The sequence below is a fragment of the Lissotriton vulgaris genome, chromosome 1_1 (assembly GCF_964263255.1).
Source record: "Lissotriton vulgaris chromosome 1_1, aLisVul1.2, whole genome shotgun sequence".
NCBI lineage: Eukaryota > Metazoa > Chordata > Amphibia > Caudata > Salamandridae > Lissotriton > Lissotriton vulgaris.
In genome coordinates, this window is record NC_141685.1 from 79,254,381 (window position 1) to 79,326,469 (window position 72,089).

The 72,089-nt window shown below is 45.2% G+C and overlaps 1 protein-coding gene across 2 annotated transcripts; it reads right to left on the reverse strand.

The window, feature by feature from the left end:
* Positions 1–14,440: 14,440 nt before the first annotated feature.
* LOC147737416 (uncharacterized) lies at positions 14,441–52,128 on the reverse strand. 2 transcript variants are annotated; one of them, XM_086934797.1, is made up of 3 exons: positions 52,023–52,128; positions 46,663–46,730; positions 14,441–16,937 (listed from the first exon to the last, which is right to left on the reverse strand). In XM_086934797.1, the coding sequence occupies exon 3, from the start codon at positions 16,306–16,308 to the stop codon at positions 15,244–15,246; it is 1,065 nt and encodes a 354-aa protein (XP_086790923.1). In that variant the 5' UTR covers positions 16,309–16,937; positions 46,663–46,730; positions 52,023–52,128; the 3' UTR covers positions 14,441–15,243. The 2 variants fall into 2 exon arrangements, with proteins under 2 accessions (XP_086790923.1, XP_086790932.1); XM_086934806.1 differs by having other exon boundaries at positions 51,967–52,119.
* Between the last annotated feature and the right edge of the window lie 19,961 nt (positions 52,129–72,089).

The window sequence follows — 72,089 nt, forward strand, 5'->3', positions numbered from 1 at the left end:
AGCACTACACCGGTGCAGGTAGAGTCCAGGGTGTACATACCAAAAGATGCAGTAAAGGAATAATTTAATGGGGATGACATAGGCAGTGGTTTAGGGCAAATGGCTAGTGTTAATTTTGGGGAGGAAGTAGCAGTCCCAAGGGATGGAGATCCTGTCCAGATGGTCCCTGAGTCCCTGAGAACTACCTGCCCGCTAACACTAAGAAATATAGAGAGAAGGCGCAGGGGGGCGGGAAACCGGCCCCCGGAGTTCACACGGTCCAGGAGTAAGCAGACCTTGAGGGGAACAGATTGCTGAACTGGGAGACCTGCCTGAGCTGACCCATTGGCAGCGAGAAGGAGGTCCCTCCAGGGAGGAATTCTGCAGGGAGCAGAAAGAATGCTCTTCTCTCGTGGGTATGCGCAGCAGGCTGCAGACCAGGCCAAAGGTGTTCAGTCTGGAACACATTATGTGTACTGGGAGAATGACCTCCTGTATTCAGAGCCTAAGGCTGCTGAACCTGGGTCAGCCCGTGTGCTGGTGGTACCCCAGAAATTCAGAGCCTTCCTACTGGGGCTGGCTCATGATGTGCCTTTAGCAGGACATTTGGGGATGGACAAGACCCATGACAGGCTTGTCACCCACTTTTATTGGCCCCAAATTCACAGGAGCTCAGATGCTTACTGTAGGGCCTGTCAGACTTGCCAGGCAAGTGGTAAGAGCAGAGGGAAGCACAAGGCTCCTCTGCAACCCTTCCCTGTGGTCAGTACTCCATTCCAACGCGTGGGTATTGACATTGTAGGGCCTCTGGACCCCAAGACAGCCATGGGCAACAGGTTCATCCTGGTCTTGGTGGACCATGCCACCCGGTACCCTGAAGCCATCCCTCTGAGGACAGTGACGGCCCCCGTGGTGAGACGGGCACTGATGGGAATTTTCTCACAAGTGGGATTCCCTCTAGAGGTGGTGAGTGATAGGGGCACCAATTTCCTATCCAAGTATATGAAATCCCTTTGGCAAGAGTGTGGTGTAACATACAAGTTTACCACCCCTTACCACCCCCAAGGAAATGGGTTGGTTGTAAGCATGAGCGAATTTTGCGGATCTCGCGTTCGCGAATTTTGCGGATTTGCGGATTCGCAATCCGCAAAATCCGCGAATTCCCGCGAATTTGCGGATTTTTATTTTTTTTGTGTTCGCCCGCGTTTCTGCCAGTTCGCGAGGGTTTTGTACACTTTCGCAAATTGCGAACTTACCTGTCGGGTCGCAAGTTTCGCGAACTTGTTGTTTCTACGTGTCCAGCCTGTTTGGGACACTCTTCTTCATCACTGCCACTCTCTGTCACCACTGCCACTCTCTGACTACTCATGCCACCCTCTGGCCCACCCATGCCACCCTCTGTTTCATCACCACACCCTCTGGTTGTCCAGTGTACATTATTTTCGGCAAAGCAAAGCACACCTTCCTTGCCTCAAGTGACCTGAATTAATTTGGGGCTGATTCATGTGTCACAGAATATTTTTTTAGCTGGCACCTGCTTCCTTAGTGCGCCCTGATTAGTGATCTTTTGCACTTGCTAAGTGCTTTCATTGTTGCAAAATTAGTTACAACACCTGCCCTGCCCCAACTGACAATAATGAATTAGGGGCTGATTAATGGATTTTAACTTCCAGCCTGGCTCCTGCTTGTCTCCCTTAGCTGTAATTCAGGACCTTTGTGGCATATGTGTAACTATTCTGAGGTTCAGAGCAGGGTCACATAATAGTTGCAACTGGCAACTGAACTCTGGAGGGGCCCCTCAGGAAGCACTACAGGAAATGGCTACTAATGACGAGCCTGAACTTTTGAACCTGGTAAGTAGTTACTTTCAGTTTTGCTAAGATCGTATTTCTGCAATTTTGCACTTATTCGCGGGGCGCGAACTCACGCGAACAGTGCGAGCAGTGCGAGCAAAATCCGCTGCTCGCGGATTTGCGGATTTTGCGGGAAATTCGCAAATCTCGCGGATTGCGGATTTCCCGAAAATCCGCAAAATCCGCGAGCGGAACGGATTTTCCGCCCACGCCTAGTTGGTTGAGAGATTCAATCGAACCCTAAAAGGCATGATCATGGGCCTGGAAGGTCCAATGAGGCGTAAGTGGGACGTCCTCTTGCCATGCCTTCTCTTTGCATACCGTGAGGTGCCACAGAAGTCCCTAGGGTTCAGCCCCTTTGAACTGCTATATGGCCACCAAGTGAGAGGACCTCTGAGTTTGGTAAAGGAAGGCTGGGAGCAATCTCCCAGGAAACCTCCCCAGAATGTATACAGTTACATGCTGGCCTTCAGAAACCAGACCAGGCGATTCAGGCAACTTGCTGAGGCAAATCTGGAAGCCAGCCATGAAGAGATGAAGCGGTGGTACGACTAGAATGCCACTCTGGTAGAGCTTCAACCTGGACAAAAGGTGTGGGTCTTGGCCCCAGTGGAGCCTTGTGCACTTCAGGATAAGTGGAAAGGTCTATTTGAGGTTGTGGAGCGCAAGAGTCCTGTCACCTACTTGGTGGACATACAGTCTCCAGGAACCCTTTGAGGGTCCTACATGTTAACTGCCTTAAGCCCCACTTGGAGAGGTCCGAAGTCGGCATGCTCTTAGCAACTGATGATGGGATGGAGGAGGAGACTGAGCATCTTCCTGACCTCTTGGTAGCCTCTGAGAAAGATAAGTCAGTGGATGGAGTTCACCTCTCACCCACCCTGACGCCTGAGCAACAGGATGACTGCCACCAATTGCTGGGGCAGTTTCCAGATCTGTTCTCCCTGGTTCCTGGTGCCACAAGTTGGTGCGTCCATGATGTGGACACAGGAGACAGCTTACCTGTGAGGCACAAGGCCTACAGGGTAACTGACAGGGTCAGAGCCTGCATCAAGGAGGAGGTCTCCAAAATGCTTGCTCTAGGGGTGGTTGAGTCATCCAGCAGTCCTTGGGCCAGCCCAGTGGTCTTGGTCCCAAAGGCTGCCGCGCCGGGAGCTACACCTAAACTCCGGTTCTGTGTGGACTACAGAGGACTCAATTCAGTCATCAAGACTGACGCACACCCCATCCCCAGAGCTATGAGCTCATCGATCGGCTAGGGGCTGCCAGTTCCTCAGCACGTTTGATTTGACGTCTGGGTACCCAGCAGATCGCCTTGACTAATGGGGCAAAAGAGAGGTCAGCATTCTCCACACCAGATGGGCATTTCCAGTTCCGGGTTATGCCATTTGGAATGAAGAATGCCCCTGCCACCTGGTGTTGGCGGGACTGGCTGAGTTCAGTGCCGCCTACCTGGATGACATCGCAGTGTTCAGCAGCACATGGGAAGAACACCTGCGACACCTCTGGGAAGTGTTGATGGCACTGCGCAAGGCAGGCCTCACGATCAAGGCAAGCAAGTGCCAGATCGGGCAGGGCTCATAGGTATACTTGGGACACCAAGTGGGGAGTGGCCAGGAGGCCCCCTTACAGCCCAAGATTGAGACCATCCTGGCTTGGGAGCCTCCCAAGACCCACACTGCAGTGAGAGCCTTCCTGGGGCTCACTGGGTACTACAGGAGGTTTGTCAAGGGATATGGCACCATTGTTGCCCCTTGACGGAGCTGACTTCTAAGAAGCAGCCCAGGAAAGTGATCTGGACTGACACCTGTCAGAAGGCTTTTGACACCCTGAAAACTGCCATGTGCACGGCGCCCGTGCTCCTGGCCCCTGATTTCTCCAAGGAATTTCTAGTGCAAACAGACGCTTCAGAGCATGGTGTAGGGGCTGTTCTCTCACAAATGACTGAGGAGGGCTGGGACCAACCTGTAGCCTTCATCAGTAGGAGGTTACTTCCACGGGAACAGAAGTGGAGTGCAATAGAGCGAGAAGCTTTTGCTGTGGTCTGGGCATTGAAGAAGCTAAGACCCTACTTGTTTGGGTCTCACTTCTGGGTTCAGACAGACTACAGGCCCCTCAGATGGTTGATGCAAATGAGGGGTGAGAACCCAAAACTGTTGAGGTGGCCCATCTCCCTACAGGGTATGAACTTCACGGTGGAACACCGACGTGGCACAGATCACGCTAATGCTGACGGTCTGTCCAGGTTTTTCCGCCTTAGTGATGAGGAACTCCCTGGGGAAGGGTAGTTCTCCCCACATTTCAGCTGGAGGGGACACGTGTTAGACCTGGCACCTTGGCGTGAGTCTCTCTTCCACTTTTTGCTGATGGGCCTCAGATGTTTTTGCTGGTGTTCGCTGCTCAGGGCACTGCGCCACGGCCAATCCGTGCTGCAGTGCAAATGCTCCCAATATAAAATGTATGTGTGATTGATTTCCATTATTGGCTCATTGGATTTACTGTCAGTCCCCAGTAAAGTACACCAGGAGTGCCAGGGCTTGTAAATGCCAATACTGCTAGTGGGCCTGCAGCGCTGGTTGCGCCACCTACAGAAGCAGCCTTTTAAAATGTGTCTAGGGTCTGCCATTGCAGACCCTGTGTGCAGTCTGGTACTGTCATGCTGGCTGGGCAAGTGCACACACTTGCCAGCCTCAAAACCTTCCCTTTGCTTCATATTAGTCACCCCTATGGTAGGCCTTAGGGCAGGGTGCATTGTAAGTGTAAGGTAGGACAGGCCCTGGTGTGTGTGGCATGTCCTAGTAGTGAATTACAGCCAATTTCGTTTTTCACTATTGTAAGGCTACCTGTTCTCTTAGGCCAAGATGGGCTGCTGGAATTATTACACACTATAATCCCAGAAGGATCAGTGAACATGGTAGAAAGTCAAGTTTAGTATGCCTGAACTCAGAATAATAAAATACTTCTTTTAGTAAAGTTTATTTTAATATCCTGTGTTTGCAAATGCTACTTTTAGAAAGCTGTGAAACAATGGAGGTACTGGATCCTACAACTGGCCAGCCCGGATCTCAACAAGTGATACAACAGAACAAGTTGGCTGGTCAGGATAATTGACAAGAAAAGATCTGGACCCACGTAGCCAGTGTGTACTGCGTGGCCGATAGAATTATATTCCAAACTAATTTATTTTCATTTGTACTTAAATTTCGTTGATTTCAAAGACAATGGCATAAACGGAAAACTGTCAGCACAGTCAGTTCAAAAACATGCAATTGTGTGTACGATATATACAAAATGTACAAATATACAAATATACAAACAGTTAAGGTAAAGAATCAGAAAATCAACATATCATCACACCAAGAAAAGAATTTGGTACAAAGAATAACATTTCAAATCAATTGCCAAGTAAGAAGACCTTTGCACAAAGTGCATTATTTATGCATTTAAAGAGGACCAGTCCTTAGAACTAGAATCCAGTGGACAGGCGGAGCTAAGATGGAGTGAAGATGCCTGCCTGTCTCACAACACATGTGATCGAATGTTTTTAGGATTTTACAGCTAGGGCCCGCAGAGGTGGTGTAATTTACACCCTAGCTGCACCCTTCGTTCTTGCCACAGGTTGGGTGTCAACGCGTTTTGAACCGTGGGTGTTATAGGTTCTCCTCAGGACAGGGACTGGGTGGGGACTTATCTGCACAGCGAGCACAAGGGCTGCCGGAGTGTAGGTCTACCGTAGTTCAAAGTGAATATCTGTGCTGGACAAGATAATTGGCCGGAGGCACGTTGCCCGCGAAGCGGTGCGTACTCGGTTGTAAGGGCGGCTCACATATTTAGTTCTGGTAATGCAGGCTGTATTACAAAGTCGAGGCAGGGGGACGGCCGGTCAGTGAAGCAAATGCAAACGATCAAGCGGGAACAATTCAACCGCGAACCGTCGCGCTGAGGTTGGTTTCCTCTCCAATGCCGCTCCCGGGAATAATGAGTCAGCCGCGAAAACGCTGCGGTACTTAATAAAAATCAACGAAATTTAAGTACAAATGAAAATAAATTCTTTTGGAATATAATTCTATCGGCCACGCAGTACACACTGGCTACGTGGGTCCAGATCTTTTCTTGTCAATTATCCTAACCAGCCAACTTGTTCTGTTGTATCACTTTTAGAAAGCTAGCATTTGCTTGCCTAACAATTTCAGCCCGCCTCTGCTAGGATGTGTATCTGCTGTCTGGGTTGTGTGAGTGACAGGGCTGGGGGATGACAGGTGGTGAATGAAAGGATTACACCTTAGTGGGAAGTGGGAGTGCCCCTGGACTCTGAATAGGGCTGTGCTCTGCCACCACAATGCTGGCTCCACCTCCTGGGGAGCGACTGATGACTCAGACCGACACCTGGCCCAGGAAGAGGGAGGACTGTCAACAGAGTATTCCTGGCTGCCCCTGTCATCACAATGCTGTCTCCCCTCCTGCGGAGCGTCCGATGTATCACTGAAAGGAAAAGCCATAAACAGCACAACAGAGTGCTTCAAAACTGAAATAGGCTATGCAAATGCCCCCTGGCCTGAAAGAACAAAAGAAACTGAGTATACCTATAGGAGCCCTGCTCCCAAGTAACTAGATTCTGTTTCCCACAACAAACCTCCGCCCAACTAGAAGGAAGAAGAAGAAGCTAGAAGGACTGGAGTGCTGTCTGCCTTGCTGAGGAAGGAGAGGAAGAGACCTAAAGAGGACTTTGCTGACTTGTGCTTGAAACATTCTCCAAGGGCTTGATTGAGCTTGCCCCCTGACCTGAACCCCAGGACTAGTGGGTCCTCTGTGCCTTGGCTCATCTGCGATTGAGCCATGTGTTTCCTCCCGCCGGAGGCAAGACTGCGCCCCCCTCGCCCCCTCCTAGAAGTGTGTCACTTGGGAGCTTGTCTGCCCTTTCACCCGTTGAGAGCCTCGCTCTGCCCAGAGCCGCTCTCTGTCCCTCGGGTCAGGCCGCCTGCTCCTCTGCCACTGTTCGTTACTGGAGTACTTGGAGTGCTCGTCTACCCCCTTCCGCCAGAATCCTGGTCTCCCCGAGCGCACATCGATAGCCTGGACGGCCGCCCGTGCGCTGTGATCGCACCCGGCCGCCCCGGTGTGCCCTCTGATCTCAGGAAGAGGCCACGCCGCATAACCAAGAGACTCGCCACCTCTACAGCCTGTATTGGAGGTCTCCGTGCCGCGCCCCGCCATCTGGAAGCCACCCGCTGTCCACAGACCCCAAGGTACGTCTGACCTCAGAAGCGTTCTATGACGCGTCCGGCTGCCTGGCCCAGGAGCAGACGTCGCGCATTTCCCAGGACGAACTGCACACTACGGGCTCACGGCCCGCAAAGTTTTCTTTCCCCGTTATTCACTGTGCGCCCCCACCGTGCCCGGTACGCCGATCTGCCGCCTGGACCACTGGTAGAATTCGGCGCATACCCAGGAAAGCTTCCCCCCCCTCTTCCCATGAGCGTACCAGTCGCAACAGCCCAGTACGACTTCTACCCGCCTCTAACATCAGCAGCGCTGTACGCGGCATACCGTGGGAAGCGTGAGAGTCAGCAGGACTTCGCTCCCCGGCCCGTACGATGCGCAGGGAAGTTCGTTAAGCATACAGCCGGTACGGTCCGTGCCCCAGTGCCTGGATAAGGTGCCCACAGTGTGTAAAAGTAGTTTAAGACAAACAAGGACTACAGAGAAGTAATTTACAAATTGAGAAGAACACTTGCCATTGTTTCACATCTTGTGGCCAAAGCTAAAGCGTTAACAGAGGTCTTGTAATGTTTTGCCTGCATAGATATGTATATATTTTTACATAAAGTATTCATATTTTCACATAACCAATGACTGGTGTCTATTTGTGGGGCGATTAATGTATTTGCTGTGTGTACTTCAAATGCTTAACCATTAACACCTGAAGATTAGCCTTGGCTGCTCAAGCCACGCACCTAGAGAGTGAGCAAGGGTAATTCTGAAGGGATCATCCTGCGCCCTGACTTAGAGGAGAGGGTCCCTGCTTGTCACAAGTGAATACTTGCGCCAATCAGAGACCCCCAATTCTAACACCGCTGGAGAGAGTTAAGAATAGGTTGGGTTTGTGAGAGAGTGCTTAGTGTTCACTCGCCATTCATCTGCAGGTCCTGCTGGAGAGAGTTAAGAATAGGTTGGGTTTGTGAGAGAGTGCTTAGTGTTCATTCACCAGCCGTCTACAGGTCCTGCTGGAGAGAGTGTAGAATAGGTTGGGTTTGTGAGAGAGTGCTTAGTGTTCACTCACAAGCAATTTGCAGGTCCTGCTGGAGAGAGCTAAGAATAGGTTGGGTTTGTGAGAGAGTGTTTAGTGTTCACTCGCTAGCCGTCTGCAGGTCCTGCTGGAGAGAGTTAAGTATAGGTTGGGTTTGTGAGAGAGTGCTTAGTGTTCACTCACCAGCCGACTGCAGGTCCTGCTCTAGAGAGTTAAGAATACGTTGGGTTTGTGAGAGAGTTCTTAGTGTTCACTCACCAGCCGTCTGCAGGTCCTGCTGGAGAGAGCTTAGAATAGGTTGGGTTTGTGTGAGAGTGCTCAGTGTTCACTCGCCAGCCATCTGCAGGTTCCGCTGGAGAGAGTTAGGTATAGGTTGGGTTTGTGGGAGAGTGCTTAGTGTTTACTCACCAGCCGACTGCAGGTCCTGCTGGAGAGAGTTAAGAATAGGTTGGGTTTGTGAGAGAGTGCTTAGTGTTCACTCACCAGTCATCTGCAGGTCCTGCTGGAGAGAGCTTAGAATAGGTTGGGTTTGTGAGAGAGTGCTTAGTGTTCACTCACCAGCCGTCTGCAGGTCCTGCTGGAGAGAGCTTAGAATAGGTTGGGTTTGTGAGAGAGTGCTCAGTGTTCACTCGCCAGCCTTCTGCAGGTTCCGCTGGAGAGAGTTAAGAATAGGTTGGGTTTGTGGGAGAGTGCTTAGTGTTTACTCACCAGCCGACTGCAGGTCCTGCTGGAGAGAGTCAAGAATAGGTTGGGTTTGTGAGAGAGTGCTTAGTGTTCATTCACCAGCCATCTGCAGGTCCTGCTGGAGAGAGTTAAGAATAGGTTGGGTTTGTGAGAGAGTGCTTAGTGTTTACTCACCAGCCGACTGCAGGTCCTGCTGGAGAGAGTTAAGAATAGGTTGGGTTTGTGAGAGAGTGCTTAGTGTTCACTCACCAGTCATCTGCAGGTCCTGCTGGAGAGAGCTTAGAATAGGTTGGGTTTGTGAGAGAGTGCTTAGTGTTCACTCACCAGCCGTCTGCAGGTCCTGCTGGAGAGAGCTTAGAATAGGTTGGGTTTGTGAGAGAGTGCTCAGTGTTCACTCGCCAGCCATCTGCAGGTTCCGCTGGAGAGAGTTAAGAATAGGTTGGGTTTGTGGGAGAGTGCTTAGTGTTTACTCACCAGCCGACTGCAGGTCCTGCTGGAGAGAGTCAAGAATAGGTTGGGTTTGTGAGAGAGTGCTTAGTGTTCATTCACCAGCCATCTGCAGGTCCTGCTGGAAAGAGCTTAGAATAGGTTGGGTTTGTGAGAGAGTGCTTAGTGTTCACTCACCAGCCGTCTTCAGGTCCTGCTGGAGAGAGCTTAGAATAGGTTGGGTTTGTGAGAGAGTGCTTAGTGTTCACTCGACAGTCGTCTGCAGGTCCTGCTGGAGAGAGTTAAGAATAGGTTGGGTTTGTGAGAGAGTGCTTAGTGTTCACTCACCAGCCGTCTGCAGGTCATTCTGGAGAGAGTTAAGAATAGGTTGGGTTTGTGAGAGAGTGCTTAGTGTTCACTCGCCAGCCGTCTGAAGGTCCTGCTGGAGAGAGTCTAGAATAGGTTAGGTTTGTGAGAGAGTACTTAGTGTTCACTCACCAGCAATTTGTAGGTCCTGCTGGAGAGAGTTAAGAATAGGTTGGGTTTGTGAGAGAGTGCTTAGTGTTCACTCACCAGCCGTCTGCAGGTCCTGCTTGTGAGATGTTAGAATAGGTTGGGTTGGTGAGAGCGTGCTTAGTGTTCACTCTCCAGCCATCTGCAGGTCCTGCTGGAGAGAGTCTAGAATAGGTTGGGTTTGTGAGAGAGTGCTTAGTGTTCACTCTCCAGCCATCTGCAGGTCCTGCTGGAGAAAGTCTAGAATAGGTTGGGTTGTGAAAGAGTGCTTAGTGTTCACTCACCAGCCGTCTGCAGGTCCTGCTTGTGAGAGGTTAGAATAGGTTGGGTTGGTGAGAGCGTGCTTAGGGTTCACTCACCAGCCGTCTGCAGGTCCTGCTGGAGAGAGCTTAGAATAGGTTGGGTTTGTGAGAGAATGCTTAGTCAAAGGAAATTCCCTAGGTGTGCACTGAAGCAAATGCGTGTTATCTTACTGTGTGTGTTTTGCCCAATCATACACTTATTCCTTATAAGTACATTTAAGGGAAGAATTTTATAAAAATCAAACATCAGAAATGGATTTCCACACTAAAAATGAACGTTCACAGTCTTTTTAATATTTTTGTAAAAAGTGAAGACCTCTCTTCACAAAGAGATAAATTAAAAATTCAAAGAACACTCTTTGAACAAGTATAATAAAATTCAATAGACAATTAATAACACATTGTTACATACATAATCAAAAATCAATGTCACACTCATAAAAATTATACAGTAGAAGAAAAAACAATAATCAACACAAATTCGATACTTGAAAACAATAAGATCTTTTACACAACCCCCTAACACTGTGGCCTTAATATTCTCCAGCCACTATTCTTGTAGATCCACTGGTCTTTCCTTGATATTGGTGGTACAGTAAACAGTATCAGTAATACATGAGTATCTGTTACTTCCTTAACCTCGTTTGGATTCTAGTAAATACAATACAATACAATTCTAGTAAATAATTGCGTCGACGCGTTTCGGTGTTATATTACTTGATGTTGTAACACCTTCATCAAAACCTGCCGCCTCTTTGGGGTCAACGGCTTCTAGATTTATATTTAAAAATCTCTGTGTGGGTACATAGAGAAAGAGAAAAACAGTATCACTATTCTGGGTGGATGATATCACATTTCTGGTATACCTCATCCTACAATTTGTCCCCTGGTATTTACTTCTACCTTATCAAAACTCCCTGGTTCTTAAGTGTTTTGTTAAGGCCTTACTTCCCCCCTCAGATATGTTTGCAGATTTCACACAAGCATTTGTCATTAGATCCCTGCATGCATTAGAAAACATTATCATTATACTGAATCAGGTATAATTTTACACAAAGCTCCCAATCAACTTTTTCTCCTTCTGAGGCTAAGTTGGCTATTTCTGATAGTGGCCTAACCCTCCGTTTTCTTTTTAGTGTGGAAACAGGTAAGAGCTTTCATTCATTCCCACATTCATTTTGTCATTTGTCCACCTTTCATCTAATGTTCCTTCCTATATTGATGTCCCTCTTACCCCGTGGGTGTTTACTCACCAGCCGACTGCAGGTCCTGCTGGAGAGAGTTAATAATAGGTTGGGTTTGTGAGAGAGTGCTTAGTATTCACTCACCAGCCGTCTGCAGGTCCTGCTGGAGAGAGCTTAGAATAGGTTGGGTTTGTGAGAGAGTGCTTAGTGTTCATTCACCAGCCGTCTGCAGGTCCTGATGGAGAGAGCTTAGAATAGGTTGGTTTTGTGAAAGAGTGCTTAGTGTTCACTCGCCAGCCGTCTGCAGGTCCTGCTGGAGAGAGTTTATAATAGGTTGGGTTTGTGAGAGAATGCTTAGTGTTCACTCGCCAGCCGTCTGCAGGTCCTGCTGGAGAGAGTCTAGAATAGGTTGGGTTTGTGAGAGAGTGCTTAGTGTTCACTCGCCAGCCGTCTGCAGGTCCTGCTGGAGAGAGCTTAGAATGGGTTGGGTTTGACAGGGAAAGAGTATGAATTTTGTATGGCTGACCTTTTCCATGGTGGGGCACTGTTAGCAGATAAATATACACACTCTTGCCAGTAGTACTAACAGTGTTGATCACCATCACCGTTCCCTTGTAAAGTTTACATGTTTCTATTACTTTCATGTTTTACATCACAAACCTTGATTTACAAACCTGTGTTGAATATTCCCAGCTGGCAGCGCAACAGGACATAGTAGGAGGGGCCTGATCCAGTCACTTATTGCGATCAGTGAGGATGATTAAGTGGTGATAAACAGATCCGACATTGAAATCCATCGGCTTTAAGTCTCTGTGCTCTCCCCTTTAAGATTCGGCTAACCAACAGTGTTACATCAGGCCCCTCACACCTCTCTGATGAGGAACACCCTAGACCAGTGGTCTTAAAACCTTTTAATACCACACCCCCCCTTCCTCCCAGCAATCATAGGGCGCCCCTTAGAATTTTTCACAATTATTCTATTAATTTGTCAATGTTTAAATATGTCTAGACTTATTTAAGCAATGCAGTTAAGTTCTGTTTTAAAAATGCAATCAAATGCATGATTGCCCAACATACTGTTCTAGTCAGACAGGCCTTACTATAGCTTAATAGCCCGCTGCCGAGGGCCTGCGGCTCGGGCCTAAAACTCAGGTTCAGGATCTTTAACAACCGGTATACCCTGAGGCAGAAAGATTATAAGGCTATTAAAATATTCCATCCACTGAGGGTAGAATGTTCTAAATTAAAAAGGAAGAAACATGAAGACAAACATTGGAACATTGGAGGTCAGAACAGATATTGGTCTCAGGCTCACTGTGCCATGGTATTCAAGCCAGCCTGGCTGATAAGGAGTGATACCTCAAAACTGATCCTAGGATGCTTGTTTCTAGTCCAGGGAGGACCTGCCTTGGCAGCTAGGGCTGGATTGTTTCCATGAGAAGCAGGTTCAAGACTGATTTGCATATGGCTGGCTCTAAATTGGTTTGGCATGGTGTGCAAAAATACAATCGATTGAACCCAGATTTCTTGACTGGGAGTCAATGTTTGATTTGTTCCTCGTTCCGTCCATCATTTGTGTGTCTTTTGCTTTCTCACCCTAAGTGTGACGGGTATACCCAGACTTGGGTCCTGGGCTAACTGTGCCACTGTTTTAAGCTTCTAACTATAATGGGGTGGCCCAGTGACCCTCAGAACCTGGGTTCCAAGATTATACAAAAAACAATGGCTCTGTTGGGTGAAAAGTCAATTTCTTTGTAAACCTAAATGGTAGGCAAAACTATCAATGTATTTCACAAAGTTTTTTAGAAATACATAATCACCCTGGAGCAGAATTACTTGTTGAGGGAGAAAAGGGGAAAGAAGGAAGAAACACACACCATTTTGGATTTAATCCAAAATATTCTTATTTTTAGAAAATCTGACATAGATATAGCATTGGTAAACATGGGAATGGGTTGTCCAAATCAAAATTAGCATAAACGTACAAATAACAGATACGTGCTTAGGTGAATAGGAGTGACAAGTGATGTTGACTGTGTGTGGATACACAAATACATAAAAACAAATAAAGATCAGTCCAAAATTCAACATCAATTTGTTTCAAGTACATATGTTTTCTCCTATTATCGTTGAAACTTGGCATGGACTGATTAGTAGCACAACGTTGACGTTTCGACCCTATAAGATGGTGCTGGCTTTATCGCAACCGTGTCAGGTCTTCATAAGGACTAAAAAGCAGGTGGACAACCTGTTGGTTTTGAATCTTTCAGCGCCTATTTCTATATAGGCAGGAGGGTGGGGATGTGTCAGCCGACACCATCCACGACCAAGGGTTCAATCGCAGTATCTTGTGCAGTAAATGCGTAAAATTTCCCCACCAGCCGGTGGAGAAAAATGGAAGATTTCGGTTAAGTACCGCTTGTGCGATCACTTCAGTATAAGATCAAGGAACGTCTCTCTCCTTCACGATCTGGCGATCAATGCGATAAAGCCAGCACCATCTTATAGGGTCGAAATGTCAACGTTGTGTTCGAGTTGGAAAAAGGAAGTTTGGAAATGGAGTCTGGAGAAGTTTGGAGACAGAAGAAATTTGGAGCTTATTATTTATTGTTTTTTCGCAGTCACAAAAGAGGAAGATGGCTGCTGCTCATGGGGACTTATACATGTTCTAAGTTCTGGAATGTTTTAAAGTATTCTAAGTTCTAAGATATTGTTGCTGCTGTGTTTGGGCGGTAATAAAAGGGATATGCTACTAATTTTTCCATCTCTTCTGAAAACCTTAACACCTTTGGAACCCTTTCCTGAACTGGCACACAGATAAAATCTATCCTGTATCCAACTACAGTTTCCAAAACCCAAGGATCCTGCGCTATCTCTTGCCATCTGGAAACAAACTGGGCTAGTCTGAAACACTAAAAATGAAATGCGAGGTTTTGTAATGTGCTTGGATTTCTTTCTCACAGAATAAAAACCAAGAATGTTTCTTTACCTTTAGGCCACTATGTGCTAGTCTCCCAATGGGTTCCTGATATTTCCTGTTTTTCCTAGCTGTAGGGAAATAAACAATAGCACAGAATAGACACTTAAGTTGATGCCGGAATGCTCGCTGATTTTTTTTAGGTTTGAAGATTGATAAAAGCTTTTTGCACTTTCACTGCCATGATATGGCTTTTCTCCTGTGTGTCTTCGCTGATGTATAGAACTATGCACAAGAAAATGGGCCGTTAGTGCAAGATTGTTTGCACTGCACTTACACCTAAGAACTCACAATCCCTCGACCGACTAGCTATAGTGTCTCATTAGCTCCGCAGACCATCCAAAGATACCTAATGCTTAGACAAACCCAGAACACGGAACTCCCGACCTCTCAGAGTCGTCGTAGCAATGCACACCCTTTTGCTCACTTACCTGTGCTTGTCCACCCCAAACAATGCAGAGTCTATGTAAAGTTTAAAGTGTTTATTTTTCAACTAAAAAACTCTGTACGTAGTTCTATAATGCAGTCAATGAGCTAGCACCAGAAGAATAATACATAAGATAAAAACAATTATCAAAGTTACAATACCATAAAATAAGAAGGGAGAGATCATTCTGAATGACCAGTGGCTATTACGGCTATAGCGCCTAGACCACCCTCCCCTGGTAGGAATATGTATATTATATAAAAGAAGATCTCTGGGCCAATTCTGGGGAACCCCTCATCTTAGAACGTAGGAGTAAGGTTACATCATAGGTTCAGCAAGGCTCTAGTCTTCCGTCTATCTCGAGAAAGCTGCTGCGTGTTAGTAAAATGCAAGCATTTCTCAATCGTGCAAAGAAGTGCCTAATGTTATGTCTAGGTAGTGCGGATTGACCAGACGTGGAACGCACAGTGGCTTGTTTATCGACCTTGTACGCAATGAGCAAACTATAACAATATGAGCTCATGTGGGCACAAAGGGATTTTGCACAAGAAGATACAGAGTGTTGTGCGCAAAAATAAAAAGACACGTAGATAAAATGGTTGCTACCTCAGGCTAACTTTAGCAAATAATAGCGTGACACTAGGGGCCGCACTACAGTTTTTCCCCGGTGTGTGCTCGCTGATGCTGTTTTAGGTTTGTTAATTGACAAAAGCTATTCCCACATTCACTGCAATGGTATGGTTTTTCTCCAGTGTGTGTTCGCTGATGAATCCTTAATCTTAAAGATGTAATAAAACTACGTCCACATTCACTGCAATGATATGGTTTTTCCCCTGTGTGTGTTCTCTGATGGAGTTTTAGGTGTGATAATCGACTAAAGCTCTTTCCACATTCACTGCAATGGTATGGTTTTTCTCCCGTGTGTGTTCGCTGATGTCTATGTAGGACTGATGAGAGACAAAATCTCTTCCCACATTCATTGCACTGGAATGGTTTTTCCCCAGTGTGTGTTTTCTGATGCTCCTTTAGGTACCATAATCTACAAAAGCTCTTCAGACATTCACTGCAATGATATGGTTTTCCCCCTGTGTGTGTTTGTTGATGATATATTAATCCTGAAGAGGAACTAAAACTACTTCCAAATTCACTGCAAGGATATGGTTTTTCGCCTGTGTGTGTTCTCTGATGCAGTTTTAGGGGTGATACATCTATAAAGCTCTTCCCACATTCATTGCACTTCAATGGTTTTTCCCCAGTGTGAGTTCGCTGATGACTCATGAGTTTTGATAATTCTATAAAACTACTTCCACATTCACTGCAATAATATGTTTTTTCCCCTGTGTGTGTTTGTTGATGATACATTAATCCTGAAGAGGAACTAAAACTACTTCCACATTCACTGCAAGGATATGGTTTTTCTCCAGTGTGTGTTCTCTGATGCTGTTTTAGGTGTGCTAATTGACTAAAGCTCTTCAGACATTCACTGCAATGATATGGTTTTTCTCCTGTGTGTGTTCTCTGATGTTGTTTTAGGCCTGATAATAGACTAAAGCTCTTCAGACATTCACTGCAAGGATATGTTTTTTCCCCTGTGTGTGTTCTCTGATGCCGTTTTAGGCCTGATAAATATATAAAGCTCTTCCCACATTCATTGCACTTGAATGGTTTTTCCCCAGTGTGTGTTCGCTGATGACTCATGAGTTTTGATAATTCCATAAAACTACTTCCACATTCACTGCAATGATATGGGTTTTTCCCCTATGTGTGTTCGCTGATGCTTGTTTAGGCCTGATAATTCACTCAAGCGCTTCAGACATTCATTGCATTTGTATGGCTTTTCTGTGTGTGTTCTCTGATGCAGTTTTAGGCTTGGTAAATATACTCTGTGTTTTATATAGCAGATCCCCCATTTCTTTTAACTTTCAGTTAACTGTGGTTTTCGCTGGTTGCTGTGGAATGGCCTGAAAGATCCATTCAATACACCTTTAGCACTGAATGGTGGCCTGATATCACTTTAGGAAGCAAAGTACTGCTGTAACCACCTCATGATCAGAGCTGATATTGGACATGTTTACACAAAAAGTGGTTAATCAGTGTTGCCTTAATTTTCTAGGGGGTAATTTCTTCATCTTGAGGCACGGAGGTGACAGCTGAGACTCGTAGAATCACCGAATTGCCCTTGACGGTACTTCAAAGATCTGTCCGTTTATGTTCAGGTTCGGCTGCCTCTGTCGGCACTTATGTTTTCCTGAATACTGTAACTCAATGTTTCTGACTTTGCTTTTGCAGATTTACAGTATTATCTTCATTATTCTTAAACATTTTGTGCAATCAAGGATTGTTTTCTGTCGGATGTAAAAAGATTTACATTACTTAAATGGAAAATACCAGAATGTGCATCTACAATTTTTAATTGATTGTAAAAGCATCTCATTTATTACTATTGTTGAAACTTATGAAGACATATTTAAGACACATTTAACCATACAGAGATATTTGCATAACAGTTCCTTTGAATACGCCACATCTTATTTATTTCAGCAAAGGGGTCATAGAGAAACTTAGCTAAAAAAGGATGCTCGCATAGCACGCATATACTAGTTACAGCTTTAGGTAGATGCATATGGTCAAGGTTTTGTTAAAACAAGAACAGCTCTTAGAGTAAGAGAAGGATCAGGAAGACTCAAGACAGCAAGGTGTATATCAGAATATTGTGCCATGCATCAAATGCTATTATTCACTGAGGTGCCTGGTTTCATTCACTACTAACTACTAACTCTTTTTTTAGGAGGATTTCCCTCACTGTTGTCTCAAGGCTTGATTATAGGGGCCTTTTGTGCGCTGATTGTGTTTGGGGCCCTTGTGGCGTAAAGGGGCTCTATCTGAGCCTTGTAGAACCTGCATCATGTATCGACCCTCTCCCCATATAAAGTCCCTGCCCAATCTAAAATGTTAAAAACACAGTTGATGGACAGAATGTAGAACAATGTCATACATTCACCCCAGTACAAGGATCTGGGCCTAAATCCATCGTTTTTTTGCACTCCACACCACCCTGGGTTAGACACTGGCTATATGCAAATCAGCTCTGACCCTGTGCCTCATGGGAACAGTCCAGTCCGAACTACCAAGCCATGTCTTTCCCAGACCGGAATCAAGCATCCAAGGACCGGTTTCTGGCTATCAGCCTTCATCAGCTTGGATAGCTTGACTCCAGTGGTGTGGAGAGCCTGGGACTCACGTCTGAGTATACCCAGCACACTCGGGTGAAAATTGCAAAAAACACAGTTGATGGACAGAATGTAGAACAATGTCATACATTCACCCCAGTACAAGGATCTGGGCCTAAATCCATCGTTTTTTGCACTCCACACCACCCAGGGTTAGACACTGGCTATATGCAAATCAGCTCTGACCCTGTGCCTCATGGGAACAGTCCAGTCCAAACTACCAAGCCATGTCTTTCCCAGACCGGAATCAAGCATCCAAGGGCCGGTTTCTGGCTATCAGCCTTCATGAGCCTGGATAGCTTGACTCCAGTGGTGTGGAGAGCCTGGGACTCACGTCTGAGTATACCCAGCACACTCGGGGTGACAATTGCAAAAAACACAGTTGATGGACAGAATGTAGAACAATGTCATACATTCACCCCAGTACAAGGATCTGGGCCTAAATCCATCGTTTTTTTGCACTCCACACCACCCTGGATAGACACTGGCTATATGCAAATCAGCTCTGACCCTGTGTCTCATGGGAACAGTCCAGTCCGAACTACCAAGCCATGTCTTTCCCAGACCGGAATCAAGCATCCAAGGACCGGTTTCTGGCTATCAGCCTTCATGAGCCTGGATAGCTTGACTCCAGTGGTGTGGAGAGCCTGGGACTCACGTCTGAGTATACCCAGCACACTCGGGGTGACAATTGCAAAAAACACAGTTGATGGACAGAATGTAGAACAATGTCATACATTCACCCCAGTACAAGGATCTGGGCCTAAATCCATCGTTTTATTTCACTCCACACCACCCTGGGTTAGACACTGGCTATATGCAAATCAGCTCTGACCCTGTGCCTCTTGGGAACAGTCCAGTCCGAACTACCAAGCCACGTCTTTCCCAGACCGGAATCAAGCATCCAAGGACCGGTTTCTGGCTATCAGCCTTCATCAGCCTGGATTGCTTGACTCCAGTGGTGTGGAGAGCCTGGGACTCACGTCTGAGTATACCCAGCACACTCGGGGTGAGAATTGCAAAAAACACAGTTGATGGACAGAATGTAGAACAATGTCATACATTCACCCCAGTAAAAGGATCTGGGCCTAAATCCATAGTTTTTTTGCACTCCACACCACCCTGGGTTAGACACTGGCTATATGCAAATCAGCTCTGACCCTGTGCCTCATGGTAACAGTCCAGTCCGAACTACCAGGCCATGTCTTTCCCAGACCGGAATCAAGCATCCAAGGACCAGTTTCTGGCTATCAGCCTTCATCAGCCTGGATAGCTTGATTCCAGTGGTGTGGAGAGCCTGGGACTCACGTCTGAGTATACCCAGCGCACTCGGGGTGAAAATTGCAAAAAACACAGTTGATGGACAGAATGTAGAACAATGTCATACATTCACCCCAGTACAAGGATCTGGGCCTAAATCCATCGTTTTTTTGCACTCCACACCACCCTTGGTTAGACACTGGCTATATGCAAATCAGCTCTGACCCTGTGCCTCATGGGAACAGTCCAGTCCGAACTACCAAGCCATGTCTTTCCATCAAGCATCCAAGGACCGGTTTCTGGCTATCAGCCTTCATCAGCCTGGATAGCTTGACTCCAGTGGTGTGGAGAGCCTGTGGAGAGCCTGGGACTCATGAGGCACAGGGTCAGAGCTGATTTGCATATAGCCAGTGTCTAACCCAGGGTGGTGTGGAGTGCAAAAAAAGGATGGATTTAGGCCCAGATCCTTGTACTGGGGTGAATGTATGACATTGTTCTACATTCTGTCCATCAACTGTGTTTTTTGCAATCTAAAATGTTGGCACCTCTAAGACTCTAGGAATCTAGATATTGACAAAGAACTTAGCATGTCCTTCTTGTGGACATGAAAGAAGGACCATCATGTTCTGTAGCTTTAAAGTATTTCTAAGGTGGAGGCCATCTTAGAATGTTGTTGTTTACTAATTCTGCTTAGATTTCCAGACTGGCTGGGTCTATCGAATTTCCAAGTGCATCCTAGTCCACTGTTCATGCTATCCCCCCTATCCCTCTCTTATGGATTCTATCTTCCCCTTGTACAGTCTATTTCTGCGAACATAAATTACATTCTCTCGGTGCAGCCCAGGAAGCTCCATCTTCTACAACCGCTCGCGACCACTGATGGTATGTACGTAGTTGAAAATGCCTCTACCAGCCCTGGGAGTTCCCAGAACTAACAGAAAGACCGACCTTGTGTCTGGCCCCCGCAGATTCAACTAGGCACAAAGCCACGACCCTACGGCTACCCAGACGGCAAGGTAATAAGCACAATAGAAATATACAGAGAAATTCAAAATGTTTAGCAAACTTCCTGGCTGGAGGCAATGTTTTTAGAGCAAAATGATTAAAAAATAGGCAGTTTCCTGCTTTATTAGTCTTTAGAATGAGATCAGAGGTTGTATCTCAGTTTTCCTGGAGTAGTTTGATCCGGAAATAGACTGTTTTCAGCAGGAGTGACAGTGTTCGAGTTCGCAGAGGGCAAATTTTCGATTGATGCAGTGTTCTGGTCAGTGTTCAAAGGAGCAGCTTCAGAAAAAGAGTCAGAGTTCGGTGGATCAGTTATCAGTTCTGCATCACTGAAAGGAACGTATTTTGGAACCGGTTCTGTTTCTGAGGCACCAATTCCTTTTCTAATCCAATTATCATAAGGGAGTGGTAGGGGTACACGCTTAGTATGTGTCGCGTGGACCCAGTTTTTTCTTCCAGCCACTCGTACAGCAGTCCTTGTTGCCAACAGCACCTGAAACGGTCCAACGAACTTGGGTTGAAGATTTCTGGTCCGTCCAAAGTTCTTTATGACAACAAAGTCTCCGGGTTTCAGCTGATGACCTGGACTTTCCGGAGGCTTTGGCAATGCATCGAAAACTTGTTGGTGAATGAGACTCAATTTAGCAGTCAAGTCAAAAAGGTAATCAATTAGCATTGGGTATTCCAGCTGCCTAAACTCCCTAGGTCTTGGTACCCCCCAAATATTAGCAGGGCGACCGAACACAATCTCATAGGGACTAAGCCCTACTCGGGAATGCACAGTCGCTCTTGTGGATAACAGGGCCAAAGGTAATGCATCTGGCCAGGACAAGCCCGTGGAGGCTTGTATCTTAGCCAGTTTCAGCTTGAGGGTGCCATTGTAGCCTTCAACTAAACCTGCTGACTGGGGGTGATTCGCACTGTGGAACTTTTGCTTGATGCTCAAGCCTGCACACGCACTCTGCATAACTTTCCCTACGAATTCACTTCCATTATCTGACCATACAATCCATGGCATACCATACCTGGGGAAGTATTCTTTTAGGAGAATTTTGGCAGTGGACAAGGCAGTATTATCTTTGAGTGGATATGCTTCGATCCACCTTGAAAAAGCACAGACTACCACTAAAATGTATTTAAGGTTGTTACATCGATCCATGTGAATGAAGTCTAACTGAATCACTTCGAAGGGGCAGGAAGGAGGAGCGAAGTGACCAGCAGGTGTGGGGGTTCCCTTGCCAGGATTATGCATCAGGCATATCATGCAGTTTCTCACCACTCTTTCTGCACACTTACTAACTCCATCATTCTTCCAGACTGGAGCCAACATCTTACAAATCCCTTTAGAACTGATGTGCACTGCTCCATGCGCCATCGTTACCACAGCAAGCACATACGCATCAGGCAACATCCAACGCTGTTGTTCCGTCAAATCAAGCCAACATCCATTCGAGTCCAATTTACCCGTTTTCTCTTTCCATGCAAGTTTTTCCTCTTCAGTCGCTTCTTCCTGAATCGTTCTCACACTTTCCATTGTGTCCTCACACATTCCCGAATCAGTAACCCATCTTGCAGACGTTGAAACATACATCCCACTCATCGGATTCCTAGCTGTCTGTTTTGCTGTCTCATCAGCAAAGGCATTTCCTCGACCAACATCATCCGTGATTGCTCGATGAGCACTGCACTTTACAATCGCAACTTCCATTGGTAAGGTTAGAAATTCCAACAAGTCATTAACTAGCTGACCATGCTGGATCTTAGTCCCATGGGACGTAATAAAACCTCTTTCCTTCCACAATCGGCCAAAACTATGGGCTACGCCGAACGCGTACTGACTATCTGTGAACACATTCACTCTCTTTCCCTTAGCTAAAACACACGCTCTAGTCAATGCAATTAATTCTGCAGCTTGAGCAGAATTCTGACTCACTCTTGCAGTCTCCACAATCGTACTCAAAGTCGTTACTGCATAGGCAGCTGTTACATCACCATTCTCCAATTTAAAACAAGACCCGTCAACATACAACGTGCCATCTGGGTCTGATAACGGAGTGTCTTTTAGATCAATTCGTCCTTTTGTCTCTTCCTCAGTTCTAAAACAACAGTCATGTGGCTCAGAATCACTCGACTCCTGACTAGTCGGCAACAATGTTGCTGGATTCAATACATTGCATCTCTTAATCTGAATATGATTTGCTAACAGTGTCAGCTCATAGCCTGATAATCTAGCACTGGTAAGGTGCTGCGTCTTTGTTCGGTTCATGAGTGTATCCACGGCATGTGGAACCATGACCACTAGCATGTTGTTCATGACCAAACCAGCAGATTGTCGAATGGACGCTGCAGCTGCCGCTGTAGCTCTCAAGCAACTAGGCAACGCTCTGGCTACCGGATCTAATGTTGATGAAAAATACGCACAAGGGCGTTGTTTATCACCAAATTGTTGCGTCAAGACACTCAACGCGCAACCTTCTCTTTCGTGGACATAGAGTGTAAATGGTTTACTGTAGTCAGGTGTACCCAACACAGGAGCTGAACATAGTGCGTTTCGTAACTCAGAAAAGCTTTGCTGACATTCGTCAGACCATGGCACTGGATTCGGAACACCTTTCCCAGTCAAAGCCACCAACGGTTTTGCCAAGAGAGAAAAATTTGGGATCCATTGCCTGCAGTATGAAGTAATACCCAAGAACGCACGCACTTCTCTCTGTGTGCTAGGAACATTCATCTGCGTAATTGCTTTTATTCTCTCTGGGGTCAACCTTCTTCCCTCCTTTGACAAGAGATGACCTAGGTAGGTCACTTCTTGGCAACAGTATTGCATTTTGGAAGGTGACACCTTGTGATTTAAATCAGAAAAATGATGCAATAAGGAAATTGTAGCTGCTTTGCAAGTTTCCTTGTCATCGGCAGCCACTAGAAAATCATCGACATATTGCACTAAGGCAGAACCAGGAGGAAGTACAAAAGAATCCAACTGACTTTTTAATGCCTGACTGTAAATGGATGGGCTTTCACAATAGCCTTGTGGAGCACGTTTAAACCTGAAGCTTCGTCCTCCTAGAGAGAAGCCGAAAATATCTCTGCTTTCTTCGGCTATCGGAATGCTGAAAAAGGCATTCTTCAAGTGGATCACTGAGAACCACGTGGCTGTAGCAGGAATCAACGTTAACAATGCAGTAATGTCTGGAACCACAGGAAACTGTGGAATCACAATTTTGTTAACCTCTCTAAGGTCAATTACAAATCTATAGACTGGAGGTTTCTGAGGGATCAGTGCGCTTTAGAATAGGCAGAACAGGGCTATTACAGACATTTCCTCTAGTTTCCTCTATTACGTCTTTCTTGATCAAATCTTGTACTATCAATAGGAGCGCACGCTCACCTTCACTAGAGATTTTGTATTGTGGGATTCGTGGAAATTTGACATTTGCTTTCAAAGTTACTACATATGGTGGAATTTCCAAAAGACCTACATCGTTAGGACCAGTCGCCCAAAGAGTATCAGGGAGAGAACGCAGCTCCAGTGGGAGCGCATCCATTGACAAATGCATCGGGGATATGATTCTTCTACCTAATGTAAGCTGTACTCCTGAAGGAGAACAGTACAATGTCGCATATAGGCGTTTTAACAAGTCTAAACCAAGCAGATTTTCATTACAACCAGTCGTCAAAATCAAGGGTGCTTTCAATTGACGAGGCCCAACAGAAATAGACAAAGGACCAGAAACAGGGTTGTGAACAGGGGCGCCTGAAAAACCTACAGAAACATTTGTTAAGCCGGACAAAGGTGCGCCAGGGAGTTTTGCATGTATGATAGAACTTTTTGCTGCACCAGTATCCAACAGAAACGGTTCGACTACACCTGATGTGGCTACTGCGACATAAGGCCCACTCTGGTCTACTGGAACTGATACTACTCCATCTCTTTGCCCAAGGCTGTCCTAGTACTCGTTTTGCTGAAATTCCTCACCAACTTCACAGTAATCTTCAACATGATACTGTTGAGATCTAGCTGGCTGTGTAGACTGACCATTTCGTTGATCAAAATAATTAGAAAGGCGATCATTCGTTTGTGGAGGCATAGCACCTCGTCCTCGACCTCTAGAATTTTGCATAGAACCACCACGACCTCTCTGAGCTGCAGCAGCATTATTTTGTGCCAGTACCGGACACTCATTCTTATAATGACCTTCCTTTTTGCAATAAGCACACTGATTCCATTGGTACTGTGGTCTCTGTGAACCATAGTCGGTCCTCTGATATGGCCCTTGCTGTGTATTCGTTTGATTCGTGCGAGGCGGATATGCTTGTTGCAAAAGGACTTTGGTTTTTAAATCTTTCGTTTTCTTTTCTGATTTTTCCTTCTCTTCTTTATCCCTATTTTCATAGTACTGGGCAGTTGCAAGTATCTGTGCAGTCGTAGAGACAGCCCACGCACTTTCAGAATTCTTTAATTTATTACTGAGCTCTGGTAACAGATTGTGCACAAATTTATCAACAAATAATCTCTGGCCTCCTTCCGTGCTCATATCCTGACCACTGTGATCTACGAAAGTTTCCTCGAATCTAGTGAAAAAGTCGGAGACGCTTTCGTCTTTCTTCTGCCTGCATGCGGACAACTTGTCCCAGTTAACGCGCAATGCTGGCATCAGGGTTTTCATTAAATCGATTATTCTACCGGGCAAATTAGCAATTAAAGGTTCAGGTTTAGAACCCCCAATTGGTTGACCATCTGCCACAATAATAGCTGCCCAATAGCCACCTAGAGCAACTGGATGATTTTCTCTACGAATTTTAGCCCAGATTGGTTGCGGTACTACATTACCAAATAGCATATCAATGTCCGCTAGATTCATTACGCAAGCTTCAACCGTCTGAGCCAACTCTTTGTAATATCCGGCGGGATTTTTACGCGGATCTGGCAAGGCCTGTTTTACTGCTAACACTTCAGCTCGCTTCCACGGAATGTGTATCCACACTCTCTGGAATTGCGCTGGAGCGGCCGCAATACCACGCACTGCATCAGCTTGCACAGCGTCGCGCCATATTGGCGGAACCTCCCTCATAGGGTATTGGCGACCTTTATTTGCGCTACCTTTCTCTGAATCTCTTGGTGAACCGAGGGAAGGATCAACCCTAAAACCTAGAATCAGTTCCATTGCTTCTTTTATCTCCTGACCAACTATCATACCTACAGCAAATTTTTGTTGAATATGAATTAATTTGTCTGGAACTTGTTCAGAATCATTCTCATCCCATTCCTCACGTAAAAGGGAACACATAACATCAAACACATAGCGTTGTGTCGGTTCATTCCATTGCATAAATGTATCTAATACATCTCGTACATTATACCTTCCAACTTTCGAAATCCACCTGAGAGCAGTGGAATCTAATATTCCTCGTTCCTCAACACTAGGAAGCTGACTACGTCTCTGAACAGATTCAGAGGCAGGACTCTTAATCAGAGTTTTGTAAAAGGGAGAGAGAATATTAGAGACAGATTCAGTAATTCTCCGACGAACAGAAAGCGGAGTCATATAGCTAGAGGAAGTTTGAAGTAGAGTGGTAGTTGGGACAGAAGAAACAGCACCAGTAGGTGTAGGAGGCAAAGTAGCTTGCGAAACAACAGGTATCAGCGGTACAGGCATAGGCAGAGGAGCTGGCAACCCTGGAAGAGGGGGTGCCGGAGGAATATTGTTAACCACAGGAAATGCAGGAGCTTGATTCAGGGGAGCAGGAGCAGGTATACCAGGCTGTCCAGCAACCGGTAACACAACATTCGGCAGAGGTGGAGCTGTAGCACCCTGTGCATACGATGGAGGTGACCTCAACAAGTAAGACAACAGAGGATCGTTTTCGGAGTCCTCCACTATCTTAGCTGTACTTGATGGCAAAGCAGGATAGCACTTGTCTATCGCTAAATTACGCTCTCTATCGGCTACCTCTATCGCTTTCTCAGAATCATTGAGTTGCAGCTGCTTAGCAGACTGTTCTAAAGTCAATTCTTGTTCTTTCTGCTCTTTCTTCAACTTTTTAGTCTCTCTCTGTTTGGATTCTTTTCGCCAACAACGGAAAGAATCAAACATTGCCGGCCGGGCTTTCTTTTTAAACAACTTTCTTTCTAGATTATCGAGAATTTCAGGTTCGAAACTACCATGTAGTGGCCAACTAAGGACACCATCTTTCTCCGTGTAGCGGATCCATACCTCGTTATAAGAGATAGGGCCCACACCGAACTTGCAATAAAGATCATAAAGAGGAGTTCCAATCGGAGGAACCGAACACGAGTCCTCCAACCGGGAATTCCTGTTGCAACCAAAACATGAAAACATAGAATTTTTCCGACTTACCATTTTATAAACCGGAACACAGAACAAACACACTCAAAGGTGCGCACTCGAACTAAGAACTTAGGCCTACCAAAGTGAACAAATGTATTGATACCCAAACCAAACCAAAAGATTATCGTAACTAGAACAACCAGTGATAATCTTACAAAACCAAACCAAACCAAGGAACTAAAAGGATTATCCAAACCCTTACGAAGTAACCAAACAACTAGCAACCACTTAATACTTAACTGAGGCACTGAAGACGTCACCAAGGAGAAACCCGTCACGTCTCGCTGTACTAAGGTCTGCACCTCGGGTCCAAGGCAGGGCGACGGTCAAGGCAACGGACAACTGCAGCCGTCTGAACGGGAACCCTCGTGGAAGAGAACGTCAGGCCACTTTTGCGATATGCCGGGATCGATGAAGTGGGGCGCCTCCCTCCGGAATCTTCACACGAAGCTTCTCGAACTCTTCAGGCTTTTGGACCAGTACCGAATGACGTCGCCCCATGTTGGGCGCCAATTGGAGTTCTGGACTTTTAATTACGGTCCAGAGGTGTCAGGGAAAACACCCGAAGACCCCTGAGTTCTACCTGTCTCGGTGCACAAATGAACAGAAACACGGGCTTCTCGATGGTGGCGTCAAAGACCAAATGTTTATTACTGCAGGGACACAGAAGTCACAGAAACTACACACGGGCAGATTCTAGGGGCCTGTTCGATTTGCACTAAGTTGGTTGCTCCTTAAATACAAAATATTTAGCTGGGGGCAACATTCTCCACATACTAGTGTGTTTCTCAAACTTTATGTCCTAAACAATAAATATTTGGCGTTACACAGGAATCGTCAACAATATCTGATGTCAAAACATTTACGAACGAGAGGTTCCCACTGTTCCATCATAATCCCATGTCATCTTTCCATTCAAGAGCCGGACCGCCTCATCGTAAATTTCGTTACCTCCCCCTAATAAAGGCCCAGAAGGAAAGGAGCAGAGCCAGGTGCAGAAGATAGAAAAACAGGATAAGAGATGTTTGTGGGTCGTAAATGGGCAAGGCTACCAGCTTCGGCCGCCTAATCATGATCAGGCCAACGAACACGAGAACCAGTATAGCAGGACTGGCCTCGGGCAGAGGAGGCAGCTTTTGCCGAGTCATGCGGCCACAGCGTTTCTGTCCTAAGGTGCACGTGTCACTAGCAAGGTGAATCGCCGGCTAAAGCCTACGTGTCCTTAAGTGAAAATGAGGTGATCAGAGGTCACTGCGTGTCCATTGACTATGTGAGGGCAAGAATACAAGATGGATGCCATGATCTAAAATGGATGCCATCGGTGTATCAGAAATGTGGTTATAACAGGAGTGCTCTTGCTCGTAGCATAGCGAAACACCAGGATATACTAAATGGATCATTTGTGGTTCATCGGTACCAAAATTATGAGTTTACGACAATGTTGAAAACACAGGTTCATATTGTCACGGAACCTCAACATGGTGCGCCGCATTGTAAATGCGGGGCACCATGGGTGGCGGAGCTGCAGCGCACAATAACTGGCGCATCCCTGGGGATGCGCCAGTTATTGTAAATCTGCCCATATACATTTAGCCAACGAGGGAGCACTTACTGATTAGACAGTAGAAAGTACTCCAGTAAGGAGTAAAGGTATTACACAAAAAGGTGGCTTCTTCGTGGACAAACACCCAGGGCGGGATTCATTCTGCCCCCTGTGAGACTCGTTTTTTGTGCCCTTCTGCCCTCTGTTAGACTCGTTTTTCCCTTGTTTTTCTGCCCTTCTGCCCTCTGTTAGACTTGTTTTTCTGCCCTTCTGCCCTCTGTTAGACTCGTTTTTCCCTTGTTTTTCTGCCCTTCTGCCCCCTGTTAGACTCGTTTTTTGTGCCCTTCTGCTCTCTGTTAGACTTGTTTTTCCCTTGTTTTTCTGCCCTTCTGCCCTCTGTTAGACTCGTTTTTCCCTTGTTTTTCTGCCCTTCTGCCCCCTGTTAGTCTCGTTTTTTGTGCCCTTCTTCCCTCTGTTAGACTGGTTTTTCCCTTGTTTTTCTGCCCTTCTGCCCTCTGTTAGACTCGTTTTTCCCTTGTTTTTCTGCCCTTCTGCCCTTTGTTAGACTGCTTTTTGTGCCTTTCTGCCCTCTGCACCACCACATTATCACTCAGCACCACCACAGCACCACCACAGCATCACTCAGCACCACCACAGCACCACTCAGTGCCACCAAAGCATCACTCAGCACCACCACAGCATCACTCAGCACCACCACATTATCACTCAGCACCACCACAGCACCACTCAGCACCACCACAGCGCCACTCAGCACCACCACAGCATCACTCAGCACTGCCACAGCATCACTCAGCACCACCACAGCATCACTCAGCACCACCACAGCACCACTCAGCACCACCACAGCACCACTCAGCGTCACCACAGCATCACTCAGCGCCACCACATTATCACTCAGCACCACCACAGCACCACTCAGTACTACGACAGCATCACTCAGCACCACCACAGCATCACTCAGCACCACCACATTATCACTCAGCACCACCACAGCACCACTCAGCACCACTACAGCATCACTCAGCACCACCACAGCATCACTCAGCACCACCACAGCATCACTCAGCACCACCACAGCACCACTCAGCACCACCACAGTACCACTCAGTGCCACCACAGCATCACTCAGCGTCACCACAGCATCACTCAGCGCCACCACATTATCACTCAGCACCACAACAGCACCACTCAGTACTACGACAGCATCACTCAGCACCACCACAGCATCACTCAGCACTACCACAGCACCAATCAGAACCACCACAGCACCACTCAGCGCCACCACAGCATCACTCAGCATCACCACAGCATCACTCAGCACCACCACATTATCACTCAGCACCACCACAGCACCACTCAGCACCATAACAGCATCACTCAGCACCACCACAGCACCACTCAGCACCACCCCAGCATCACTCAGCACTATCCCAGTATTACTCAGCACCACCACACCACCACTCAGCATCAGCACAGCACCACTCAGCACCACCACAGCACCACTCAGCGCCACCCCAGCATCAATCTGCGCAACCATTCAACAACAACTGGTTCAAATATGTTCTCTCAATGTTTCAAGCTTTATTACAAATGTCACAAAAGATGTTAATATTTCACTTCTGTTCTTGGATTTTCGTCACAATAAAATACACTGAACATAATCCTCACAAAAGTTATTTACAAAAGTTTAAGCTATTGCCATTATAAATTAAAATCACTTTTATTTAAGTATTATTTATTTAAAAAAATTAAAAGCCATTGTAATTTGTAATATCAATACATCTAAGTCACGTAAATACAAAACATGTTGCATTACAAATGCTATAGCTGTCACATTTGCGAAAGTTATAACTATTGGCATTGTAAATGACAAAGCTATTCATTTAGCAATTTTCAAAACCAACACATAAATAAAAAAAAATTGTCATTTACAAGACCAATAGTTCAAACTTTCCTAATGCGAGACCTATTGCATTGCAAATGCTTGTTTTTATATCTGTCAGTGCTTCCTGTTGAGGTTTAATTTTCATGACAGGCGCCTCATTGCCTACTTGTAACTATTCTCTGACCCTGCTTCAAGGGTAAGAGCAGGGTCAGAGAATAGTTGCAAGTAGGCAACGAGGCGCCAGGAAGCACTTACAGGCTTACAGCAACAGGTGCCCAAGTTGAAGTTAATTTCTTTGTAACCCTTTTGTAAAAGGTTACAAAAAATTTGCTTCAACTTTTGCACCTGCTGCTGTAACCCTGTAAGTGCTTGGCTGAAAATTCATCCCACTCGTGGATTCGCGGATTTTACAGCGATTTCGCGAGATTTGCGGATTGCGAAATTGCGGAAAATCCGCAAATTTCGCGAGCGGAACAAATTTTCAGCCCATGCTTAATCAGAACGCTTCACAATACACAGTTATTTACCATTAGGTGGTTGAAGTAGTAAACATTCAATTCAAAAGATGTAGGCAATAATATATGGATGGCACAGGTGACTAGAGGTCAAGATAGAATTAAAGTCTTAGGATGTGAAATTGTTTATTAGAAGCATTTTTACTTCTTTTTTGAAGGTGGTAAAGGAAGAGATTCCACGTACCACTGGAGGTAGGGAGTTCCAAATCTTCGGTGCAATCCCTGGGAATGCTCTGCAGCCTGTTCTCTTTTTATGGTAGAATTGTGGTTTCAGTAGTAGTGGGCTCACACTTCGCAGTTGTCTGCATCCTCCCGATCGAACTAGCTTTAGAGCTAAGTAACTGGGAGTATTGCTGTCGGGATTGAGAGCAGCGCAAGAATACGCAAGCGCCACTAACCTTTCTCTGATGGCCAGCAGAGACGATAGACAATAGTCCTTCCGACTCCGTTCCACACAAACCCCTACAATGGAATTTACCCACTGTTTGAGCCTGTACGAATAGGGGCCGGGAGGTGGATTGGCATCGGGGAAAAAGGCACTTCTGGTATCGTCTGGTCGTTACACCATGAGGTTACTGGTACAGGGACACTGCAGGTAGAGGAGGAGACAGAGAGCAAGAGATTAGTTCTGCAGCGGAACTTATGTGACCCCAGAATTCTTCCCCGGTCTTCCCTACTCACCAGTTTATCCACCCCATGTATCCTTAAAGGAATTCCAAGCAAAGTACAGAAATGACAGTTAAACCAGAAGTACTGAGAAGTTAACTTCACTCCTCTGCCTACCAGGTCGTAAGCACAAACATAATTCTCTGGACTACAAACGATAAGCGTGGAAAGCACAACACTTATAAGAACCACAATCCTCCTTGTGGAACGGAGTAGACCAGTTATTAGATAACGTCAGTAGCCACTGACGTAGAACACAAACTTTCCCCGCAAAGTAAACAAGAAATGGCGGCAGCTTTGATACCGCTTTAAACAGAAAAAGTATACAAAAGAATAGGAGGCGAGCCCGCACTCCTCTGGGTACTTGCACGACTGAATAGGATTCGGAACAGAGAATCGCAAGGATATCTGACTACGCTGGCTGTTCATCGGCGTCGTGCAGATCAAGGTAATGACCACGCTGGCTTTTGATCGGCGTAGTGCAGAATAGGGTACAACTGACCACGCTGGCTTTTGATCGGCGTCGTCCTCAAGAATCCTACTCGCAGCGAGAAGGCTCATCCACTATGAGCGAATACAGAACACGATTGACAAGCCCCGTTGTGTTCCGAAGGTGGAGCTTATATAATGTCCTCCCGTTGAGCCAACCCCCAGCGCCGGATGGCCTTCTGGGACTTGTAGTGTTTCCGCAAAGGACTGGAAATACGGAATCTTTTACATTTGGCCTTGTCGATGGTAGCGATCGCTACAGAACCCCCTCTCGTGGACCGCTGTCCCGGCGGACGTCCCGGCTTTCCGGGGAACCGCTCATGGAATTGTACTACCAAATCGGGACAATGGAGATGGTCCAAGGGTTCCCAGGTCCTGTCTTCGGGGCCGAACCCTTTCCAATCCACCAGGTATTGGATCCGGCCTCGGACCAAGCGAGAGTCCAGAATAGAACGCACTTCATATTCTTCGTGGCCCTCGATTTCCACCGGAAGAGGACGATCAGGCAACCTCACGCTCGGAAGACACGGACGTAGGGGCGATACATGAAATACGGGATGAATCATCCAAGACAATGACAACGAGAGTTTCATGGCTACAGCGTTTATCCTCTCACAAATGCCATAGGGACCAACATACTTAGGCTTCGACTTCGTAAGTCCCTTAAGATGCAGGTTGCGTGTAGAAAGCCACACCTTGTCCCCCACCTTATACTCAGGTTCAGGGGTACGTCTCTTATCTGCGAACATCTTCTGGGCTGCTTGGGCTTTTTGCCAGATTGTTCCGAGCCTCGATCAGAATAGCCCGAAGATGAGCATGATGTTCATGTATGGCAGGAACCAAAGATTCAGCCGGCCATTCAAAGGGAAGCATGTTTGGATGGAATCCATAGAGGCAAAAGAACGGGGAACATCCCAAGGTGGTATGTACTGCGTTATTGTAGGCGAACTCCGCCAACCACAAGAGGATGGTCCAATCTGTGGCGTTCTGTAACGAGAAACAACGCAGGTATTGCTCCAACGTCTGATTTAGACGTTCCGTTTTACCATCCGTTTGCGGATGATAGCTTGATGAGAGACGAGCATCGATCTGCAAAATGGTACATAGAGCCTTCCAGAAACGGGAGGTGAATTGAGTCCCCCTATCCGTAATCACCACTCTCGGCAATCCGTGTGGACGGACGATGTGTTGGAGGAAGACTTTGGCTAATTCACTGGAGGAAGGCAGACCAGGTAAGGAAATGAAGTGTCCCATTTTCGTAAGATGGTCAACTACCACCAGCACGACCGTTTGTTTCTCACACGGGGGCATCTCTACGATAAAGTCCATGGACAGAGTGTGCCACGGCTTGGGTGGAATCGGTAATGGATGCAACAGTCCCGGTGGTTTGATGTGACTGGCTTTCCCCTGGGCACAGACCGCACAGTTCTTCACATATTCTTTGGTATCAGATCTGACACCAGGCCACCAGAAGGATCGTTCCACGTTAGCGATTGTCTTGTAGATGCCCATGTGTCCCCCTAGAACAGAATCATGCGCCCATTCCAGGACTTTGCGTTGCAACGCAGAGGTGGGGACATATAAGGCCTGGAAATGATAGGCCAGCTTATCCTTTTCACATCGCTTGTCGGGCTCATCCTGTACCCAAGCAGTGATATCCTGGTCCGTTAGGGCGACTCTAACGTCATCCAGGAAATCTTCAGAGGTGATCAAGGCGATAGCTGTTTCTGGTGGTTCGATCCCCTTTAGAATGAAAGGGGGTTCTGTCGAGGTTGCCGCTTCTTCCTCACCCAACCTGGAGAGCGCATCAGCTTTTCCGTTACGAGTTCCGGGTCTATATTTGATCACGAAATCAAAGTCTGAGAAGAAGAGGGTCCATCGCAATTGTCGAGGAGTCAAAGCCTTCGCCGTCTTTAAGAACAGTAAATTGCGATGGTCTGTGATGATTTCTACAGTATGCAACGCTCCGAGGAGGTAATGCCTCCATTCTTCGCATGCTCTTTTGATGGCTAAGAGCTCTTTGTCTGTTATCGTGTAGTTTATCTCACACGGGGTGAGCTTCTTAGAGTAGTACGCCACCGGGTGGAGTTGACCCGAGGTAGGATGGCGTTGGGACAGGACACCACCCAGAGCAAACTGAGAAGCGTCAGTTTCCAACACAAACGGCATCTTGGGGTCTGGATGACGAAGGATGGGAGCTTGTGTAAACTTCTCTTTTAGGAGTTGAAATGAGGTTTCGGCCGCCTCTCCCCATTTGAAAGGAACATTTTTTCTCAAGAGGGACGTGATGGGATGGATGATTTTGGAGAAATCCTGTATAAAACGCCGATAGTAATTGGCAAAACCGAGAAAGCTTTGCACAGATTTAACGTTCCGTGGCGTTTTCCATGTGATGATGGCCTTCACCTTACTCATGTCCATTCGAAATCCGTGAGCGTCAATAACATAACCCGAGAAGGCTACCTGCTGGACATGAAAAAGGCATTTCTCCAGTTTGGCATACAGGGAGTTTTGTTGGAGCCTTTCCAACACAATTTTCACATGGGTAATGTGGTCTGACAGAGACACCGAATAGATTAAAATATCGTCTATATAGACCACGCAAAATGTCTCCAAACACCCCCTTAACACATCGTCCATAAAGAACTGGAAGGCGGCTGGGGCATTGCAGAGGCCAAAGGGCATTACTCTATATTCGTAGAGACCAAACTTAGTTCTGAAAGCAGTCTTCCATTCATCTCCTTTCATCACTCGTACCAGATGATAGGCCCCTCGGAGATCAAGTTTTGTGAAATAGCGCGCACCTTTCAACTGATCCATCAACACAGGAATTAGGGGAAGAGGATAGCGGTTCTTGATGGTCACCCTGTTAATGGCTCGGTAGTCGATACATGGTCTCAATTCCTCGCAATCCTTCTTCGGTATGAAGAACATGGGTGACGAGGCCGGGGAGGTGGAGTGTCTTATGAACCCAGACGCTATATTGTCCTCGATATAGGTTTTGAGATACAGTGTTTCTTTTTCTGTCAGGGCATACACCCTACTGCAAGGGATGTCTGCACCCGGAACGAGGTGAATCCGACAATCGTAGGTGCGATGAGGAGGTAATTGGGTAGCTTTTTGTTTGTCGAACAAGGCATGAAAGGACTTGTATTCATCTGGTAATGTGGTGGCACAACAAAAGGAATCAACTGTACAGTCGCTTGCTAAGAAGGTAGCGAGCGAGGGAACAAGGGGGAAGTCTTGGTGTATGCCTTCTCGACAATGTTCCTTGCAATACTCGGATGTCATACTCACGGTACGGGAAGCCCAGCTCACCAACGGATTATGCAGTGTCAACCAAGGCATACCTAGAATGAGTCGGAACTGAGGGGCATCAATCAGGTCGAACTGGATGTACTCACAGTGATCCTCACCGAATCTCATCAATAGGGCCAGCGTATGGTAGGTGACCGGGCCTGAAGTTAGTACCGTGCCATCCACTGTTTTAACTGTTTCAGGTATCGATTTCTTTTCACAGGGGATACCCATGCGGAAGGCATAGGTCTGGTCTATATAATTTCCGGTTGCCCCTGAATCTAACAAGGCATCTACCCTTACAGGGTTCTGATTGGTAACCCATAGCGCAACATTCACATTCATATGGGCTACTGCAGGGTGTAGGGTATTGGCTACAAAAGGGGAGACCGTATCTTGAGGTCGTCTCGAATCAGAGGTCTCTATCTGATTCAAGACCGTCAGTTTTCCGCCGGCTCACTAGAACTAAGAGCAGCCTGCCCTCTGGGAAGGGGGTTTTTCCCGGAAACGTAATTCCTAGCTCTACAGTCGTTGATGAAGTGCCCCCCTTTGCCACAGTATAGGCAGAGTTTAAGCCTCCGTCTCCTGTCTCTTTCTTCCCGGGTGAGAGGCCCACGTATTCCCCCTATTTGCATGGGTTCCGGTCCTTCTGTTGTCTTTGCTTTTTCTTCAACCCCCTGCCGGGTTTTAAATAAGGGGTAAGAGTATAGATAATCCCCCCCTTTTCGCTCCAGTAACCGGTGATCTAGTTGGACGGTCAGGTCTATTAATTCCTCACAGGTAGTAGGTAATTGCACCACCTGAGCTAATACAGCCTTCAGTTCTCCCCTAAGTCCTTGGTAAAACAAGGAGATTCGTTTCTGAGCCGGCCAATCTGTTTCTACGATAAGGCGGTTAAAGGTGGTGATGTAGGACAACAGATCTTGGGACCCCTGTCTCAAGGTCATTAATTCGTGATCTAGTGACAACATGTGAGACTTCCTATCAAACAATTTCCGGAGTTCTATGCAAAAGGCAGAGAAATCATGTAAAACAGGGTCATCCTTTTCCAATAAAGGGATTGTCCAGCTGGACGCGTTCCCCCCCATATAGGACATCAGAAAAGCAGTTTTGGATGCTTCGCCCTGGAAGAACATAGGTTTGCATAGAAAATGCAGACGGCATTGATTCAGAAATGTTTCAAATTTCCGTGGATCCCCATGAAACCTTTCGGGGGGGGGCTAGGGGTATCCCATGATTTTGGATTATATGGACCGTCGGAGTGGTTTCGGTAGAAGTGGATGGGGCTGCCAGTGAACCCCCGGGTTGGAAGGAAGGAGGCGGCTGCAGGGTGGCCGGTCTAATCAATGGTTTCACCACAGGCTCTCTCATGGCAAGGTCTGACACGTCTTTGCGTAAATCAGAAATCTCTTTATACAAAGCCTGGTTCTCTATCCGGGAGTTCTGAACCTCTTGTTGAAGGCCTGTAAAGCTCTCCAACAGGAAGGTGAGAATAGCATTCGTATCCATCGTCTAGGCTGGGCGGTATTCTTGGGCTTGTCAATCTGTCGGGATTGAGAGCAGCGCAAGAATACGCAAGCACCACTAACCTTACTCTGATGGCCAGCAGAGACGATAGACGATAGTCCTTCCGACTCCGTTCCACACAAACCCCTACAATGGAATTTACCCACTGTTTGAGCCTGTACGAATAGGGGCCGGGAGGTGGATTGGCATCGGGGAAAAAGGCACTTCTGGTATCGTCTGGTCGTTACACCATGAGGTTACTGGTACAGGGACACTGCAGGTAGAGGAGGAGACAGAGAGCAAGAGATTAGTTCTGCAGCGGAACTTATGTGACCCCAGAATTCTTCCCCGGTCTTCCCTACTCACCAGTTTATCCACCCCATGTATCCTTAAAGGAATTCCAAGCAAAGTACAGAAATGACAGTTAAACCAGAAGTACTGAGAAGTTAACTTCACTCCTCTGCCTACCAGGTCGTAAGCACAAACATAATTCTCTGGACTACAAACGATAAGCGTGGAAAGCACAACACTTATAAGAACCACAATCCTCCTTGTGGAACGGAGTAGACCAGTTATCAGATAACGTCAGTAGCCACTGACGTAGAACACAAACTTTCCCCGCAAAGTAAACAAGAAATGGCGGCTGCTTTGATACCGCTTTAAACAGAAAAAGTATACAAAAGAATAGGAGGCGAGCCCGCACTCCTCTGGGTACTTGCACGACTGAATAGGATTCGGAACAGAGAATCGCAAGGATATCTGACCACGCTGGCTGTTCATCGGCGTCGTGCAGATCAAGGTAATGACCACGCTGGCTTTTGATCGCGTAGTGCAGAATAGGGTACAACTGACCACGCTGGCTTTTGATCGGCGTCGTCCTCAAGAATCCTACTCGCAGCGAGAAGGCTCATCCACTATGAGCGAATACAGAACACGATTGACAAGCCCCGTTGTGTTCCGAAGGTGGAGCTTATATAATGTCCTCCCATTGAGCCAACCCCCAGCGCCGGATGGCCTTCTGGGACTTGTAGTGTTTCCGCAAAGGACTGGAAATACGGAATCTTTTACATTTGGCCTTGTCGATGGTAGCGATCGCTACAATTGCTATGCAGGGCTTTATGGGTCATGCAAGCTATCTTTAGGTGTATTCTTGCCTCGTAGGGCAGCCAGTTCAGAACTTTCAATGTCAGAGAGATGTAGTTATTTCTTTTAGTTCCTGATACCAGTTTGGCCGCAGCGTTAAGCGATGCCCTCAGCGGGTCGGCCAGTATTTGGGGAGAACGCATAGAGTGGTGCTTCCATAGTCTAATCTTGGTAGCACTAGGGCTTGTATTGCCATTTTTAAGTCGGTCTGTGAGAGGAAGGGTTTAAGTTTCCTTAGTATACTCATCTGGTGATTAGCTCCCTTGGTGGCATTAGTGATTTGTGCCTGCATGTTCAGGTGTTTGTCCATGGTGACTCCCAGGGACTTCGCGGAGTCAATGATGTGCGGAGCACAATTAAAGTAAGTTAGACGTTTTAACCATATTTATTTATTTATTTATCCCTGTCAGATAGAGACACTGACCAGCTTATTAATGACCTTCTTGCTGTAGACCTTGAACAACTGATAACAGCTCCAACACACAAAGCAGGACACACGCTTGATGGAATTTTTACTAATAACCCCTACATTATCATGAATAAAATACTTCCCTTAACATGGTCTGACCATTTTGCCATTCTATTCGATATTCAAATTAAATCAATAGCATCTAAAAATACATCTCAGAACCCTCATCTTATCACCAGAGACTGGAAAAATTTAGATTATAATCAACTCACACAGACTCTTACTGATGCTTTCATGGGTATAGACATGGTAACTGACTCTAACATTGCAGCTACCACATACACTTCTATTCTGGAGGGGGCTTTTTCTACATTAGCTCCATCCAGAACATCCAAACATAATAGGAAGACCCCTTCGGCCCCATGGTTTACTGAAAATCTTAGACTTCAACGACAACATTGTCGTAATATTGAGCGCCATTGGCGCAAACACTACAACCCATCAGACAAAGCAACATATAAAGCTGCTCTTCATAATTACAAGCAGAGCATAGCAACAGAAAAAAACATCTACTACACCACTCAAATAGATCAAGCTAGAAGCAGTATGAAGAAACTGTTTGAAGTTGTAAACCACCTCGCCGAACCACCCAACCCTCTTACTGAAACATCACAAACTCTTTGCAATGTATTGGCCGATTTCTTTTCTGAAAAGGTCACATCTATATTCAAAGATTTTACCCCAAATTCTGACATTACTGATTCTTCTAACAGTCGGATAAATCCCACCTCGACAGCTTTAACGGAATTCACCAGAATAAACCCTCAACTCATTTATAAATTAATTCAGTCAATTAAATCCGGTTCTCCATTGGACCCTTGCCACCCTTCCATACTCAATACTATTCCTGACATCATTACTAAACCACTGACACATATCTGTAATATTATGTTTTCTACAGGTTCTTACCCTACAATTTGGAAAAACACCATAATCAGGCCACTCCTTAAAAAACCTTCCCTGGACCCCTCACTGCCTTCCAGCTATCGTCCTATTGCTTCACTGCCGTTCCCAGCTAAGATCTTTGAATCTGTCATGAACAAACAACTGTCTGACTATATTCAAATTAATGACCTATTAGATGACACCCAGTTCGGCTTCCGACAAGGTCATGGAACAGAGACGGCCTTGATAAAGGCGGCAGATGAAATAAGGGCCACGATGGACAAGGGTGGACAGGCTGTCCTGATTCTGTTGGACTTGTCGGCGGCTTTCGACACGGTCGATCACTCTTCTTTGATCGGCCGTGTCGAGGCCATTGGTATCAAACATAGAGCCAGAGATCTTATCACATCCTTCCTGGCTGACCGCAAGCAGGCAGTCAAGTTAGGTGCTTTCACTTCACCTACTTTCAGCCTTCCGTGTGGAGTCCCTCAGGGTTCCTCGCTAAGTCCGACCCTTTTTAATATCTATGTTTCGGACTTAGCGAGGGTAATAAAAGAGTATAACATCAACCTAACAACTTACGCCGACGACACTCAGTTGGTATTATCCATACATAAAAATGGACCTAATGTTGCAGCAAACTTCAAGGACGGTATGAGAGCCATTAGCAGTTGGATGGCCTCCAACTGCTTAAAACTTAATTCATCTAAGACGGAGGTCATGCTCTTTGGAAGTATTCAACCTTTGTGGTCCCCTTTATGGTGGCCAGAGGAACTGGGAACTCCACCTCAACCGGTCAGCAAAGTCAGAAACTTGGGAGTAATATTTGATGACAAACTCCTGTTCCATCATCACGTGAACGCTGTAGTATCATCATCTTTTAACATCTTAAGGAAAATAAAGAAACTTCTTCCATATCTTCCTATAACTGCAGGCAAAACACTTATATCTACGCTGGTGTTTTCACGTACTGATTATTGCAATGCCCTCCTCCTCAATGCACAAAAAAAGGTTATTTCCAAATTACAAATGATACAAAATGCTGCTGCCAGAGTCTTATTGACCATTCCTAAATACAGCTCGGTCTCTGGACATCTGGATCAATTGCACTGGCTTCCAGTCAGAAGTCGCACGAAGTTCAAGGCCCTTTGTATTGTCTACAAGGCAATAAACAACACGGGACCCAAATTCCTTAAAAATTCCTTTAAGCCTTTGGCAACTCCCAGAACGCTTCGTTCCAACACGGCTCATCTGCTGCAGATACCCAGAACAAGGAAAGTTAACTGGGGAGACAGATGTTTTACTATAGCTGCTGCTAAATTATGGAACTCCCTCCCTCTTAATATAAAAACCAGCCCATCTCTGATTGTCTTCAGAAAGCAACTAAAGACTTGGTTGTTCTCTCAACGACATAACTAACTATAAATCAATTCAACTTCTGCCTAGAGATCTAATCACCGGTATCAGCTCCTAGCCATTAGCGCCGAGACACCCATGGGTAATTGTAGCGCTTTAAAAATTGCAAAAATAAATAAATAAATAAATAAAATATACAGTTGGGCGTCGTCCGCATATATGTGATATAGAATGTTCGCCGAGTTCAATGCGTTTGCCAGGGGCTCCATGAGTAGATTAAAAAGAATGGGTGAAAGTGCTGAGCCCCCGCTGTCAGCACGGATGCATCTGTGACACCCTTTCTGGACCAAACACTGACACTTGCTATCTCGGAACCCCCGAACATGACCAATAACATGGTGCCTATCGACTCATCGATCAGTTTATGAGTCCCACACCCCCACTCCTCAATCATGACTCCATCTCTATTCCCCCCTCCCCTGGTTCTCCCAACGCAGCTTCTCCCTAACACCATAAACCGGAGCAGTCTCACCTGGCCTCCTGGCCCACATCACAACCTCCTGTTCCCACATTACTAATGACGCCAAACTCACTGAGATCTCTCAAGAGCTTCAGCAACTTAAGGCTGAGGTTTAAAGCCTAATATCCCTCACCTCCGAGCTCGCTAATTGTTGGTGTCCCACCAGGCCGATGGGTAAGAATAGACACTCCCTTTAGCGATCCAATAGTCAAGTCAAGTCAAACCAGCTATATTCGGTGTAAAATATACAACCATAAAGCATACTAGACAGAAAGTACTATATACACATAAATATAAACAGTTTTCAAATATTTACATATTTAAAAAAACAGTATTTCATAACAGGCATCACATCTTTATTCAATATATAGTACTCTGATAATTATCACTGCAAAAATCGCATATGTACAAAACAAGTGTTTTTGTGCAAAATCCAAACATATAACAAAAGGGGAAGAAAAAAAATGATTCATAATCATACTTGAGATTAGGATGATAGATTATATCAACATTATGGAATAATGACACAACTAAAGGCAGTCATCAGGTTTTCAGATATTAATGCATCCAGATGTGACAAATCCTTTCTTTTCCTAATCGTCCTTTGTATAAATGTAATAACAGAAGAAACAGTTTTTACATTATCAAAAGTACATAATAAGTTAAAAGCGTGTTTATAATGGAAAAGCCTCTTGGTTAAAAAAGCGGTTTTATAACAATTCTCTGGATATCTTTATAAAAGGTACAAAACAGTAAGAAGTGCATAGTGGACTGGGGGGGTCTTTCCATCACACGGGCAGATGGTGAAATATAGGACCATTTTTCCTTACTTGAGAATGCTTTTATATAATGTAGTGTCCCAAATCTTAGCCTTGTTAAGTAGAATTAATGCAGAGTTTTTCTTACCAGAGTTAAATATGTTTGTAATCCCACCACAGAGGGGATCCAATAACAATCACGTTAGTCGGATGTCACCCCGCACATCCAACCCCCACGCCTCCACTCGACACATCAGGATGAAAGATACTCAATCGGACAACAATATTTACTCCCTCCTCCTTCAGTCGAATCCACATAGAGATTCTAGGCCCAATCTCAGAGCAGGTAACAATTCCAACTTCAAGCAAATTCCCATCACTCAGGCTGCCTCCGCTGTCGCCATACCCCACCTTAAATGTACGCTACTCAATTGCAGATCGACATCTAAACACGCAGTGCATATTGCTGACCTTATCCTTACTTATGATCTTGACCTTATAGTCCTGACTGAAACTTGGCTAAATGACTCCTTCATACCAACGCTCGACATTCTAGTAACGTCCAGCTACGACATCATCAGATTAGGTCGACCAAACAGACCTTGTGGAGGTAACCCCTCTACTCACTGCAAAAATCTCTCTGTGAAGCAAGCACAAAACGTTGCTCTCATCTCGTGTGAATATCTAGGCATCGATATCCTGAGTAAAGGTAGGCCTCGATACAAACTGCATGCGTTTACCCACCCTCCAGGAGATAACCTCCCATCCATTGAACAAATTATGGAAATCATCACAACCAACTCCGGGTGTATACTGCGCCCAAATCTTCCTTGGCGACTTCCACCTCTACTGGAATGACCTGATGACCAATCAGTGAGTAGCCTAAAAACCTTCCTAGCTGATCTAAACTTGATCCAAATATGCAAAAGTCCTACCCAGAACCTGGAAGCGACCTTGGATCTAATTATCTCTAAAGCTAAATCCATTCAACTTGAATCTATCATTCCATGTGATTAGACAGACCACCACTGTATCACTTTGCTCATCACTGAATCACTGTCCTCAAAAAAGATTCACATAAAAAAACAGACACTGGAAAAGGAACTCTCGAAACATAAACCTGAATGAACTGACATCTATCAGTAATTATATCCTTCCCCCTCCCGAGGACATGTCAGATGCCTAGGACCTTACTGATCATTACACTAATTCAATGACAAACATTCTAGACTCTATGGCACCCCTCCAACTAAAAAGAGTGTCCACCGAAGACTCCGAGCCTTGGTACAATGGTAGTCTAAACGCGGAAAGATGCAATCTAAGATTCTACTCCTCGCTTGAACACCTCCAGCAATTGAGATCTCTAAGAATCATTTACATCAAACACATACATAGCTCAAAAGCAAACATCTTTAGGAAATAGCTAAACAATTCCAGAAATAGACCTAAAAAACTGTTTGAACTCGTTAAATTGCAATCTAACAGGCAGCCCCAACCTGCTTTCTGGGTTTAATCTGCAGCCTAACTGCAAAGAACTTGCCGCCTTCTTCCTGGGAAAGACGAAAAAAATTGAAAGTGACTTAAAGACTTCGTTGGATCTCCGCCTGACACCTTCACACGTCTGCCCCCACCCACCCATGTGGCCTGAGCATCCTGCACACCCCCCAAAAATATTGCCACATGGTGTTCATTCAAATCCTTTGATGAAATGACCATACTACAAATTCTGTCAACTTAGACAAGAGGGATTCTAGGCGCTGTGGATAGGGATCATGATCAGGGGTGTCCATAGATAGAGAGCTTACAAATTCATATTGGTAAAGAGCCAGGTCTTCAAGGCCTTACGGAATGAGGAATGAGTTTCCAGAATCCAAATTGAAAGAGGGAGTTCAACAAATTGGCCGCAGCCAGCAAAAAGGACCTCCCCCATCTAGATTTTCTGAATCTAGGCACAGTCACCAAATTCTTGCTGGAAGATCTTAACTGCTTACCAGGGACATATCTCCGAAACTGTTTTTTAATGCCTTATGACCCCATATTATAAAAGGTGCACCAAACACAGGGCTTTAAACTCAATTCTCCGACCCAAAGGAAGCCAAGGAAGGCTCTTGATGGTAGCCGCAACAGAGTCGAATTTAGGAAGGCCCATCACCAGCCTGGCAGCAGCATTCTGCACAAGATGGAGTCGGTGTAGGAGACCCTTATTGATCCCTACATAAAGGGCATTGCAGTAATCCAATCTGGACAACACAAGGGCCATCACTGCCTGTTTCCACGTGGAGGGGGAGAGAAATTGACATATCTTTCTGAGAGTTCTTATCATTCCAAAGCAGGTGGAGATTTCTATTTATTTGGGGGCCCAAGGAGAGGGAGGTATCAACCATGATGCCTAGATTTTTGGCACTGAGGCCAGGGCGAGGGCAAGATCCAAGCGTATCTGGCCTCCAGGCCCTGGACCAAATCTCCTGATTGTCTCCGAAAAGTAAAATCTTAGTTTTATCCCCATTGAGTCTAAGATAGTTCTCTACCATCCATGCAGCTACGGCCTGCATGCAGCTTTTAAAATTTTCTGCTGAAGCTTCAACACTCTCAGGGATGGTAATCATGATTTGAGTGTCATCAGCATAGGATAACACTTCTAGGCCAAAAGATCTTACAACCCTGGCAAGCGGGGCTACATAAAGGTTAAAAGGGTGGGACTCAATGAGGATCCCTAGGGAACTCCGCAGAACAGCAGTTTAGGAGCAGAAAGGAATTCACCCATTGTAACTCTTTGAGCCTGTTCCGTGAGGAAAGTTGTAAGCAAAATAAGGGCGGAACACTCAATCCCTATTTCCCGGAGCCTCCCAGACAATCTAAGGGGAGAGATAGTATAGAAGGCTGCCGTTAGGTCCAGAAGGGTCAGTAAGGTGGTGTGACCTGCGTCGACCTGTTGTCGAATGTTGTTAAAAACAACTGTTAGCAACGTCTCGGTACTGTGCTCACTTCTGAACCCATGTTGCGAGCCATCGAGCAACTGATGATCCTCCAGATAGGTGCTAAGATGGAGATTCAGGTGTTTCTCCAAGATTTTAGCTGGGACGGGCAACAGGAAATTTAACTGTAGTTCTTTAGTTCCGCTGGATCTAGAGAAAGCTTCTTTAAGAGCGGTTTAACCACGGCCATTTTCCAGGCAGTGGGATACTGGCCAGAAGTAATAATGGCTTTAAGAACTACGGTCAAAGTAGGAACAGTAGCCTCCATTCCTAGATTCAGGATCTTCAGGGGACAGGGCTCCATAGGGAAGCCAGATCTAATTCCTCTTACCATCCACTCCGTGTCTTCCTAAAGTATGGGGGGAAAGGCGCTCAAGCGGCAATCCTTTGGAGGAGCTACCAGAGAATCCGAAGGACGATCGGCCTTTGACCCTCCGACATTGGATATCTCCAGGGAGGAATATATGTCCTTGATTTTGTCAGTATAAAAGCATGCCTTTTTATCACATAGCTCCTGGGAGACCTCGGTGTTGGCAGAGGCCGAGGGGGCTAGGAGGGAATTAATCACAGTGAAGAGTTCCCTGTGGGATTTGATGGATTCCGTCATCTTGGGATGGTAGATGACCTTTTCCTAATTAATAGCTAGCCTATATTCCTTCAATCTGAGTTTATGCAGGTCCCTTTCGGCTGGGATAAGCTCACGGCGCCATATTTTTTCCTGCTGTCGGCATACCTGCCTAAGGTTTCTCAACCTTTCAGAGAATCAGGGCGCCGAAGGGCGTTTTCTGGCCACATAATGCTCCTTAAGAAGGGCAAAAGAGTCCAGAGCCGCCAGGAGCCAGGTGGGGGAGACAGCAATAATTAGAAGACCCTCCTTATTTATACGGCTACGGTTTCTCTTCATCTTCACCCTGTTCTTAAAATTGGGATCTGTGTGGGATTCTGCAATTCGCATAAAAAATGGGATGGCGTTTGTTCAGACCAAGAGAGTGGGATGGGATCTTTCACCTCCATCCTCGGATCGTTAGAGAAGATCCCGTCCAGAATGTGTCCGCCGTATGAGAGGGGCTCCTCACCTCCTGAGGAAGGCCACAGGAGTCCATCGTTTCCAGGAAAACCTGCGTTTCAGAGCACAGAGTTTTCTCCAAATGGAAGTTAAAATCACCCAAAAGAGTGACATTGGATCTAGCCAAATAAGGCTCCATCCGATTGCTGAAGTCCTGATTAAACATTCCTCTGGGTCTGGGAGGCCGGTAAGGGTAGGGCTGCCACGTTTCCCCTTGAGTTTTTTAGCTACCATCCAATGGAATGACTGTCTTACAGTTAACATACTCATATAGCCCAATGCTCCCAGTCCATCGACCTGCAGTGCACATCCTTCTATCCTTTTCTCCTTGAATCTCCAAGAGCTGTCCTCTCGGGTAAACAAGGGACTTACCAGGGTCTACAATAAAAAGGACAGCGTCCCTGGCACAAGGCGTAAACTTGGCACAGATGGACACAGACATGCGTGCCTTTGGCGCGCCTGCTGCGTGCGTTCACTGCGCTTCCAGCCCGGCATTCAGATTAAATAGCTGGGCCAGTCAGTAGCAACTAGAGCGCTGCCCATCGATCTGGGACAGGAAGTGGAGTAGAGCAGCAAGAGTGAAACACTCACTTCCCTCCACACAATTGGCGAGCTGTGGTGGACCGGGGAAGAAGCCCGCACACGCCCCTCACCCCCCTGAGATGAAGAAAAAAAGCAGAAGAGTGCCCGGAAAGAATGCAGTAACCCCACACAAGTAAGCAATTATAATAGTTTTTAAAACATTCCTCCATTAGAACGCACACAATGATTCAATAAAATGTTAAAATCACAGTCACTTTCTAAACGCAGTAGACGCACAACAGCGTTGCAACTATAATCCGGGTGAACCGCCATCACGTGGTGTAGAGGAGGAGACAAATGTGATAATAGGTAAGGAACTGCTGGGCAAAACTGACCTAAAAAGGAACTGGGCCTGCACTGCACCCCCAACATGTTCCAAGAGTGGAATGTGGCTCCATCATATTATTATCAGAAGTTTGATAACAACAAGAATAGTGCACAGAGAGAGTCAAAAGTTGAAGTAAAGACACAAAAAAACAGAGATCAAGACAGGGAAGAGAGAAAGAAGAAACAGGGGAAAAGGAAACATAGAGTTATAGGAATCCTTACCTGACAATTATTTTTTTTGTTCCCCCAAGGGTGGCAGCCACGCTGCACTGCCTGTCATCCCAGAATACCTTGAAAGGAATTAAAGAAATAATTTAGCATCAGACGACAATCACACTTCATCACATTTTACAAATACCGTCCTGGATTTACAAAACAACCGAGCCCAGGGAGAACCAGGGGCTGACTTCAGCCTCCTTTAATAGCTATTGCTGTGAATGTTCAACAATTAACCGCCGTGGTCCTGCATCCCACAGTGTAATGACCTTGTCAGCCATAGCAGGCAGTACAGCCCCTTAAAGGACCGCTCCCTTGGTAAAGGCCCTTGCCTTTGGAGCTACAACAAGCTTCAAAGCTATATTAAAGCTTTCAAATAATTACTGAAGGCATAAACATGGTTACTCAGTCAGAGGAATAATTATCATAATATTTGCAGGAGAATCACATAAAGGTAACCTCTAAAGTATATGAAAAGCCAGAATCAGAAATAACTCTCAATGTAAAGTCAATAGACAGACCACCACAACAAATGGGTGCTAAGAAATAAGAAAACGTTTTTCTATAATATCAAATAGCAAACTGACATAGAATCTGCTTAGTTAAAAATCAAGGAAACGTTCTTAAGTTTTTAGACAGAGAGAACACATTATTGACATGGTTCATGATGAGGTAAAAATGACGAATGTCTGACTAAATATCGAAACCAAAAATATCGACATACAAAAATATCGGGACAAAAATATCGAAGTCAAAAATATCGGAATCCTATCCCTAACAAGGTAAGTACAAAAATATCGAAAAAATAATATCGTAGTACAAAAATATCGGAATTAAAAATATCGTTTTTTTAAATGTATTAATAATAATGTTAAAATAATTATAAAATACATATAATGTTACAAATATTAAATAAAAATATTAAAACATAATAAAAAAATTAATACTAATACATATACATTTAAAATAAATTAAAAACGTAATAATTTAATGTAATTTTATATTTTATAATTTCATTTAATTGATTTAATTTAAAGTTATTTAATTTTTACCCTGTACGACTGTACCCCAAAAACCCAAAACTGACCCAGAACCCTAAAAATACCCCTTAACCCAAATACTGAAAACTGACACTGAACCCTAAAAATACCCCTTTACCCATGAACTGAAAACTGACCCAGAACCCTAAAAATACCCCTTTACCCATGAACTGAAAACTGACCCTGAACCCTAAAAATACCCCTTTACCCACAAACTGAAAACTGACCCTGAACCCTAAAAATACCCCTTTACCCACAAACTGAAAACTGACCCTGAACCCTAAAAATACCCCTTTACCCACAAACTGAAAACTGACCCTGAACCCTAAAAATACCCCTTTACCCACAAACTGAAAACTGACCCTGAACCCTAAAAATACCCCTTTACCCACGAACTGAAAACTGACCCAGAACCCTAAAAATACCCCTTTACCCATGAACTGAAAACTGACCCTGAACCCTAAAAATACTCCTTTACCCATGAACTGAAAACTGACCCTGAACCCTAAAAATACCCCTGTACCCATGAACTGAAAACTGACCCTGAACCCTAAAAATACCCCTTTACCCATGAACTGAAAACTGACCCTGAACCCTAAAAATACCCCTGCACCCATGAACTGAAAACTGACCCTGAACCCTAAAAATACCCCTGTACCCACAATTAATTAATATTATTAATTACCAATTAATTATTAATTAACAACAACAATAAAATAAATATATTAGCACATTTGCTGTAATTAATTTAATTTATTAATTAATATTATTTTGCACAATTAATTAATTAATAACAATAAATACTATATATAAAAATTAGTTTAATTAATTTAATAAAATAATTAATAATAATTAATTACCAACTAATTAATAATTATAAATATGATAAAAAATTATAATAATTAATTAACTAATTAATAGAAATTAATTACCAATTAATTATTTAAAATATGTACAAACATATATCAATTAATTAATTATTATTAAATTACTTCCCACCCTATTCCCCTATAAACCCATAACCCGCTACAGAACATATTTATCAATTAATAAATTGATTAAAATAATTTAAAATTAATTCTCAATTAATTAATTAATAATTCCTAATAATTAATAATTAATTTAACATAATTAAATTACTTCCCACCCTATTCCCCTATAAACCCACAACCCGCTACAGTAGTAAAACACAATATTTAATAAAATAACATTAAAAAAAATTATAAAACATAATTAATACAATATAATATACACTAAATTTATTTAAAAATAGATATTAGTAACATCAAAGTTATTAATTTCGATATTATTAACATCGATATTTACAACTTCGATATTACTGATATCATACCAATATCGATATTTAGACTGTCGATATTACTTACCTTCGATATTTTTGTATATCGATATTTAAACTTCGATATTTTTGCTTATCGATATTAAAAAATCGATATTTTGTCTGTGTACCAAAAATGACAGCAATCAATGAATGTTCATGAAAACGGCACAACAAAATGTAATTTAATAAACCACACCTACAAAATGAATATTGAATTGTGACTCTTCACCTAAAAGCCACAAGTCATTTTACAAGGTAATTCCCTAACATAATAACTGGATCTTAGTCACAGTTTAAGTTTGTGGCCATTCATCATTGACCCAATTTGTACGGGAACATTTGCTGATAGCTTATTAGCTGTTTATTAGAAATGCCTACAACTTGGCCTCCTTTCCCAAGAAGGGTGGGTTGGGCGCTCCCGTCAGTCTGACTGTGGAACGGGAGGCACATTTATTGATTAAAAGAGATGCTGGATTCCCATTTACTTATTCTACAAAAGGGCCGCTCTGGGTGACCTATAGGACTGCACCAAGCATGCAATCCTTCTCCCGTCTCAGGCACCGTCATTGAGTCTGATTCAGTCCAGTAGAAACTCCTAGTGTAGGTGGAAGTTGTGGAAAATCCTTATTAATCACTGAAGTATTTTGTTGAAATACTAAATTTGTTGAGAATTTGGCGTTCTATTCTGCACTGGGCTGTGGGACCATCGGGACTGAAGGCATGCTCCAATATATCTGCCTTTGATTCTGCATGCTCGGCACAGAGGCCAGTTGGGCTGGGACCATTGACTGTGACATCCCATTCTGGCCATCTGATTCATGTTCCAGTTTCACAGCTTCCTGCAAACATCGCAAGGAGCGTGTCTTATTCTCCACATTATTAGTGTTTGAGGTATTTAAATTGCCACTGTCAGTAAAACCTACACCCTGAGCAGGGCCGGACTGGCCGTAAGGGGCTTCGGGTGTTTCCCCGGGGGCCTGGAAGAGTGGGGGCCGGACTGGCCGTAACGGGCTTCGGGTGTTTCCCCGAGGGGCTGGAAGAGTCGGGGCTGATTCTTCAGTGCTGGGAAACGTATTTGTTACTGGGGGCTGGTTTTGCTCTGGTGCTGCTATATCACCCCCAGCAACAAAAGAGGCAGGGGGCTGGTCCGTCAAAATTGTCAGGCCTGGTTTGGGTTCCCAGTCCGGCCCTGACCCAGAGGAACAACATTTCCTCCTTGCACATACTGAACATCATTACTCTGCACACCAACGCCGTGCACATCCACATTCACACCAGCAACAAACCCAGAATCAAAACGAGAATACAATCCGTGAGAAGCACTTTCGTCACCCATTTGGAACATTTTTGTCTGAGCGCTCATTATTTTTTCTTTGATATTTTTCTGCTTAGTAACAAAATTCTCACTACCGAACTTTGCGTAAAACAAAATCTCTTCCGGAATGTTAGTATGCATCCCCTCACATTTTGCTGGATATGTGAACTAACCTCTGGATGCAACGCTAAAAGATGCGCCCTCTTTTACCCGGTCTTCGCCTTTACAATATTGTCTGTAACTCTGCATTAATCTCTTGTACTATCTAATAAAATATTTTTAGGCGCTTCACTCTGTGGCTCTTCAATTGGCCAGTTTACAAGCAACTTACACTCATTCCACAAATCTCTTGGGACAACAATTAACAAACTTAAACTCAGCTCTCGACCACCCCGCCTGGACGAACAGGCCTCATCTCCACTGCATCCCTCCTGGAGAGGCCCCACCTCCTTTGAACCACCCACACACAGGACAAGCCTCACCTCCTCTACACCCTCCTCAACAGGCCTCTCCCCCTCTGCACCCATGGACAGGCCTCACCTCCTCTACACCCCCCCTGGACAGGCCTCATTCACCTCCTCTAAGTACCCTGGACAGGCCTTGCTTCCTCTGCATCCCCTGAGACAGGTCTCGCCTCCTCTGCACCTAACTCCAAACAGGCCTCACCCCCTCTACATCCCATGGGCAGTCCTCTCATCCTCTGCACCTGCCTGACAGGCCTCACCTTCTTTGTGCCTCCCCCTGGACAGGCTTCACCTCTTCTAACCTCCCCCCGACAGGACAGGTCTCACCTCCTTTGCACCCCTTGGACATTCCTAACCACCTCTACACCCCAATAAACAGGCCTCACTTCCTCTGCACCCCCCTGGACAGGCCTCACCTATTCTGCACCCCCCAGTTCTGGATAGGCCACACCTCCTCTGCACTACCTTGGACAGGTTTCGCCTGCAGCACAACCCTTCCCTGACAGGCCTCACCTCCTCTACACCACCCAATGGGCCTCTTCTGCAACCCCCCACCAGAAAAGCTTCACCCCTCTGCACCCATGGACAGGTCTCACCTCCTCTGCACCCCTGGACAGGCCTCTCCTCCTCTGCCCCCTGGACAGGCCTCACCTCCTCTGCACCCCTGGACAGGCCTCACCTCCTCTGAACCCCTGGACAGGCATCACCTCCTCTGCACCCCTGGACAGGCCTCACGTCCTCTGCACCCCTGGACAGGCCTCTCCTCCTCTGCCCCTCCTCTGCACAGGCCTCTCCTCTTCTGCACCCCTGGACAGGCCTCTCCTCCTCTGCACCCCTGGTCAGGCCTCTCCTACTCTGCCACTCCTCTGGAAAGGCCTCACCTCCTCTGCACCCCTGGACAGGCCTCTCCTCCTCTACACCCCTGGACAGGCCTCTCCTTTCCCCTGGACAGGCCTCTCCTCCTCTGCACCCCTGGACAGGCCTCTCCTCCTCTGCCCCTGGACAGACCTCACCTCCTCTGCACCCCCATGGACAGGCCTCTCCTCCTCTGCACCCCTGGACAGGCCTCTCCTCCTCTGCACCCCTGGACAGGCCTCTCCTCCTCTGCCCCTGGACAGACCTCTCCTCCTCTGACCCCTGGACAGGCCTCACCTCCTCTGCACCTATGGACAGGCCTCACCTCCTCTGCACCCATGGACAGGCCTCACCTCCTCTGCACCGCTGGACAGGCCTCACCTCCTCTGCAGCCCTGGACAGGCCTCACCTCCTCTGCACCGCTGGACAGGCCTCACCTCCTCTGCACCACTGGACAGGCATCACCTCCTCTGCACCGCTGGACAGGTCTCTCCTCCTCTGCACCCCTGGACAGGCCTCTCCTCCTCTGCTCCCACACTCAGGCTCAGCAGGAGGAATGCCAAGGGGGGGAAATCTGATCCATGGATTCATAAATTGCAGCCAAGTGAGCAGAAACCTGTCCAGGCTCTCTCCTCCTCCTGGAGCTGGGGGGGGAGGGAGGGGCAGGTGCAGATTTGGGGTCTGAGGGGGGTCTGTAGATGGTGGTAACTGCCCACCAGACAGGGCTCCTTTCTCCTCTGCAGCAGGTTGAACACACCAGGAGAGGCCAGAAGTGATGTCACCACCGCATCTGGTGCTGTCTCAGCCGCCGCTGACCCGGAAGAGGAAACCCTTCTCCCTTTCATCCAATGTGCGGATCAGCGGGTTTCATCAGCAGGCGAGGAGCGCCCTCTGGTGGCCCCTGACGGAACAGCCGGTTCCAGGCTCCAGGAGTGAATACATGTCACACAAACAAGCATTTATACCTGTAAAGACCTGGGACGTGAATGATTTTAAGGGTCAGACAGTTCAAGTACAGGGCCTCACACTTGGCTGCTGTAGAAAAGTATTTATAGCTTCACTTCAGATGAGCATCTTCCAAACACTGACGTAAAGGACTTGAGAGTGTTTACAGAAAGGTGACCACTGGAAGCGACAGTCTGTATTTCAAAGAACATATCTGAATTTCAATGAATATATCTGTATTTCAATGAATATATCGGTATTGTAATGAATATATGAGTATTTCGGTCAGTTTTGCAACTAAACTGGGCAGCTTATTTATTCTTTTAAATAACTTATTTGCAGTTTTTCAAATCTACCCCATTATATCCCCTCTCTGTTTCCCCCCCTCTTCATCTCCTCCCATCACATCCCAGACCCCCTCACTTCATCTCCCTGATCTATCCCAACTCATTTTGCCTTCTTCACCATTATTTCCACCCTCCCTCCTATCTCCTCTTCCGGACCATCCCTCTTCCTCTCTTACTCTCAACACCGTTTCTCCCTCACAGCCTCAAATGACTTCCCCCACTTGCATCTCCAGTATGAGCTCTGATCCACCACTCCCTCACCCCATTCTATCCCCTCTCTTTATCTCCCCCCCACCCACTCTAAATGACAATTTACACCCCATTATATCCCCTCTCTGTTTCCCCCCCTCCTCCCCCTCCCTCAATCAAACTGACTATTCTCAATCTCTACTTACCTCTCTCGCTCTCAACATTATAACCTGCTACGACTCCCTTATCTCACAATCCTCTAGTGTTCATGCCCCACCGCCCTTCTCTACCTCCGACTCTCCCTCCCCCCTCCTTAAGTCCTTCACCCCCTCGAATCCCCTGGCTACCCACACACCTCCCCTTGCTCCCCTATCAATACCTAATGCTCTAAGACCTATCTCACATGTCTCTCCTCTTACCCCCCTCTCCCACATCCCTCTCCCATACACCTCACCACTCACTCCTTCTATGACACCTCCTACATCCCCCACTCACCCCCTGGCCCCCCCGCTTCTAACTACAAGCTCTCTCCCACACTCCTCCCACCCCTCGACTGCCTTACCAACTCTCCCTCTGCCCCTTACCTCCTGGTTCCCCCACGCTCCATTAATTAACCCCCTCCCATGCACCTCCCCCCCTTAACTCTCTCCTCACCTCTCCCACTACCATGTACCCCCCGATCCTACCCCCCTCCTTACACACTCCCTCTCCTTCACTCCTCCCTCCCTATGACTCTCATACCTTCCCTCCCTCTGGCTCACATCCCCACACCCCATTAGCTGCCACCTTTTACCCTCCACAACCACCTCCTCTCACTTCCCTACTATCTCCGATTACCCTCAATCCAACAGGTCCACCTCTTCCTACTTCCCCGATGCCACCTTCTTCTAACTGTCAGCCTGAAGAGTACAAGTTTTCCACATTCTCCTTGTGTCCACTTCTGCCCCACAAAAATGATACCCCCCCATATTTTAATCCCACCCCCCTCCAGGTTTTCCCCCCCATACCCCTCATCGTCCCCCTCATCGTCCCCCTCCACCACCCATCCCCAACACTGTCATCCTCCCAATAAATACAGACCCACCTCTCATATCTAACCACACATTGGCATCCCCCAATATTGAACTGGTCCTCACATCCCTAGTCTTAGAACTCTCCTCCCTCAGAAACGAGATCTCCCTCCTTACCAAAACCATCTCCTCACACCATGACACTCTCTACAACCCTTCCACTTTCTGTCCTCTTAACACGTTTACCTAGAGCAACATGCCTCCCCACTCCAATATTGACACAACCAGTCCCATTCACACCCATCCTTCCCAAATTATCCCGCCCGACTTGGACAAAAGGCCCTCACCGCAGCATCCTGGTACACACCCACCATCCTTAGAAAGTAATTTACCTACTAACGCTCCCATCTCGCCCTCCCCACCCTTGCCCACCTCTCGCCTGATTCATCAATCTAATATCCCAGTCCTCTTAGGAACTAGCAGACTCCCCCCTCCTTCGACCTCCCGAGACCTCCCCAACAACTTAGACCTATCCCCCCCTGTCCACCCGACCCCACTCCCCTATGTTGCATGCTGATCAACTGCCGCTCCGCCTCATGCCATGCCACTGAGATTGCTGAAACCATTCTCAACGAAGACATTGACATCGCATTCTTAACTGAAACCTGGCTCACCGCCCACTCTACCCCCATCCTTGACTTACTTATTCCCCCTGGCTATTCTATCATTAGGAAAGATAGAATTGAACAAACAGGAGGTGGACTCGCCTTAATTTTTAAAACTAAACTCAACATCTCACTTGTCCCCCTTCAAGATCCTTCATCCTTTGAATACCTCTGCGCCGATCTCACGATACCTGACTCCCCCTCCATCCGGCTGCACTCGATCTACCACCCCCCCGGTAATAACATCCCCTTTACGGAAGAGATGACTGATCTTATTATCCAAGCGTCACTCTTACACCCTAACAATCTCTTCCTCGGTGACTACAACATCCATTGGAACAAAAAGGATGACCCTGCGGTCATCATATTCAATGACACCATGGATGTCACCAATATGATCCAAATCTGCCATTCTCCTACCCATAACAAAGGTGCCACCCTTGACGCTATCATGACCAGCGGTAATCTGGCCTCCCTATCTAACATACTTCTGGTTGACTGGTCTGACCACTACCTAATCCTTTTTACCATGAATAGATCCGTTCCTCGCAGCACCCCCATCATCACTTTATGTAAAAAAAAACACACGCAACCTTCACCTCATTCCCCCTGGACACTTGAAATCGACAATTAAGAACCACTTACTTCTTCCTCCACTCTCTGATAGCACCAACGATCTAACTAACCACTTTAATAACTCTATTCGTGAAGCCCTCAACCAAATTGCTCCAATCAAATTCAAACAACAAAAAAATATCCCTCCTAAGTCTTGGTTCAATACCGATTTAAATAATCAAAGATGATCCCTTGAACATTCTGAAAGGGTCTGGAGGAAGCATCCGACCAGTGAAAATCTGGCTCTACTCAGAGTCGCTAGAGCCCAATACAAAAAACATATCTTCAATGAAAAAGCCTCCTTTCTCCGGACTCAGCTTGATCAGGCAAGAAACAGCCCGAGAGAACTCTTTAACATTGTAAAAAAACAAACTTCCACTGGCCCTCCCAAAATTTTTGCCTCTACCGACAGATGTGAAGAAATCGCTAGCTTCTTTACTAACAAAATCAACTTGATCGAACTATCCTTCTCCTCCCTCCCGCTCTCATTCCAACCTCCCCCCACCCAACACACCCTCTCCACCTCCTCTAACTCACCTTTGTTCTCTATTTCAACTCCTCTCAATCCCTCTCAAGCCCTCCCGGCTCTCTCCCAACCTGACCCCGTTCTGGAACTCATCAGCCCGGCTAAAAACAATGCCTCGTGGAGTGACTTTAGTCCAGTATCTGAATCTACGATCGCTAATATCATTACCAAACTCAAACCTTCCTCCCACTCCAAAGATCCTCTTCCCGCACACCTGATTCAAGAACTTAATTCTATCATCGCACCTATATGGACCAAAATCATCAACTCCTCTCTTTCCACTGGCTGCGTTCCCGCCTCTCTTCAACTTGGTCAAATCACACCTGTTCTAAAAAATCCCACGACTGACCCTAATGACCTCAGCAACCTTCGCCCTATCTCTAACCTTCCATTCCTCTCTAAAGCCCTTGAGAAATGTGTCCTACTACAATAAGATAAACACATCATCACCTACAATCTACTTGATGTTTTCCAATCTGGCTTCAGAAAAGGATGTAGTACTGAAACTGCTATGCTAAACATTACTGACGACATCCATCGCTCACTAGATAGGGGGGAATCCTCAATACTAATCCTCCTTGACCTCTCTTCTGCTTTTGATACTGTACACCACCGCACCCTTCTCAACATTCTTAAAGCTCGATTTGGCCTTGAAGGTAATGTTTTAAATTGGTTCTCCTCATTCCTTCATAACAGATCACAACAAATCAAGCTCAACCACTTCCTCTCTAAACCCCAACCCGTCTCACTCGGCGTCCCTCAAGGATCCATCCTCTCCCCAACCCTATTCAATCTGTTCATGGAACCACTCACCCTCATCCTCAAACAAGCCAATATCAGTTACCACCTCTATGCCGATGACACCCAACTATACTACAAGATCAAATCCCACAAAGTCATACTTCACCTCAATGACACCTTGACTAAAGTTCAAACCTGGTTCCATCAGAACCATCTCAAACTTAACCCGAAAAAAACTGAAATCATACTGTTCTCCCCCAAAAACAATTCCCTTCCCATCCAACTCTGGATCAATGACATCAAAGCTCTTAACTGTTCACTCTCCACTTCTAATTCCGTTAAATCCCTAGGCATCAGTATTGACCAGAACCTCGATCTCATACCCCACATTAAAAATGCAGCAAAAAGTGCCCTTTTCACCCTTCTACAACTCAAGAAAATTAAACCATTTATACCAGCAGCCGACTTCAAGCTTGTTGTGCAATCACTGGTCCTTTCTAGGATCGACTATGGTAACGCAACTCTGGCCGGCACACCTAAAATCCACCTTGCTCCGATCAAATCTGTCCTAAATCTAGCTGCAAGACTCATCTCCGACTGTAAAAAATGTGATCACATCTCCCCCACCCTCAAGATCCTCAATTGGCTCCCAATAGAAGGAAGATCCACCTATAGGATCGCGTGCATCACACACAAGGCTCTCCACCAAAACACACCTTCTTACCTTTCAAACAAACTACACAAAGCAGGATGCTCCAGGTCCCTGAGAAGCACAAACTCCCTTGTCCTTATCCCTCCTAGACTCAAATGTCAAATGACCCAATCCCGTGCTTTCTCTGGCAACGCTCCTACAATTTGGAACTCTCTCCCCAAAGATCTTCGCTGCAACCCCTCTTACTCTCTCTTTAAAAAAGAACTCAAAGTACTTCTTCTCAACAAATACTGGGGTAAATAACGCAAGCTCTACAGATTACACTTTCATTATGTATTTTACTTTATTATGTATATTTGACTCCATTTCGTATATTTTGCTTTTTGTTTCTCTATTTCTCACTCAAACATTCGTTGATTCTCACCTCCATGTAAAGCGCTCTAATACTCTTGGGTCCAGCAGCGCTATATAAAACCTTTGAAATAAAAATAAATAAACAACGTGCTAGATAGCAAAGTAAATAGAGGTAAATACCATAGAGTTTTAAACACCAGATCAGTGACAATGAGGCATAGGTCATGTGTCAAAACGACAATTGAAGGAACAGCTTATTTCTAATTTTCCTATGTCTGTGGCTTATTTTTCTTGATAGAGCAAGGATTCGCATGTTACGCGACTTGCTGGACTCATGAACCTCGAATAATCATTAACGTCAATAACCAACACGTGTGTTGTATTAATATTGCACTTTTACACTACACGCGGGTGTCCCAGTGACGCTTGCTTATGTGTTTATTAATCCTAACTACGCTTGCACCTAAAACGAACGCTGCTTTGCAGGATTCTAGTCTGCGTATGCGTCGGTTATACCCACGTGATGTGACGCACTCGCAGTTCTGGAGGGAACTTTTGCACATGCGCAGTATTGCTAATATGGCCGCTTTGTTTCTAACATGCTTCTCGCTTGCCACCGCTGCATTTGCACAACTGTTTTGTTCTGCTTAACTCCTAATGCTATAGTTAATATAAAGTAAGGGATGTAATATAGTCAATCCTGGTATACAGTGTATTAAATTTTTCTGTGTTTCTAAATTGTTTTCGCTTACTTTTCATGTATCGAACATTGTGGGCCTGGGAGCGGTGCGCCTCTCCATCTTTGAAGCCCGTATGATAATAATCATGTGACGAAGGAAGTCGAGTCTAGCAGCAGTGGAACCCAGCCAGCTGCTGCCGAAGCTGAGATGCTCCTGGGAATCAACCTGTGCCCCAGCGAGAAGACTCGAATGCCTACCTATAATTGTAACATTGTAATAATTGTACTCTGTACGCTATTGTCTCTATATTCCTATGCCATGGGAACTGGAATATAAGGGGTGGGTTCAAGAAATTGAATATTAATTGTGGGAACACCAAATTCTAGGTGGTGACAATGACCTAACCACCTCTCTTGTCCAATCCGAAGTTGGGGATCCTTTCACTTGCAACATTGGTTGGTGGTCCACTGACCCGAAAACAGTATAACTGGCCTAGTTTTAGCTAGAGAAGTTGTCCGACTTGTCCGAATAGCTGACCTGTCACTGACCCTACAAACTCTATAGGTGATTGATACAGAGAGCTGCGGAGCACTCTGTCCGTAATTTCCACAAACTCAGTCTGGGGTGGAGAAAACTTTAAGTGCTAGCAAAGCACTTTTGCTGGGAGATTCGAGAACCCAATCGGGGTTATTGGCAGATTCCTTGCAGAGAGGGAGTAACACAGGCGTTGCATCCGAAGCTGGAGGTATTGGTTGTACCCTTTGAGGAGCTCGGTCCTGATCCAAATCCTGGGGTTATCCTGTCCTGACTGTCCATGAGCTGTACCTGCTCGCCAACTGGCATTTTAAGTCCTTGAGGGTCCTTTTCCCACCTTTCCTGACTGACCCGTGGCCAGGGTTGGTCCCCATTCCCGTTCAAGGTAAATATAATTTGTGTGGGTGTTTGTCTCTCAATCCTCTCTTTTCTTTTTCTTTAATAAAGCAAACTTGCCAATGTTATTCCCTATCTTCATATAAAGTTGACTTTCATGCAAAGCATTTACTAGCATGTTCCAGATTTCTCCCTACCTTTAGTCAAACCTCTAAACCTGTTTGCATATGTAGCATGTTCCATTCTTACCCTCCTTTAGAGAATAAATACTTGGTATAGAAAGTTTTCATGAGTGACGTTTTCCTTTAGACCTATAGTATATTAGAAAACTACCTTGATTAGTATGTACCTTTTCTTTACCCGCTTTTAGTAACATTGAGAAGGGCTATAGACTATAATAGCATGTTCCTTATTTCCCAAACCTTAGAACTTTCGAATCTCAAATGCTACTTACTTTGATTCACAGCTACACCGTGCTTCTGATCTTAGTTATTGATAGTCTAATCTGTGTAAATCTCATTCTCATAGCATATGGAAATTAATTTTGATAACTAGATAAAGACTTGAAAACTTTCTGTGTTTGTGGTTATTGAAAAGGTATAAATCGTTATGCAAATGTACATGGTATTTTGTTTAGTATTATCTTCCTACCCCTGCTCGCTCCTGATCTGTCGTGATCATAGGTACCTGTGACCAGGATTGGTAAGTTAGGTACACGAAAATAAATAGAAAGGAAACTCAAATTGCTGAATAGCGGTGTGTAGGTTACCTGATTCATAAAAGTAGTAAGCACGTTATGGGCCCAAGTGCGTATATTTGGTAAAAATAAAGAGTCAGGTGACCTGCGCGTGCTATCAGTAATTTTCTGGTTAGCAGAGGAATGGTTAGGACTAGTTAAGATAGGCAGATAAGATGTTTATGGATAAACCGTGAAACTATAAAATGTGCTGCTAAATATTTTTCCTTTTAAAAGATTGATCGATTGTGCGAAAAATTATTGCTTTTAAATGTTATGAAATATTGTTTTTTTTAGGTTGTAATGAAATGCTGCTATATTAATTAATGTGATTAACAAATCGTTAGTGAACTGTTATATGTTGTCTGGAATCCCTGGGGAATAGAATAGCGGGTGGTGAGCAGAATCCACTCGTCTGTGAGGTCACTGGCTGTGAGGAAGATTAGTGCATGGTTAGGCAGAACTGGAAGCGCTAATTAGGGTTTTCTGATGAATTATTGAATAAATGATAGTAACAAGATCGCTAATGAAACTTCAGTTGTGATATCACCTAGTAAGGGTCACACGAGGAAGGAGTAGTAGGTTCATCGAAGCTTGAGTGATAGCAAAGGAGTTCACTGGTGAAACTTTAGACTTAGTATATATCCCGGAAAGAAGTGGATGAGTCAAAGAAGTAGCAGGTTCTCTAATGCTTGTATGAAGGGTAGGCAGAAGGATCTATCCGTAGTATATGAAAAGTAGACAGAAGAGGTTTACTTGCAGTGAAACAAATCTTACCCTTAGACACTCGAGTACAGTGGCGAATGTTATACGTTGTAAACTAAAATAGAGTACTTGCACTTTAAGAAAAGAAGTCAAAGTTCCGTTACCTTGTGAAGGAGGGAGTCAGTCGCGGAGCTGCGCTGACGTCACTCCGTGCCGCGCTGGTTTTGGTCGAAGCAGCGGGTGTGTCACGGAGCTGGTATTGTAAAGGAGGGGTGAGTGCCGGAGTGTGAGACCGCGTCTCGCGAAAAGCCCGCGCACTCATTGGTCGAGAACATTTGCAATCCCAGTATTGATTGGTTGTTGAAAATTGAAAGACGCGCTAGCATTGGAAGTACATTTATAAACAAAATTACGCACTCTGAGCTTGAAGACAGCTTGACGAGGTGTATGTGGTATCCTGAATTTTTACCTGACCCACAAAATTTAGGGTTTCATAAGGAGCAGATGCTAAGAGGTAGACCTTACAATATGTACGGAAGCAAGAGAAAATTGTCCTTTGCTGACAAAATCAAGAATTATTTCAAAAAAGACAAGCCCGTTAAAACTAGAGAAGGTGTAATTATTCCACCACCTAATACTCCCGCTTCATTTATGATGTTTGACAAAGGGTATCATACCTGTGTATGGTTGGAAAATTGGGTGAGGTACACCGAAGATGACGGAATCCTAGCGTTTCCCCTAGATGGTACCTTTAATAGTAGAATCTTGTTTAACTTGAGGACCCGAATGAATGACCTACACCCCAGACCCAGATTAACGCAATATGAGGCTTTAGAGGAATGGGAGATTGAGGCTCTAGAGCGCGACAGACCCAGAATGGATAAGGGAGTGAGTAAATGGTACCCGAAAATGCAGCGAGAGACCAAAGAGAAAAACATGAAACAGTGGAGACAGAATATGATGGTTGAAGGGCTATTTCCAGTATTCGCAGTAGGTGAACCCCGGGGAGGAAAAAGGACAGAGAAAACACAACACTTAATGGCTATGGGTGATTCGGAAGATGAATACCTGGAGGATTTCTTAATGAAAAATCCACCACCATATTATGAGGAATCTAGGTCCCTGAGCTCGTAAAACCCATTTTTCTGACATCCTAGAGAAAGAAGGGCCAGTGAAACAGATGCAGCCGGTAAAGAGGGATTTTGTAGACCTGATACAATGATCCCAAATTATAGACCATTCGGTGATGAGAGACCAGGTATGGCAATCCCAACTGCCCCGAGTCTATACCCTTCTTTGGTACCCCGAGTAATGCATGACACCACTATTGAAAGGGTTTTACAGGAACGAGAGAGAGAAGCTTTAGCCAAACAGAGAGATGAGCTCATTCAGAAAATAGCACAGATAAATCCCAGTCCTGAAGCGCTGACAATTCCAGTAACTATTGGTCCAGTTGTTCCTCTTTATGGGGATAGACAGGCTAGTCCAAAAACTCCAGTTCTTACACCAGTTGTAGCACCGCCCAGAAAAGAGCCTCTTATAGTTGATGATCAGGCAAGTGAATGCGAATCTGTGGTCTCCCTGATGGATCTGCCCATAAGGGAACCGGAAAGCATTGTACCACGGACCAGAACTCAGACCAGTGCAAGGGATGTCCTGATAGACACAGCTTCAGGTACTTGAAATGCCACGGTAGTAACTCCGGAAGAGATAGATAGATGGACCCGAGAATTGGAGAAGGAAACTCCTCAGCCGAAACCATTAGATATATACAAGCTAAGAATAGAGCTGGAAGAACTGATGGCTGGGAATGTGGGATTGGACAGGTTAAATACACTTGATGAAGAGGAGTTGCTGTTCATATGCAAAAGCCTTACCCGAAACACCAGAGTGTTCCATGAAAAATTAATGGACACAGCAGCAAATATGGGAATAGATGTTAGCAAATCCAAAGTATTACAAAAGCCTTATAGAACAGAATTTTCCGACAAGGATTTAGAAAATATGAATGTGTCAGGGAAAAAGATACAGATAAAAGAGTTGCTGAACCTTTTACAGAAATGGGGAGATCTAGACAAATGGAAAGCCAGGTGGGCAAAGAAAAAGGAAGACAGTAAGGCCAGACCAAGGACTTCTTAATATGTCCTAAAGGAAGTTGACAAAACAGAAACTTTGTATCCCATGAGAGAAGTGCCAGGTGGGAAATATGTACATGTCCCATGGTCCAGACAAGACATAGTGTCATTTACGAATGATTTTCCGAAATTAAGAGAGAAGCCTGTAGAGTGGTATAGACAGGTCGAGAGATTCGTTAAGGTCCAAAAATGCCTCCTGAAGGACCTGGATGGGTTCTTCGATATTGTTGTTCCTGTAGATTTGCGGACAGAATGTAAAATTGCAGTTGATTGGCCTAGCGAAGAGTACGAAAGAGACTCAAAAACTGGAGCTCCCTCTACGGAGGTGATGAGAAAGTATGACAAAGTAATACAATATTTAAAGGGGAAAGTGCCAGCCAAAGAAACTGATTGGACCTGTATAGATAGAACTACCCAAAATCGTGATGAAACTGTTCACTCCTACTACGAGCGACTGCTACAGGTATTCAAAACCTACAGTGGAATCGATAACATTGAAATGAAGGATATGACCCATTTCATTTATCGATTCGTGTTGGGGTTGAGACCTGAAATCTCACAGTGGATTAGAGATAGTAAAATCTGTTGGCAGGGAAAACCCATAGATGAGGTCCTGAAGTACTCCAAATATTGCGAAGATGAGATGGAAAACAAAAGAAAGGCCCTAAAGGAAAAGGTCATGTGGGCACAAGTGAAACTGGCTGAACAGCAAGAAAAGCAGTTAGGTAAATTGAATAATACTACCCCGAACGCAAACTCTGGGGGAGGAGGGAAACCCCGAGTAATAATGAGTCGAGAGGAAGCCAAGAAGAAATTCCCCTGTCATGGGTGCGGTCAGATAGGGCACTGGAAAGACGAATGTCCAATGATACAGCATGGTAACGTACAAAACAATGATTTAAATCCACAGGTGCAGAAAGAGGGGCCACGAAAGACCCAACAACAGGTAAAACAGAATCAGTTGCCTCGGGCACCTAGACCTAATTTTAGGAACCAAACTCAGCAGAATGAGGAGGTCGAGGTATGGGAAGGAAGGGAGGATAGAAATACAGCAACCTCGCAATTCCTGTTGAATGATACATTCCTCTGTGATGAACCTTACTGACGGGGCCTGAGGGGGAGGACGAGGAGTGCGTACTTGGCGCCTCCTTACCGGTAGACCAGACAGGGCCATACATTGAAGGAAAGGTTGAAGGAAATGACGTCACCTTTCTGTTGGACACTGGTGCTACCCGTTCTACTGTAAGAACAGAAGACGTTCCAAACCTACCCCTCTCGGGAGAAGCCATCCAAGTAGTGGGTGTGTCTAATCAAATAATTAGTACCCCAGTAACCGAACCAATGGAGATTTCCATAGGGAATTTTAAAGAAATGCACAGATTTGTCGTCTGTGATTCCAGTCCTGTGAACTTATTGGGACGAGATTTGTTGTGCAAAATGAACTGTACCATCTTTTGCACACCAAAAGGCGTTGAAATTTAGACCCCAGATGAAGATGGACTTTACAAATTAATGTTGCTAAAGCCTGATTCAGAAATTAAGAAATTAACCATACAAGACTTACCTGAAGAGCTCCAACAGACAGTGATACCAGAGGTGTGGGATTTCACCGGAAAAGATGTAGGATTAATGGCAAATGTAGATCCGATTCAAACAGCCATAAAACCAAATGCAGTTTACCCAAATACCAAGCAGTATAAAATGAATGCAGAAGTGAAAGTTGGAGTTGCCATTGAAATAAAAAGATTGCTAGAAGCAAACATCAAACAGGAAGTAATGAGCAGTCCTTGTAACTCGCCCATAATTAGAATCAAAAAGCCTAGTGGGAAGTACAGGGTAGTGCAGGACCTGCGCAAGGTAAACACGATTGTTGTCCCTTGTTGTCCTATTGTGCCAAACCCTGCAGTGATTTTGTACCAAATTCCATGGAATGCTGGATGGTTTACTGTCATTGACTTGTGTCACGCATTCTTTTCCATCCCATTGCATCCAGACAGCAAATTTCTTTTCTCAATTGAATTTGACAGTCATGTCTACGTCTGGAATCGTGTCCCTCAGGGGTACACAGAGAGTCCTTCGATTTTTAATCAGATTTTGAAAAGATGCCTTGAATCACTAGTCTTGCCTAGAGAATCGGTCTTGGTCCAGTACATAGACTACCTCTTGGTGGCGTCTAAAAGTCGGAACGACTGTGTTACTGATACCATTGCATTGCTGAATCACTTAGGTAAAGGAGGACATAAAGTGTCACCAGACAAATTACAATTCTGTAAAAATTCAGTGAAATATCTGGGACACCAGATAGAAAAAGGTATCCGGAAAGTTACTTCAGAAAGAATTAGGATTATTCGAGACATGGAATTGCCACATACCCAGAAAGAAGTCAGAATGTTCCCAGGAGTACTAGGATACTGTAGACAATGGATTGTGGGATTTGCAGTCCTGGCGAAACCATTAATAAAAATGACCAAGAAAGGAGCTAAGGATCCAGTTGAATGGGATGATGAAAGCATGAAATCCTTTGTGAAATTGCGAAACTGTCTGTGTTCGGCTCCTGCATTAGGAATGCCTGACTATTCAAAAGACTTTGCCCTGTTTTGTGACACCCGAGACAATTGTGCACTCTCAGTCCTAACACAAGTTCATGGTCTGACTAGACGTCCGGTGGCATATTTCTCTGCTACCTTAGATCCGGTGGCTGCAGGATTGCCTGGATGTCTGAAGGCAGTGGCTGCAACTTGCACGAGTCTTGAACAAAGTGAATCCATCGTCATGGGACATCCGGTAACTGTGTATGTCCCACACACTGTTGTGATCTTACTGACCCGAACCAAGACCCAGTACATCACACCTAGTCGGCTGACTAAGTATGAAAGAATCCTGGTGGGTGCAGCAAATGTAACGATTGCCCGATGTAACATACTGAATCCAGCTACCTTATTACCTAATTCACAGGGTGCAGAAGTTGAGGGAGAGATCGAGCATAATTGCATTGATCTGACTGAATTGAGCACCAAACCAGGCCCAGACATCAAGGAAACAGCTTTGCCAATAGAAGACCTTGAATATTTTGTAGATGGGTCATGTTTAAGACATGAGGACGGAGGTCTAAGTGCTGCCTATGCTGTGGTTATTCTAGAAAAAACAATAGAAGCATCCTGCCTATTTGGAGTAAAATCTGCACAAGTAGCCAAATTGGTTGCATTAGCAAGAGCCTGTAAAAATGGGAAAAACAAGAGAGTAACCATATACACTGATAGCCAGTATGGTTACGGGGTTGTGCATGACTTCGGCCAATTATGACTGCAAATAGAATTCATGACTTCCTCAGGTACCCCTATCAGAAATGGAAAAGTGGTACAGAACCAACTGGAAGCAATTCAGTTACCAAAAGAATTGGCAGTAGTCAAATGTGCTGCTCACAAATCTGGCAATGACGATGTGACAGCTGGCAACAGATATGCTGACCAAGTAGCCCAATATTGTGCAAGACATAAAATGTCATTGAATATCAAATTGGGGGGAGTCGGAAACAGCTGCCAACTTATGGTGTTTGAGGATGTGTCAACTTGGGAGGAACTGAAAGGGTTGCAACAGGCTGCAGAACCAGAAGAAAAGGAGAGATGGGAGAAAGATGGTTGTCAACCAAGGAGTAGAGATGGTGTTGTTGTCCATATTGATGGTTTGCCTGTGTTACCCGACAGCATGATTGCTCCTATGGCTCGACTGATACATGGAGACTCACACATAGGGAGAGATGCGATGGTCCGTGTTTTCAAACAAACATGGTACAATTCGAAGTTCAGAAACATTGCAGAGGCACTTTGCCAGAGGTGCTTAACTTGTCAGCAGTTTAATCCTGGGAAGAGAACAGTAGTGTTACCAAGTACAATTGGAAAGGCAGAGGGTCCTTTTATCAGACTACAGGTTGACTTTATACAGTTACCTCGTTGCAAAGGAATGAAGTATGTCCTTGTCATAGTCTGCCTATTTTCAAGATGGGTGGAAGCCTACCCAGCCAAGAAAAATGATGCGATTACTGTAGCCAAGTTGTTACTAAGGGAACTGATACCTAGGTTCGGTTTCCCGGTCACAATTGAATCAGACAGAGGTGGGCATTTTGCCAATGACGTAATAACTCAGCTCTTTGAGGCATTTAAGATTACCCCAAAACTACACTGTGCATATCATCCAGAGGCTTCTGGAGTAGTTGAACAGGTGAATGGCACTTTAAAGTCAAGACTGGGAAAAATGTGTAACTCTACTGGATTGAATTGGATAGACGCTTTACCCCTTGACCTGATGGGACAAAGAAGCATCCCAGACCGAAAAACAGGCCTGAGCCCCCATGAGATACTAATGGGAAGAGTGATGCGGCAGGCATGGGTACCAGGACACAAACTGCTAAGTATTTCTGATGATTTGGTACTAGAATACTGCAAGCAGCTGGGTGACTAAGTGCGTTCTATCTCTCACCAGATTGGGAAGACGCCGTCGCCAGGCCAACAACTCCAGACCATAATCTGAACCCAGGTGATTGGGTTGTTCTTAAGAAACACACCCGGTCGAGTTGCCTAGCACCGAAGTGGGAGAAACCGAGACAAGTGATCCTTGTCACCACAACTGCGGAGAAGTGTGCAGGTGTGCCAAAGTGGATCCATGCCAGTCATACCAAGAGGGTGACAGAAGAAGAAGCGAATAAGGCTGGGAATTGTGCAGCTGAGGGGTCTCCAGACGTGGGTCCTGAAATAGCTGATGACGAACAACCAAGCACCAGTCAAGACGAGTGGTTCCCAGCAGACGATCTGACTCTTGATCTAATAAGAGCCAGAAGATACACCTACTTAGATAGAGTGGGATAGTGAGGACGAGACAGGACTAGGAGGAGAAAATCAGATAATCGAAATCCATGCCAACTCTGATGAGGAGGAAGGTCAGATAGGGACAGAGCAGGTTATCGACACACCTCCAAAAACTCCAGAGACTGAAAAGGGACAGTTAGAAATTAAAGCTGAAGTTCATGCGGAAGAAAATCAAGGGTTCGAAGTGCATGAACAGGATCAGATAGAAATAGACGAATGTGTTCAGGAAACAGAATTTGAAACAAACAAAAGTCAAAAACAGCATACACCTGAACCAGGCCAGCTTAGAAACCAGGCGGAAGAAACTAAAGTAAGACCTGGGACTAGTCAGACAGGAAGGGAAGAAGAAAGCTTTGAAATAAATGTACCACAACTGAACGAAAACAAAAGAGCATGTGAAGAAAGCTAGAACACAGTGCCAGTTAAAAGACTTCCAAAAAGAAAAAGAGTGAACCCAGATTCATAAAGAGACTGAAATTAAGATTAAAAACAGTAGAGGAAAAACTAGAAGACAGAAAAATGGCCGCCAGTGAAAAAGAAAGGGCTGGAACCCAAACTAAAAGAAGAAGTAGTAGGATAAAAAGACAAAACGAAAATTATAAGGGTCCCGAGTGGACTTACCTAGTGCTAGAAGAATTTGAAGACCTCGAGATAAGTGACGAGAGTGATGAAGAACTGATTGCTGATCAGGGTTCCGAAGAAGAAGACCCAACCTGAAATTTAAACCTGCGTAAGCCACCTGTATGAAGTTACAAAGAGGGGTTGGAAAGCTTCTTTTGAGCCACAATGTCTGATTCAAATGTGAATGGAAGACCTAGAGGATACTGTTGTAAAACATGCTGCAAAGTATGTTTGTGTAGTGTAGCAATAGTACTGATATTATGGATAGGACTAACAATTACTATTCCGTTTATGATAAGTAAAGACACTAACCTGTACCCTACTAAACAAGTGACAAAAGACACAGAAGTTATGCAAGCAGAAGAAACACCACGAAGTGTAGAAAGACGTGAGAAGACTCTTAGCCTTAGACAGACTAAAATGGACTTAGATGCATCAGATGAGGGAAGACTACATTATCCCAGGATCAAAAACAGAACACATTTAAATGTATTCGCAAACCTTCTAGTACAATATGTAGAAGCCATGGAAATAGAGGACTGTTATGTGTGCATGAAGCTACCTACTTCTGTAGCTGAAGGTGCGACCTATCACCATTTACCTCTAACCTATGGAATTTCCTGTAGTATTTTAGCAAGCCTATTTTATAGAGGAACTTTACAGTATTACTATTCTAACTCTGACGTAATATTTTCTGAACTTCCTATTCGAGGAAATCTGAATATTGTACATACCAAAAGCGATGTGACACGTTATATGGGAGAATACTTTCTGACCATAGGTGAAATAGATTTAGGTGAAGCACACAGAGATAACTTGACCTGTTCATTAAATGAAGAAGAGAAGATGTTTTTAAATATGGCAGAGAAAGGGAGGGAGAGTTTTCAGAGAAAGGCCAATGATAAAAGAGTAGACAGAGAACTCTTAAATGGGCAGAAAACATGGAAAACACCTCAAATGGTGAAGCTAACGCTGCACTGTTACTGGACTTCGAAAGAAAAGGGAAACTCTGTCTTCATATAGAAAAGACTAGTTATTATAATAATATATTCATCGGTTCCAGTGAATGCAAACACAATTGCAAGGTAATTGGAGGTTGGGGTTTCAAAAATGGGTCAGAACCTGTGTTTCCCGGAATTTATTATATATGTGGAAACAAGGCTTATTTCAAATTGCCGGATCACTGGTATGGAAGCTGCTATTTTGGCATTGTCTTTCCGAAAATATACCATGTGAATGACGCCGCTGGAAGCAATGAAAATACTAATGGTTTAGTGCGTAGTAGAAGAGAAAGTGTAGGAGAAATTATAGGTGATATATTTAGCGCATTGATACCTGGAGTGGGAGTGGTTCTGAATACACACCGAATTTGCAAATTGTCTACAGTGGTGGATCGGTTATCTACTGACACCCCTGCTGGTTTCCTACTGGTCAATACTGAAATGGTTGCGATCAGATCAATGGTTTTACAAAATCGACTTGCTCTTGATACCTTATTGGCAAAAGAGGGCGGTGTCTGCAGAATGTTGAAAGCGCAACATTGTTGCACTTACATTCCTGATAAGAGCGTTGAAATTAAGAAATATGTGAATAACATTACTAATTTGGAAAAAGAACTCAAACCACTGGAGGTTCATAGTGCCTGGAAGAGACTAACTGATGGTCTCTCCTCTGTAGGTAGTTGGTTTTCTAACTTAGGTAAAAGTCTTTTGAGTAAAATACTGATGCCAATAGCAGGAATAAGTTTAATTGTGCTAATCATAATAATTTGCTGTAAATGTCAAAAATGCCGAAAGAAGTATGCTGTGAATAAGAAAGGAGTGAAAAGGAATGTTGATGAGCTTGAATTAGAAGAGCTAAATAATCAGATCTATAAAAAAGCAAAGAATTATCATCAAGGATGCAGAAAAAAGGCTTAACAAAAAGTTTGTGGAAATAGAAATGGATGAGATATGAAAAGAGAAAGTTGGCATCTGGTTCCATTAATAGTGATGATAGTAAATATCATCAAAGAGGGGATTGATAGAGCAAGGATTCGCACGATACGCGACTTGCTGGACTCATGAACCTCGAATAATCATTAACGTCAATAACCAACATGTGTGTTGTATTAATATTTCACTTTTACACTACACGCGGGCGTCCCAGTGACGCTTGCTTATGTGTTTATTAATCCAAACTACGCTTGCACCTAAAACGATCGCTGCTTTGCAGGATTCTAGTCTGCGCATGCGTCAGTTATACCCACGTGATGTGACGCACTCGCAGTTCTGGAGGGAACTTTTGCACATGCGCAGTATTGCTAATATGGCCGCTTTGTTTCTAACATGCTTTTCGCTTGCCACCGCTGCATTTGCACAACTGTTTCGTTCTGCTTAACTCCTAATGCTGGAGTACCGGGTATTTTAGAACCCGGCGGTGCCAGGGAACACACCTGAAAACTCAGAGTCCTTCCTGTTTCAGACTACAGAAACACAGAGTCTTCTAGGTGAAGTCAAAGATCGTATTTATTGGCTGCCGCCAGTAAGAGGTATCCTAGAAGTACAACATCATGTATGTTCTCAGGAGACTGCTCCTTTTACAAAATCAGGCTTCTCCTTATATACAAAATAATATGCTTTAGGCAAACATTCCTTATTTTACAGTGGATCATTCACATATTTTCACTACAAAGAAAAAGCTGAGTCATGATGACAAGTCCACATTTCAGTTCGTCCAGCCCGTAATTGATTACCCGGCAAGGCCCAGTATTTTCATCAGATATCGACGGACCCCCAATAAAAGCGGGCACCTCCTCCTCGTAAAGCAAGTCATAAAGCAAGAAACAGGGACAGGTGTGTGTAAGATTAGGCATGGTTTGTGTGCGATGAAAGGTTTATGATATGTTGTGTCTCGATGCTAATCTCGCTCGCCCACTGGGAAAGGAACTGGCCGGACAGGTTTGGCTTCGGGCAGTGGAGTCAGCTTGCCTAGGTCACAGAGGAGGCAGCAAAGGTGTACGTGTCCTTCGGACTAGATTTTGGCTTTAGTCATTTGGCTATGTGAGGGCAATCACAAAATGGCTGCCGTTCACAAAATGGAACCCGAGGGTTCAAGACGAAAACTCAGATTTCAGGGTGATTTCGTTACTCGAACATGACGGAAATGCTTGTGCATAGTATTTGAACCATTACCGTTCTGCCGATACCAAAATCGTCATGATACGAGAATGTTTATGACACGGGTCCAGAATTTTCAGTACCACAGACCCTCCTTTTGCCCTTACATAGGCAATAACCTAAACACACGCAAATTTGAGTCCAGGTCTATATTCATAAAGTCATTGAGGTTTTGCTGTAGCATCATCCTATTACTTAGCTCGTTTCTTGATACAGGTTTCCTTACACACGATGTAGCGCAGAGGCCACAGATTGCAGGAGCACACTGTACACACAGACAGAACAGGAAAAGAATGGCTAAGGTCACCCCAATGACTATCAGAATCTTCCATCCCCAGGCGGATACCAGTTCCCAGAACCACCCCATCAGTGACCAGTCTCCTTTATCCACGTGAATAGATTCGGAGATCTTATGCAGTTTGGAGATGGCCTGGTATACTGTCGGAGCGTTATCTGGGATGAAAATGCAGCAACTTGATTGGATCACTTTACATACCCCACCTCGGTCTGCGAGTATGACGTCTAAAGTGACCCTGTTCTGAAGACTCATAAGGCGGTCCGACTGGAGCTCAGCAATCAAGTTACTAAGGGCACCGGCAGTTTCAACAA

Excerpts from the sequence above, each read along its gene's own strand:
- LOC147737416 (XM_086934797.1), bottom strand. The coding sequence starts at position 16,308 with ATGGAATTATCAAAACTCATGAGTCATCAGCGAACACACACTGGGGAA.